This window comes from Callorhinchus milii, unplaced genomic scaffold (genome assembly GCF_018977255.1).
Source record: "Callorhinchus milii isolate IMCB2004 unplaced genomic scaffold, IMCB_Cmil_1.0 Scaffold3, whole genome shotgun sequence".
Lineage (NCBI taxonomy): Eukaryota > Metazoa > Chordata > Chondrichthyes > Chimaeriformes > Callorhinchidae > Callorhinchus > Callorhinchus milii.
Genome location: NW_024704744.1, coordinates 41775291 through 41847379, shown reverse-complemented (window position 1 = coordinate 41847379; position 72089 = coordinate 41775291). Strand labels below are relative to the sequence as shown.

Below are 72089 nucleotides of genomic sequence, written 5' to 3'. Positions count from 1 at the left end.
GCCATGCACATCCTCTCCTCAAATTCCAACTGTGTCAAAGGCAGCAGAGAGGTCGAGGAGGACAAGGAGGTAGAGGGAGCCCTGATCACAGATGTTCTTTTCCACCCCAAGCCTTCTCCTCCATTCACCTTCCTATGCCATACCCATCCTCTCCTCAAATGCTGGACCTCCTCGAATCTAAAATCAAGGGGATACGTTCAGCCACCTCAGCCCCATCTACAGGCACCCCCATATAACCTGTCTCTCATGACCCACCCCCCACCCATCCCCCCCATACTCCTTCGACCCTATCTCTCCCTTCTCCCTCACCACGATTGTCCGCAAACTCAAAGCCACCACCTGCTCCCTCGATCCCATCCCCACCTCTCTCCTCATCTCCCAACTCTACCTTCTGGCCCCTCTCCTATCCGACGTCATCAACCTCTCCTTGTCTACCAGTTCAGTTCCCACCCCCCCTAAAAACAGGCGTCATCAGACCCATCTTCAAAAAATCTTCCCTGGACCCATCCCACCTCTCCAGCTACCGCCCCATCTCTAACCTCCCATTCCTCTCCAAGGTCCTGGAATGAGTCGTTGCATCCCAGCTCCGCTCCTTTCTTTTTCGCCATTCCCTCTTTGAACCCTTGCAATCCGGCTTCTGTGCTGCCCACAGCATGGAAACAGCCCTGGTCAGTGTCACTAATGACATTCTGAATATTTGTGATCAGGGCTCCCTCTGCCTCTTTGTCTTCCTCGACCTTTCTGCTGCCTTCGACACTGTTGACCACTTCATCCTCATACACCGCCTCTCCACTTTATTCAATCTTCGCGGACCTGTCCTTGCCTGGTTCGATTCCTATCTCTCTCACCATCTCCACTTTGTTGCCTCTAACGGTTTCTCCTCCAGCCCCCGCACTGTCAGGTCTGGTGTCCCCGAGGGCTCTGTCCTTGGCCCTCTCCTCTTTAATATCTACATGCTCCCCCTTGGTGACATCATCCGCAGACATGGGGTGAACTTCCACATGTATGCGGATGGCACCCAACTCCATCTTTCTGCCTCCACCCTCAACTCCAGGACCACTGCTGTCCTGACAGACTGTCTGTCAGACATCAAATCCTGGATGAGGGCAAATTTCCTACAGTTGAATGTGAACAAGACTGAGGCCCTCCTGATTGGCTCGTGCCAGCGCCTCAGCACCTCAGACTCTGGCAGCATCACCTCCATAGTTGCACACTTCAATTCACCGCCAGTCAGGAACCTGAGTGTCTTGTTCGACCCTCAATTGTCTTTTCTTCCCCACATCCAAGCCATGACCCACTCTGCCTTCCCCCACCTCTGTAACATCTCCCGACTCCGCCACTACCTCACCCCTCAGGCCACTGAAACTCTTGTTCATGCCTTCATCACCTCCAGGCTCGACTATGCAAATACCCTGCTTGTCAGCCTTCCCAACTCCTCCCTCCACAGGCTGCAGATAATCCAGAACTCTGCAGCCCATGTCCTCTCCCACACCAAACTCTGTGACCTCATCTACCTCATTCGCGCCCAACTCCATTGGCTCCATATCCTTCAGAGGATCCAGTTCAAGATCCTGGTCCTCACCTACAAAGCCCTCCATGACCTCGCCCCTCCCTACCTCTGCGACCTCCTAACCTTCTACCTTCCTGCCTGCTCCCACCGCTCAGGGTCCTCCAGGCTGCTTCACATCCCCCAATCACTCCGCCTCGCCACTTCCTTAGCCTCCTTCAAGTCCCGCATCAAGACCCTCCTCTTCGACCATGCCATCAGCCACCCCCTTCCTCTCCCCTCCCTTCTCCCCCCCTGACCCCAGCTCGAGTCTGAAATGCTGTACACTGTCCAGCACCTTGGGGACATCCTCCCGACGTGAAAGGCTCGATACAAATGTAATCTTGTTGTTGTTGTTATATAGGCAGGCTCGCTACTTAAAAGATCATCACTAGTTAGACGTTAGTGTGCCAAACAAAGTGTGAGCTGTTAAAGCTCCACTTAAAATTTTAAGTTTGATTATGTCTGCATATAAAATGTCACAATAGGAGAGAAATATGATTGAGGATAGATGTATTGACTGTGTATTTATATGCAAGCACAGCAGCATTATAGCAGGCTCCCAGCTGAAACATATGATCTATTTTAGTTCTGCAAAAGCAATCTCATTGGAAAGCGATACTTTACTGGAACACAAGAATCAAGGAATGTGCAAGTCCGGAAAAGAGCATTGTGCTCCATCTGGCTATTCCTATCGTTTTTTTAAAAATCATACACTGCTCCATCTATCAAAACCTCAAATAATCTCTTCACCAAAGTATTATTGAATTCTCTCTTGATTTCCCTTACAATCTGCCTCCACCAACTCCCTTGACACTCCAATGCATATATTCACCATTATCTGTGGAAAGTAATTCAGTCTAAGCTATTTAATAATAATAATAATAATAATCCTTGCATTTGATATAGCGTCTTATCATGTCGATGAGACGCCTCAAAGCACTTCAAGAATATATTGTAAAGTGGATTGATTGTGCTTTTGTGCGAGAAAATGGCAGTGCATATGGTATCTCTACTCGGGAAAAAATGCCTTAGAAAGTAAAGTAGATCACTTCCAGGGAAATCCATGCATGTCACACTGAATCACAAGAACCCAGCTCCGAGACGATCTCAGGGCAGAGACAAGTCCTCACAAGTTGGTGTGATGTACTTTGGATACCGTGGAGAAGACACACTTTACATCTCAGGATCCATTGTTGTGCCAAGGCATAAATTGTGCTATTATTTTCCTGACAAATTTGCCCTATGTGAAATGTATTATTAGCATTTGGTGTTTTGAATCCTTTAGTTTCTTGAAAACTTTATAAGATCTCCTCTAAGCATTTGTGTCCCCGGAAAACCATTCCAACATACACTGCCTCCCTGTATCCCATGTATGCTGTATCTTGTGAAACAGCAGGATTTGTGGAGTCCCATCTCATAGTAGATGGCTCGCTCGCCTCGCAAGCGAGAGAACCCGGGTTTAATTCCCGGGCGGGGTGAAACCTTAGGCAAGTTTCCTTATTCCACACGCCTCTGTTTACTTAGCAGTAAATAGGAACCCGGTTATTAGTCAATTGGTGGATTGCTTTCAGGGGGTAATAATCCCTCCTCCCAAAAAATTGTCACTCAATCCATGACTGTTTGTGGGACACTGCTGTAAGTAAATAGATGTAAATAGATGCCACATTTTTCCCACAAAATATATAGTCAATCCACTTTACAATATATTCTGTGAAACGCTTTGATATGTCTCGAGGATGTGATAAAGCGCTATATCAAATTGAAGGATTATTATTATTGTTGTTATTATTATGTTATTAACAGCAGTGAAATGCTGTACTCTAAGGTCAGTGACAATGGGAGCCGTTTGGCCGAGACCAGCGAGAACAAACATAGCAGAGATCATAATTTATGAGCTGGCTTATACCCAATCATTGTGCCAAAGTTGGGGATGTGGGATGACTTCAAGCACCCTGGGACGCTACCTGGCTTGAAGGGCGCTATATAAATTCAGGATGTTGTTGTTGTTGATTTGCATCCCCAACTTTGGCACAATTATTGGGTATAAGGCAGATCACAAATTATGTCATTCCTATATCCCTGATCATTATTGCCCATATTTTTCTTTGGCATGATAATTCACATCTCGTGTTGCATTTCCCCCCCTTTTATTTGAGATTCAAATATATCCTATATTCTAAGCAAGATCTTCATTCTAAACCTCACATCTGTGTAGATATGTTAGCCTGAGCTCTGGCTGTTCCACACATTACACATGAACTCTCAGTGTGTGGGAGGATGACACAAATTATACTGAACTGTAATTGTTTGGTTCCAAAGCTCCGGAGAATGAATAAGATACAGAAATCAATACTGTCAGCTGGAGAGGAGTTTGGATGAATGTTTACTGAACTCTTCAACAACAACAACAAATCGCATTTATATAGCTCCTTTCATTTTGATTAAATTACTTTGTTGATTATGAATTTATTTAAGTTTACTCACTGAATCTCCAGTCCTTCAGTACCTGTTGGTAGTATTGAGGAGAGAGAGGTTCACATCCTGTCTGAATCATACCAATTTGTCCATTCAGTGGCTCCAAAAAATCTTTCCATAGTGACAGAAACTCTTTGTCCAAAGCTTCACTTTTTGGGTGCTGTAGCTTGACCGGATAATGAACTGTATTTTATTGCTGTGTCCTTTTAGTATCCAGCAGTTACAACATATGATCTGAATTGCAGCCAGTTAATTGAAATGCAGCATTTTTTTCTTTTACAGAATTCAGAAAAACAATGAATTTTGTCCCTTTTAAAAAGAGGAACCTCAATTTCAAAGAGTTTCTTGTCCAGTGGATGTAGTGATTATATTCTCGCCATGCTTGGTCTCGCACTCCATGCCTGTACAGGGGACAGACGTTAATCTATCTACGTGAAAGTACAATATAAATGCAAGTTGCTGTTGCTGGGGTTTTGAGATTTTACCTCAGACAGTTGCATTCATCATGTTATTCTGAGCTCCATAGGACTTTGAATTTATGATCTATATAGTTATAGAAAACAATTCCATTTGACAGGCTGGATCTTCAGTTTAGGCACTTTGGATTTTTATATGACAGAAACAAATGAATAAAACAGAAACCTAAAAAGAACATTTCTTCATTCACAGTATTTTCACAACAGATAAGTTGTAATCATGTGACCTCAGTTCAAACAGCACATTGTAAAGGGATGGATTTTGATTCTCCCAATACAGTCAATAAACTTTGGGAAGAACGGGGTGAAGTACAGTATGAAAGGAACTGCTCTTACCTGCAATTCAGCATTATATTAGCACTTAAAGATGAATCAAACAATATTGCTTCAGGTATGAACTTGGCAAGAATTCCTGGCAGCAACACTTAGAACATCAAAGGCAGAACTGACATGAGATAAGACTGACCCACATTGTGTTACAACATTGTTAAGACAGTTAAAAGAGAATAAGATCTGCAAATAGATTCCTGAACAAATTGAGCTTCTTCAGATGAGAAGTATAAGTGGGAAAAGCAAAGTGACAATAATAGCAAATACAATAAAAGCCATGAAGGTAAGTTAAATAAAGGACAGGAAACAAGAGATTGCAAATGACAGAGAACTTATAAGATCACAAGAGAGGTTCAGATGAAGAAGGCACATTAGTCCATTTGATCTGTTGAAAGAAATTCAGACAAAGGAGAAAACAAAGCAGGACAAGTGTGGAGATTAAATAGAGCTCAGGTCTAAAAGAAACCATATGAGCAATAATGAAGATATCAAGAGAATGGGCACTCTGAAATCATGAAAGCAATGATTCCAGCATTGCACAGACTATGACAATACATGTCAAAGGAACCTTGCCAAGAAATGTACACAAGAAAAATAACAAATAGCATAAATATGATACAGGTTTGGGGGGAACATTCCAAACTACTCAACAAGACAAAACAAAACCAGCTGAAGCAAATTGAATAATGTACAACTTCAAAAACAGCAAATGATCTGTGTTAAGATATTATTGAAAATGTCAATTAACTCAATTCTTTTGGCCTTTACCTCTAGTTTGCCTTAAATGATTTCTTGCTTTCATCAATGCTACACTTCAGCCTAGTGAATAGCATGATCAAACAGTACCAATGAGAAAGGTTACACTGAACATCCACCCATATTCAGGTTCACAAACAACTGAAACAGGTTGGTTTAACACACATTGTCAGAACCAAATGAGGCATGCCAGACGTATACCCACAGAATGAGCAATGACATTTTTACAATAGGCACTGAGTAAAGGCAAATAGCACAAGCAGGTACCAGCCCTAACAACAACAACTTGCACTTATATAGCGCCCTCCACGCAGGGTAGTGCCTCAGAATGCTTAACAGTGGCGGAGCCTGATTCCGAGCCGGGGGGGTTGGGAGGTGTCCTTAAGCACGGTCGAAAAGGAAGGTTTTCAGGCGGCACTTGAAAAAGGCAAGAGGGATTGAGGGAGAGTGTTCTGGAGTTTCGGGGCATAGTGTCTGAAAGCGTAACCTCCGATGGTGAAGCAGAGGGTGTGAGGGATGAGCAGGAGGCCGGTGCCAGTTCAGCGGAGGCTGAGGTGGTGGATTGGGGAGTGAGGAGTTCGGAGAGGTAGGGAGGTGCCAGAAAGTGAAGGGATTTGAACACGAGTGTGAGGATCTTGAAGTCAGTCTGTTCGGTGATGGGGAGCCAGTGGAGCCTGGCCAGAACTGGGGTACGGAGTTTGGTCCGGGTAAGTATGTAGGCGGCAGAGTTCTGAATGAGCTGGATCTTTTGAATAATGGAGCTAGGGAGACCATCAAGGAGTGGATAATCCAGGCGGGAGGTGACAAACGTACGCATGAGGGTTTTGGCTGCATTCGGGGCAAGGTATGGTCAGTGACAGGCAATGTGGTAGAGGAAGGTGGTCTTGGTGCAATGTAGGGGAGCCGTCTTGTTCACATTCAGCTGCAGGAAGTTTGCACTCATCCAGGCCTTGATGTCTGCCAGAAAAGCTGATAGAACATCGGCGGAACTGGATTCGGTGCTGGAGGAGGTAAAGTAGATTTGTGTGTCATCCGCATACATGTGGAAGTTTAACCCATGTCTGCAGATGACATCGCTAAGAGGGAGCATATAGATGAGGAACCCCAGAGTTGTCACTAAATTCCAACTGAACCTGCACAGCATAAGATCACTGGATTCTATAGAAAACATGCTGCACAGAGCATAGAACTACTAATCTTGTCAGCAATGAGGGAACACTCTACTTGAGCACACTATTACAATAACCCAGTGATACGAATAGGCATCAACTAAATCAGATCAATATTGATAAACAGGACACAAAAAGGTCCCAGCAACAATGCCACCAACAAGCCATGGAATGTTAAGTTTTGACACTAGTTTAGAGGAGCACAAAGGGGCTAAATCCATTAATATAATCCAAAAAATGTTATATGTAGATGATGGGGAACATTCGTGGTTTAAAGCAGAGCCCCCTGACATTATTCACAGTGGTGCAGGCAGAGATGTCAGCTCTGACTAGTCGTGTTGGACCCCCGGCTTGTGGATTGCGAGATTTGGCCATCAGTTGTCCCGCTCACTGCCAATAACACCATGAAGTGCATCTTGAGGAGTTACTGAGGACATTTTCATTCATTGGCAAGTGAGGAATAACACAACAAAAAAGACCCTTTGACTTTGACTGCTCCAAGTATTCCAACAGTTAACCCAACCTCCTGCAACATCATTTAATGACAACCATTTTGCTCTTTATCTGTCTCTGAGATTCTCAGCAGTGAACAATGTCACTACGGTTCACAAAATCACAAGGTTGGTCTTGATGAAGAAGGCCCTTCGGCCCATCCAATCTCATCCCTCCAGTTCACCAACTCTACCATCCTGTGCAGGATGGTGGGACATCTTCCAGAAAAAAAGAACGGTGATCAAATCGTAGGCTTCTATAACAAAAGTGCAAGTCACCACACATATCTGAATTATTTTAGATGTCAAACATCAGGCTTCTCCAACTCCACCTTTGAGGTTGGCATTGGGGGAGGGGAGCAAAATATTACTCCGGTCTTTCTGAAGAGCTAAATAATACAACTGTAAATTGCCACCAATGTTCAGTAAAAAGGGTACCACTGTTGACTATCAGCACAAAATATAAAAAATGTACCAAAGTACATAAAAATATAAAGCTTACGTGTTATAGTAATAACAATAATAATAATCCTTGCATTTGACATCTCAAAGCACGTTGCAGGATATGCTGTAAAGTGTACTGACTGTGTACTTTGTGGGCCAAAAGCGGCAGCCAGTTGCGCACAGATGTATCCCACAAACAGCCATGTAGTGAGCAACCAATTTTATTTAGGGGATTTAGCCAGGACACTTGGGAAAGAGAAAGAAACTCCCTTCTCTTTTTGAATAGCGCTGCAGGAAGTTGTTGGAAGATTTGTGTTAAGGAGATCCACATTCCTTTAGTAAACTATAACTATTGTAATTATTATGGGAATAGTAATTGGGAATACATCAATCCCTAGTGGCTGAGTTGCAGAACAGAGCTCCTAAACTGACCTGTTCACAAACTGAACAGCCTAGAAAGGGTAGTTTTCTGGCAACTGGCAGTGCAATGTTTATCAATTTTCCTTTACACTAATGGAATGTAGGGCGACATCCATGTTCCTTTATACTCTGTTATCAGTGAGTGACATCAAATATTTCCCTCACAAGCGCCTCAAACGTTTAAACTTTGAGCTGTTTCCGCAAAGCTCATCCCTCGTGTGTGATGGGTCTCACCTGAAGACACTGTTTTTTTCTTTTGGGATCAAGGGGTTAAAAAGCACCACACTTTCTGTAATATAAACCATATCGGTGATTCACTTTTTTAAAAAACCACAGGTGGCAATCAATTGCCTTGCATGTCACTTTAACGGTTCAAGCAGTACACAATCTATGCAAAATGATGCCATATTTCCTGTATACTTAACTGTTGGAAAGTATTACAAAGCCCAAGTACTCTCCACCATCTCAACTTCAAAACACACAACACACTGCACAGCTGTTTTCAATGTACAATGGAATTCTCAAGAGACATTGCAGTATATAGAATTATACATTTTGAGCTTTTTTATTCCATAATTATAAGTCCATGGGCTGATAGTTCTACTATATGATCTCGTTCCAACTTATTTCTCATTTATATATGTGAGCGGACTTTATTTAACTCCTTCATTTTTGACGCATTTTTAAAGTATATATATATTTATAGATCTATATTAAACTGGATTGAGCAGTTTGGGGTCAGTTCATCTCTAAGCCTGCAGGGAAACACAGGAAAAAGAATCTGCTCAACTAGGGCTTAACTGAAGTTTAAAACAGATTGACCCATTTGCTTTTGACTGATTTTTATTTTTAGTGCTGCTGTCTTTTGTACTTTCGACTGCACTGAAATTGCTCTCCAAGTAGGCACAATGGCATCAATTGTAATGAAGAAGAACTCAATCTGTTGAGTCATTAGAGCCCTAATGAAGCATATTAATGGAATACGTTGGCTCAGATGCATACAGGCACCCTGGTGCGTTCTGGCTTGAATCTGGTCCTGTAAAATGGCAACTTTATGTGCATACTCATCAGTGAGTGAACAGTCACAATTTTTTTGTTAATATATATATAAATCAGCACTAGCAATCCTCCTACGCTTCTATAAAGCATTAGCTTTAGTCACTTTGATTTCCTGAGTATCCAGTATCTTCTTACTGGGGGTCATACATTCTCCAGAGGGTCATTTAATCACAGCAAGCTGAATGTAATGCCTTTGATTGACCAGTGCTACAGCTACTCTGTTCTTGTAACTTCAATCTTGGCTTCAGTGATGCATGACTTAATGAGAAAGACGGAATAATTTCCCCTCTGCTTCCAGATGGACTCTGCCCACGATCATACATAAAAAGACAAAGAGTCTGCAGAGGTAGGACATGACATCAATGTCCTATAATTTGACTAAAAGCTATTGTTTTGTTTCTGAATATTGCACTTGAAACATAACTGAGCTCTCACTGTGGAAGTATTAGTCACAGGTTATACGGCTACACATATCTTATCAAGATCTGTTATATTATCCATTCTCTGCCAGACAATCCCTTACCATCAGGGTGACCACTCTGCCCTCAGCTTTCTTGTGGCTTGTTTAAATGGGTTCAGGATAGTAATGAGCACCTCCACCATGTCTTGTGTACGGGTCATGTTATCACCAATGTCATGTTTGATTGCTGCAGTGTGGAGGAGATTTACATTTGTATCCATTAGGCACTCAAGCAAAAAGTATTAAGCACCATCTCAAAACCACATCTAAGGTCTGAAACGCTTCACAATCTTAACCTTAACATTTGTCTTAAAATTGAAGCTTGGCTAAATGTTGACAAAAATATTACATTTAGTTTTAATAGAGGGTTGATTCAATTCCAATTTTCTATTGACCATCACGTCACCTTGGAACCAACTCAGCCCAAAGAGACCTTGCTTACCTTCATAATGGAAATAGTCACTAATTGGGCATTATACATTTCACAAGCACGGTTTGAGCTCTCACTTGGTGGACAGCAGATACCAATATCTTGATCCACTTGTTGAGAAGCACAACTCAGCACGAAATACATAAGAGCATTGCCACTAAACCTCCTGTAACTCAGACACACCTCCTTCCCATTTAAGGATCGTTCTACCAGTTGGAAATGAAGAGCTTCAGCAGCAGCTGCTTACCTCTCCGTTTTCCAATCAAGGTGGATTTCAAATGCTGGATACTTGAGATCACAAAGCCACCGGGTCAGTGAGGATTTGAGGTACTCAACTAATTCAGCAATGTAACCCAGCATCTTTTTTTTGCCTTGTTCTACTGTTTGGAATTGTTAAGCCACCAGTCAACTAATACCCTTAAGGCCCTTTTAATTTCTGATGAGACTAGTCCTGCCTTATCCATTGAGTAAAATAACTGTTGATATGTTAGAGTGAAATTGTGAAACCAGGAATTTCGTGAAATCCCTGAAATTTTTAATAAAATTGTGAAACCATGAAATCACTGAAATTAAGAAGTAGGGGTTTTGTGAAAAAGTGATCATTTCATTATATTGATAACCTTGCTTTGACACTTGTTAACATTGTGAAGCTGTTGTTACACAGTCTGTTTGTGGTGGACAACAACAACTTGCATTTATACAGTGGCCTCCCCACCGGGCGGCGTCCCAAAGCGCTTAACAATGATGGAACCCAATGCCGAGCCAAGGGGAAGGGTACGATTACCAAAGGCATGGTCAAAGAGGAAGGTCTTCAGGCGCAACCTGAATATGGTGAAAGAGGGAGCAAGGTGAATGGATTGAGCAATTCCATAGCTTCAGGGCATAGTGACTGAAGGCATGGCCGCCAATGGTGGAGCTGAGGATTCGAGGGACAAGAAGAAGGTCAGAGCCAGTAGAGTGGAGGCAGTGGGTAGCGTTGTGGAGAGACAGGAGGTTAGAGAGATAGGGGGGTGCCAAAGCATGGAGGGATTTAAACACAAGAGTGAGGATCTTGAAGTTGATCTGCTCTGTGACAGGGAACCAGTGAAGTTTGGCAAGGACTGGAGTAATTGGAGTGTGGAGTTTGGAGCCGGTGAGAATGGCGCAGTTTTGGATGAGTTGAATTTTGTGAATAGTGGAGGAGGGGAGACCAGCAAAGATAGTATTAGAGTAGTCCAGTTGAGAGGTTACAAAGGCATGGATAAGGGTTTCTGCAGCCTGTGGAGTGAGGTATTGTCAGAGACGGGCAATGTGGTGAAGGTGGAGGAAAGCGGTCCTGACCAGGTGCCAGATGTGATGGAGGAAGGATAATTGGGGATTGAACTTGTGCCTAAGTTGCGCACGGGTTCAGAGATATTTAAGGACTGATAGAATAGGTTGAGGAGGTCTGAACTGCCAGACAGAAGACGTCGGCGGGAGACAAAGAGTAAGGCTTCCATCTTGTTGACATTTATCTACAAGAAATTTGCCCTCATCCAGACCTTGATGTATGTCAGACAAGCTGGTGGTCACAGCTGGAGGAGGAGAAGTAGAGTTGAGTATCATCCACATACATGTGGAAGTTAACCCCATGCCTGCAGATGACATGACCAAGAGGAAGCATATAGATGAGGAAGAGAAGGGGGCAAGGATGGAGCCTTGGGGTACCCCATAAAAGGCTTTACAAAGTGTAACTGCGGTCAGAAGAAATGTCAGACTAACCATTGGTTCAAAGCAAAGCTAGAATGTAACCCCCGATGTCATGGAAGCCTCACTTGTGTTAACAAATGAACATTTGACTCATCAGTAGATGAAATGTCACATGAAGTTTATGGTGAATAAAATAATAATTTTTGTAATGTGTTATTTATTTGTTGATAATGCTAAGAAGTGTCAAGGCAAGATTATCAATATGCTGAAATGATCACAAAATCCCTCACTCCTAATTTCAGTGATTTCATGGTTTCACAATTTTACAGAAAATTTCTGGGATTTCACGAAATCCCTGGTTTCACAAATTTCCTGTAACCGATACACAAACACAGGTCTGACAAGTTGGTAGAAATGACAAAAACAAATAAGTAACATTTCAAATGAAGAAAATTCTCAGCTGCCAAGCCATAGAACCATAAAATAATGATAATCCTTACATTTGATATAGCGCTTTCACATCTTCTGGAAGTCTCAAAGTACTTCACAGAATATACTATAAAGTGAATTGATTGTATATTTGTGGGCAAAACACGGCAGCCAATTGCACACAGTAGTGTCCCACAAACAGCCGTGGATTGAAGTGACCAATTTTATTCTTGTTTATATTTCTTGAGGGATTATTATCAAGCATGTGGAGTAAGGAAACTTGCCTAACGTTTTGCCCTGCTGGGAATCAACCCAGGTCTCTCGCTTGCAAGGCAAGTGCTCTAACCACTGAGCTACAGGACTCCTAGAAATGTAAAGCACAGTAGAAGGCCATTTGGCTGGCTCTATGCTGGCCCTTTTAAAGAACAATCCTTCCAGTCCCATTTACCTGCCCTTTCCAATATCTTTGTAGTTTATTCTTTTGTAAAATTGTTCTCTCACGATTTCTAGCAAAACAAATAATAAATAGTTAGACTGGTAATTTCCCCACATTTCAGAATGTGGTGCCTTGTGCCCCATTATGAATACCATGTGCCTTTGATCGGAATTCTTGGTAGTGTTGCTTGGACCAGCTGGTGGCTGGGATGAACACACTTTGACAAGCTTCTCATCTCATATCAGGCCCAAGCACAGAGAAAAGTTGTCACAAAAATTTGAGAGTGTGTTTTCTTAAATAAACTGTCTGGAGAACTTAAATGACTTCATTAACAGTTGAGTGCCTTGATCAAACCAAGTTATTTTCTTATTCTTATTTTCTGGTAGCTGAGTTGTAATGTTATGAATTGTTCTATTCTCTTGAGTGCCCAGGTCTGCATTGTTATCTACAGATATAACCCTCCTGCCCCTTTCGCTGCATACCTAGCCCTCCCAACACACACACACACACTCACACACTTTCATCATAACGGATTTGTCAGCAGGTTCCCAGGATGCAAAAGTATTCTACTTTTTTCATTGTAACCATCACATCACATCACAATAGCCCCCCCGCTCCCCCATACATGAAGAGGCTCTTGATCTATACTTAACATTTCACCACTGGAATCAGCAACTCAACACTGGGAAAGGGATGAAGATATTTTGCCTACATTTCTTCCCACCAAACTCACGGGGGTATACCCCAACACCTTGTCAATTCCCCTTCCTGAATTCTTAATCTTGTCCGTACTAGTCTTCATCCAGAACTAATGAAGCAGTTATTAGGTACATCCTGACATTCCTGACTAACCCAAAAATCTCTGTCTCTGGTGCTGTTTGGTCATCATTTAAGTGTTTTCAAAATTTCTGTGAATTGTACTTCATTACCATATAATTCCATGGTCCTGTAAGTGTTTTGTTTGTAAATATGTTTCTTATTTTAGTATTGTAATAATTGTTTCTGAAAGCTGCTTTTACATTTATAAAGCGCCTTTTCACGTCGGGAGGACATTCCAAGGTGCTGGACAGTCAGGGATTTGGTCCCGAGCTGGCGTTTGGTATCAGTAGGGGTGGAGAGCTGGGAGGGTAGGGGGAGGAGAGTGTCCGAATGCGCGGTCGAAGAGGAGGGTCTTGATATCATAGAATCATAGAATTATACAGCAGAGGCAATTTGGCCCATTGTGTCTGTGCTGGCATTTAGAAAAGAGCTTTGAAGGAGGCAAGGGAAGAATCAAAGTGAAGGGATCGTGAGATGGAGTTCCAAAAGGTGGGGATGGGAGGCGGGATCAGGATGGGTGGAGGCTTGTGTGGAGAATAAACACTGGCACAGATCAGTTGGACTGAATGGCCTGTTTCACCGTCAACCTCTCCTTGTCTACTAGCGCCGTTCCCGCCCGCTTAAACATTACCCCCATCCTCAAAAAAAATTCCCGGATCCAACCCTGCTCTCCAATTACCACCCCATCTCCAATCTCCCTTTCTTTTGTTACTTCTCAGTTTTGCTCCTTCCTCTCTTGGCACTCCCTCTACTATTAACATCCATTCTGGGCGACCGCCCCACCTTTGGGGTGAAACCATATTGGTTAGGTCCAATACTGTTTGCAAAGCTTGAGTTTAGATGCATTTACAAAAAATCTGGAATACTGTTTACATTGTAACTGCATATGCGTGTGCATCTATCTGCGTGTATCTGTGTATGCGTCTATCTGTGTGTGAGTGTGGATATCTATGTGTGCATCTCTGTATGTACCTGTATGTACCTATGTGAGTATATGTGTGTGTACATACATGTATTTTGTGTGTGGACATCAGTGTGTGTTTGTTTGTGTGGATATTTCCCTATGTGCATGTAAATTGGGATGTCCTCCCAATGTGAAAGGCACTATACAAATGTAATTTTGTATTGTATTTTATAACTTTGTATGTGAGTAGTATATGTGCAAATGGCTATCTCTAAGTGCGTATCCATAATAATAATTGCATTTGATATGGCACCTTTCACATCAGGAGAATACCTTCATAGGATGATAGGATTTACTGTAAAATGTAGTGACTGTGTATGTTGCAGGGTATCTGTGTGTGGGCGTGTGTGTGAATAAGGGAATGCAAAGTAACCTTTGCACATTACCACTAGTAACAATTCTAAATCCTTTGATATTGAGTTTTAAATCAATGCCATGAGTTATTTGGCTATGTTGAAACTCTGAATGGCCCAATGAACTTGCACAGCTTTCTGTGGCTGTGGTCCAAAGTACACACTTTCACAAAGACAACGCATCAAACCATTTCATTAATAAAGTAGTAAAATAAAGCCACATAATGGGCACCCCTCGATGGTAAAGCAAATCTTTTCCTTTATCCACATGCTCATAAAAAGGAAATATAGCTAAAAACATATGTTTAACCATATGTGAGATGCCCTGTAAGTGTTCAAAGAATTAATTCGAATTAATGGGTTTGGATTAGGATATAAAAGAGTGTGAACTATTTCCTTTAAGATCAATTAGTCTGGCTCTATTTTTTGGTAATAGCAGGAGGTTACTGAAACAATCCATGTTCTGTTTAAAGTTTTTCCGACATTCAGCCCCTCCAATTGCTCAGTTGGTTAAGATACTGCACGGAGTGAAACTGGACCACACTAACTGGCAAGGTCCCCAGTTCAGTCGCTAGTCTATGCTGAGTAAGGTGATCATAATCAGGGTGTTCATTGGGGTGAAGAGATTTGCCTGGTACCGCAAGACCAGAAAGACTACAAAAGTCTTTGCGTGGGTGGGGGAGGGAAGGGAGTGACGTTTTTCACAATCAGTACATTGCTGACTTTGGCAGGTGTGTGCGTCTGATTGTCATCTGCTTAATATATTTACCAAAGAATCACCCACTTGATCACCCATGATCACTGACCTGTGCTGGAATGTTTACATCTGTAGACACAAAGATTGATATTATAGGATCTATTTCCAATGCAAGAATTATTTGTAGCTGTTGGCTGAGGACAAGATTGGGATTGTAGTTTGCTCACAATCAAATAAACTATCAATATTCACCATCACTGCTTGAGAAAGGACATTTTCTCATGTCCTGGAGGTACTAGAGTGGGACGAACAGCTGTTGAATGGAATGTTCAGAAGTCATTCAAAAGGGTAATATTGAACAGCTCTGAAAAGCTTTAATTCAACCTAATAATATAGTCACAGATCAGTTATTTTGCTGCTTTCGGATGATCCAATTTGGATAAACCTAATGCCTGTTTTGTGCAGGAAACCTGATAAATCATTTTAGACTGAGAACTCACCATAACTCAGTTACGGTATCATCGTCAATTCAGAGATGTGTGGAATGGGGAAAGAATCATTCAGACACCACACCTTCACTTTAGAAGGGTAAATATGATACCCAATGTTGTTTTCTGGTAGATGTCTCCCCATCCTGCACAACTGTAGTTTGTTCATGTCTGAAGAATCTTGAAGACAAAATAAGAAGCAAAATGGTTGTGATCAAACTATTTTGCACAAGGGGGTGATAACTGTAGAAGCATATGTTTGGCATTAAAATGTCAGACTCGTATTGGGAGTAAAGAGGGGAACATGACCAAAGACATAGTCAAAGTGGAAGGGCTTGAGACCGACATTGAATGAGGTGAGAAAGAGAACAAGTCAAATGGTTTTGGGGATGGAGTTCCAGAGAGTGAAAGAAAAAGAAAAAAATTACCATGATTTGAATATGCTACTTATCAATGAAGAAATGTCAAACCAAAGACGTGCAGCCAACAGTAAGCCTAGGAAGTCAGTTAGCAATTTTCTTTAACTTGATGTGTGAGAGAAGCAGACAAGCCATATTTTTCTAACTCTCTCAATCCCAAGAAAACAACACCAGAGAGCAAATTTAGGTTGTGAGAGGTAATATAGGACAGACACCAGTAAGCACTATATACCATTACATAAGGGGAATCAAAGCTGGAATGAGTTAGCATGAAGTGTGATTGAGGCCAGGACACAGGATTCATTTTAAATTCAGCCTGATGCTGCGGTGGAAAGACAGCGGGGTTAGTATTGTGGAAGGATGAGATCAAATGGGCTGAAGGGTGTTATTCATCTAGTTTCCTTATGATTTGAAAAGGCAATGTCTTGTGTAGAGATGCTACAGAGAAGGCAACCAGCGTTGCACACGACATTCTGTCAGATTTTGCCAACTTGCAATAGGGCCTTTATAGTAAGTGGGAACAGAACTGGTATTTCTTATTTGTTATTTTTAAGTTAGATTTCTTCTTGTTTGTTAGCTGTTACCTGGTAGTAAGATGTTATGTGTTGTACCCAGGTTCCATAGTTCTTTAACAAGGAGCTTTGCGTGTTAGTAAGCTCAGGCACTACTGTGCATGAAACAGAAATATTTATTTGGCATTCATTGGAAACTGAAGCTTACAGGACTAAAAATAATAATACTTACATTTGATATAGTGCTTTTCACAGCAGGAGGATGTCCCAAAGCGCTTCACAGTATATACGCCGAAGTATAGTGACTGTGTATTTGTAGTTGAACCAGCAGCCCATTTGCGCAGAACAATATCCCACAAACAGCCATAAAGTGAATGACCAATTTTATTTGGGAGATTGTTGGCCAGGACACCAGGAGAAACTCCCTTCTAATTTCAAGTAATGCCGCAGGATCATTAACAGCCACCCGAACATGCAGGTGAGACCTCTGTTTAACACCTCATCCAACGGACAGCCCCTCTGACAATACAACACACCCCAGGACTGTACTCAGGTGGGTTCAAAGTCCCAATGTGGGGCTTGAAGCCATAGCCTTCTGACTCAGAGGCGAGAGTACTACCAACTGAACCAGTCTGATACACTGAACCATTGCACTGTTGCGCATTGTTTCAACCCAGCATGGCATGTGGCCCAAGATATACTGACTGGTAACCTTCTCTCTTCCCTCTGTAAATTTTTCTTTATCCAACTGTGTCTAGCTCACCAATCAAATTTGGTAATGGAAATGGGACAGGGAAACTAATGCCTGTTCTGAGAGAGTTCAACTGCGAAGCCATGAACTCTCCATTCCTATTACAAACATTTCCATTTAATAAAAATGTAGTTACCATGATAATTCAACAGCAGAACTGTCAACAGCAGGAGAATCCTAGGAGTGACATTTAGGATGAGCAAGTTCAATACCTTCACTTTTGCTTAATTTGTCCAAATACATGTTAGTGTCTAAACCAAGTTGAATGACATTTGGCAGATCAAACATATGTTGATGCAATTTCGTAAACACACATAGCTTAGATGTGCCAGAAAAGTGAGATATTCACTAAACTCTTATTAATAAATATGCAGTTTCCCAGAAATATTTTTTCAACTTTCATACAGAGCAAAGGACAGGAATTCGAAGCAGTTTCTGTTCCTTTCTTATAGGTCTTGCAAGAAAAATAAACAGTGTTTGCATGAGACCCTAATTTAGGACAGCAGGAGTGGATAAAGCCTTTGTTCTGCTGGATTATGGCTGCACAAATAATGATCTAAACGTCTGGAAGATGAAACAAGAGGTAGCTTTCCTCACAGTCGTTCAGTAATGCTGGGGCTAGAACGGTTCGCACTCAAAATCCTTGGCGGATGGTTGGTAATTGAAAGCAGCCTAGCAAGGCTCAGGAAGCTGAGATGGAATAAAATGTTTGTTCCTTTGCCAGATGAACCCACCCCTCTCATCCTAATAAACCTTCCTAACTGCTCTTCACAGCATTGTTTGAATTATTTATGACGTATTGATACAGATGGCTTCTTGAATGCAAGACTCAGTGTCTTAGTACTCAAAAGTTTCAGATGCTACTCACACTGAATGTCAAGTTTGACTCAGAAGCACTCTGGTTTCTAGTTCAGTAAGTTGTGGGTTCAAGCCCCACATTAATACTTGAGTTGTTGGTTGCAGTGTATTGTTAAGGGAGGGCTGCATAGAAATGGTTATCATGTTGAAAGTGCTTCATAAGTAAATTAATTTGAAAATGCAATGAGATGAATAACCAAATGTAATCAGATTTTAGTGAATTAGGATGAAGAATATCGGCTATTATACCTGGAGCTTTTCTTACTATTCTTTGAAATAATGGAATATAATCAATCTAAACCACCAAAATAAGCAAACAGGTCTTTGGTTTAACGTTTCATTTAAATGAAACTTGCCTGCATAATGTGAGTTACAATATTTACAAGGACTTATCGAACACTGGAGTCCGATTGAAAAACCTTGAAACAAAGATATGACCCTAAACAAGAGCAAATGTAGCAACAATTCTATATTTCCAAAAGATTAGAGGAGAATTTTCTATTCCCATCAATTTATTAAATATACCTGAAGCAAGCCAGCTAACATTCTATGTTACTAAAAATATTATAGCCCTCCGCAAATTCTGGAGGAGTTAGGTAATTTCATGACAGCAGCAATCTCCTTCCAATTAAATGTTATCTGCAGCAAACATTTGTCAAACATACATTATTAGTCATTTTCTTTCAGCTGGAAGCCAAAAATGCATAATTACGCATTGGTTATTATAACTGCCTCTTCTCGGTTTACTTTACCAGCAAACAATTTTAGAACTATTTTGTAACATGACTACAATGGTTCCAAGTTTTCTTTGTCGATGAATATTTAAGCAGCGATGATCTTTAGCGCTAGTAACACCAACTATAAGGATCTGTCCACGAGAACTGTTTGGTGCAACATCAACAATTCAGACAAAGCCTTGGATCAAGAGAAAGATTTCCTGTAAAACTCTTCCATTTTACCAGCAGTCGAGGTGCTATGCATAAAGTGCCTACATTTTCTTCTTATCATCAGTCCTATTGCTGGCATACTAACTGTTGCAATGTGGTGCAAATACATTTGTGGCAAGTGGAGTTATATGGGTGAATGTGTGAGTTGTTGGCATGCTTTCAAGCCACTGTTCACGTTCTAGCACCACAGTGCAGTGTGGGATGGAGGAAACAGCCCCACAACCTGCTGAGAGTTAAACTGGACCATTTGCCCTCTTAATGAGCAGTAAAAAATCCCTGAAAAATGTCTTGCATTTTATTTTTAAACTTTGTCAGATGTTGTACAAAGGTCTACATAGTGGTTTATTTTACCTAGTTGTAAATGGAAATGGAATATTAGTTCCCTAGTTATGCCTCTTCCAAGGTGGTCTTCCATGCACCACTATGCTGATGACCGAGAATTATTTTGCAAGGCTGGCGATGTAGTTCTGTATTGATTGAAATGGTTTTATGGTCCACCTCTCTCCCTCGCAGTGAGATCAGCACCATTAAAATAACAGTGGTGGAGGCAGGAGATGCACCTAATTGTCAGACCACTGACTTTTCCTGGGTTCTGCTCCCTTTATTTCCATAGTGGCAATTGGGGAAGTGAAATTCTAAAGTATTTGCGCGACATACACAATGATTTGAAACATGTTTCCACCCATACAAGAGACAGCAAGTCCCCTCACTCCGGGGACTTCGGGACATAAAGGAAACTCGCTGCATTTGTTCTCTGTTGCCCAAAAGACAAGTCATGGTGGGGTGGATTGGAGCGAGATAATATGGTACTATGTGTACATTTGCAGAAATGTATAACAACTTTATAAGGGTGGAACAAAGACCTCAGAGACATGCACTCACAAAAACTTTAGAAGTTTATTTTTGCAATCGACTCCATGGGAATAACAGTAGCAGACGCTGAAGGATGTGCCTAAGCATTTTTGCTCCCTGTTCTTTTCCAGGTTCTACTAGCATTATTTTTGTACCAGCAAATGGGAATTCCTTTTTATTATCCTGACTTATTTCCCTTTTGAGGTTCCAGAGCAATGAAACTAAATTCCAATATTACTGTTGGAGGAGTGCTTTCTTTAATATGGAAATCCTCTAATAGCTGTGCTAGCCTTAACTAATACCTTTTCTGGTACTTGACAAAAAAACACTGAAAATCTTAAAATGTTGCAGACTTGAATATTATATTGATATTGGGGAACCAGTTCCTGTGGTGTTTCTCAAACACTGGCTGTCACTCAAGTTGTTTTTGAAATCACCACATTTCTATTTAAGCGCTCTGAGATGCTACCCTGCCTGAGGGTGCTACATAAATGCGAGTTGTTGTTGTACAGCAAAGCTGCTCTATTTTTTTTGATGGACGGGTGTCTGACACATGTGGAAACCCATTGCCATGCTTAAGAGTATCCATACCAAACTGAGAGTTTGATGCATACCACCTACACATGGAAATTTCTATGTCTGGAATGAACTGCACACTCTCCCCTCGGAGGGACTCACATTGCTTAATTCTGAAAAGTATTCAATGTAGGTTTGCAAAAGCCAAGGCTTGAGGATTGGGGACCCCAGAGTGTGTGTTGGGGTACTGTTGGAGTTTAACCAGCTAAAGCCTGCAAGCTTTCAGTTGCTTGTCCAGCTGGGACCACCCTACCTGTTAAGGCTTTGACTTACAAGGTTAACTAGAGATGAGTGGGAAGAATCCCTGCTCCGGCAACCCTTTAAGGCAACCCTTTAAGTTCTTCTGATGAGCCAGAGTGGCTGGTTTGTTATCAGCAGTGCCTTGTAATACTGCAGAATCACCTGACACAGGAACCAGACTACCAAGATTGCCACAAAGGGATGACTCGAGACTGCAATTTGAAGACATTTATGGCATGTGGTGTTCTTTAGGTGAATATGTGAGTGTTCAGCATGTTTTCAAGCTGCTGTTCACATTCTCACACCACAGGGCAGTGTAGGAGGTAAGAGAACAGCCCCACAACCTGCTGGTAGTTATTTGTCCCTCTTAATGAGCAGTTAAAATTCCCACAAAATGTCTTACAATTTGTTTTAAATTGTTGCCAGGTGTGGCATAAAGTTCTACACGTTGATGTTAAGGTGAAATAGAATCATAATAATCCTTGCATCCAATATACTCAATGTAATACACTTCATAATGTTGATTACTTCTGATCTTTGTTGTGGAAAAATTATTGTTACTTGACAGCTCACAACGATTGATATATTTGTTAATTGGTTGAAATTCAAGAAATAGTTTAACACAAATATACAGAGACTAAACTTTGATGGTGTGACAAGGGAGCTTGATAAGGGTAAGGCTGTGGATATTGTATATCTGGATTTCAGTAAGACCTTTGATACAGTTCCTCTTGAGAGACCGAAAGTAAATAAACCGGGAATCAGTGGAGGTATATTACAATGGATACGCAATTGGTTGACCGGAAGAACCCAGAGGGTGGTGGTACAGGGAATGTCATCAGACTGGGAAAATGTCATCAGTGGAGTTCCACAAGGGTCTGTTTTGGGACCTCTTTTGTTTAATATTTTTATAAATGTTCTGGAACTAGGAGTCACAAATGCAGTGGCTAGGTTTGCAGATGACACCAAGCCAATGAAGGTGGTAGATTTGAACATACTTAGGAACTGGGCAGATTGGTGGCAGATGAAATTTAATGTGGAGAAATGTAAAATACTTCACATGGAGACAAAAATTCCTGGAAGGGACTATTATTTGAATGGAAGGAAAATAATATGTATTGAAAAGGACCTGGGGGTCCTGATTGACAATAAGTTGAAGTTCTCCCAACAATGCTCTGTGGGAGTGAGTAAAGCAAATCAGATGTCGGGATGTATCAAAAGATCAATAGCAAGCCAAAATAGTGGGATAATCCTGGGGTAATCCAAAATAGTGGTGTAATAGTGGACTATATAAATCATTGGTGAGACTACACTTAGAGTGCTGTGTGCAGTTCTGGTCGCCGCAGTACAAAAAGGATTTTGGAGAAATCGAGAAGATACAGAAGAGGGCAACCAAAATTATTGAGGGACTGGAAGGACTGGCCTATGAGGAGCGACCAAGTAAATTGGGCATGTTCATGCTGGAAAAGAGAAGATTGAGAGGCAACATGATTGCTGTCTTTAAGATTCTAAAGGGGCAAGACAATATATGTCACGACAGGCTGTTTCAACTTGTCCAGTAAAACCAGAGGGCACAGCCTGTGATTGAAGGGGGGTAAAATCAGAACGAATCTACGCAAACACTATTTCAGTGAGTGAATAGTGAACCTGTGGAACAGGTTGAGGCAGGAATTGTTGATTCTTTCAAACACAGATTGTATAGTTTTCTTTTAGGAAATAACATTATGGGGTATAGTACATAGGTAGTTCGGGACATATGTGCAAGCGACCGCCAGGAAGGTGGAGGCGAACTAGATGGACCTTGGTCTTTTTTCATCTAGCATTTCTTACATTCTTATGTTTTTATGTAAACTAGGTATAATATTCCTCCTCTTACTCCTCTGTACTCCCCCGGGTCCTGAACAGTACTTTTGCAATTAACAAACAATTTTTGGCTTCTTTGTAATGTTAAAACAAAAACAGAAGTCGGTGGGTCAGGCAGCATCTATGGAGAAAGGAAAGTGAGTCAACATTTCGAAACATTGACTCACCCAAAACATGAACTGTAATGTGTTGAACTCTGAATGATCTCAACATTGACAAACAGAACAAAATGGCCTGTTAATTGACTTAAAGCAATGCTGATCTCATTGATTCATGACACAATTTATTGCTTGAACAATTGAAAATAGAATTTGTATTCTCACTATAAGCAGTAATTCCACTATGACTGTGATTTTAAAGAAAACACAGAATCTGATTCCTTTTGTAATAATTAAAATCAGATTCAAGTGTGATAACGCTGCAACATCCAAAGTAAGAGTCAAAAGGTACTTTTTGAGAAATTTCAATCCTCAGATCATCTTTGTGATAATGACAAGCTGAATTTGATATCTTAATCAAGAGTTCCAGTTTGGAATATCACAAACCATTTGATGATAGTTGAAAAATGCCATTTATAATTTCTGCCACGTTAATCTACAAAAACAGTCACTGTACTTCACAGTAAATCCTGCGAAGCACTTTGAGACTTGCTCCCAATCTGAAAGCCGCTATATCAAATGCAAGGATTATTATTGTTAATATTATTATGGTTTCCTTTAGAAGAAATAGAATGTTTACAGTTAAAGTCAATTCTGTTCATTTAATTCAATGTAAACTCCAGCAGCTCTTGCTAATGTGGTCCACAAAAAAAACTTTCTTCATGACTGTTGAAATACTTAAACCTGATTTTGTTCCTGTAGAAAATGAGGCAAAAAAAACTCCAAGCTGATAAAAACACAATTAGAATAGTATATTTACTTTTTTAAAAAATAAATCTATCCGTTTGTGTAATATCAGCAACAACAATAACAAAATTACATTTGTATAGCGCCTTTCATATTGGGAGGGTGTCCCAATATCAGATCAAAGTTAGAGTGTATTTTTTGTGTTCTGATTTTCTTGAATGCTGAAATCAATCCCTTACAGTTTGCAAGTTGCAGGTGGTCTTATTCTGCAGTACATCCAGCTCAATAGCTTGGTATCAAGTGTATCAGATCAGATTAGTAAAATTCAGGCTTTTCTTTCTTTTTTTCTTTCTTTTCCAGCTGATCCAAAACTTTGCATACTCACCCGTACTATAACTACGTATCCCCATCACACCAGTTCTAGCCAGGCTCCACTGGCTCCCTATCGCCAAATGGATCGATTTCAAGATTTCACTCGTTTTCCTATCCCTTCATGCCCTGGCACTCTGAACTGCTTATCCGCATCCCATTACCCGCTGCTCGACTGGCTTCAGGCTCCTGCATGGCCCTCGTGCCCTCCGTTCCACCATTGGGGGCCGCGCTTTCAGCCACTGCTCCCTGAAACTCTGCCACACTCTTGCTCTATCCCTTCACCTTGCCCCTTCCTTCCCCATTTTTAGATCACGCCTGAAGATCTTCCTCTTCGACCGTGGATACAGTCCTGTCCCCCCTCCCCCGCCTCAATGTCGTGCTCCGCCACTTTGAAGCACACTGGGACACTGCATGAGGGGTGCTAAATAAATGCAAGTTGTTGCTTTTCCTTTTTCTCTTCCTTTCTCTCTCTATCTTTCTCTTTCTTTCTCTCTTTTTCTCTTTCTCTCTTTCTTAAAAAGTTTTTAAGGGTCAGCGTTGAATAAAAGTACTCAAAAATCAAGATGTGGTATTTATGTGCAACATATGCTTGGAAAATAAACGGAACCAAGTCTTTGAACACAGCTGCATTGCAGCCCTTGCTGGGGCTGGCATTTAACATGTATTTTCAAAAAGAGCACGATCAGCATCCTTAATAGTATTACACACAAAATATTTGGTTAAATTGCACAGGCTTATTAGAACAGTGGAAAAGCAAGGGATTATCCACTTTGAGCAGAATATCCATGGACCATTTATCAAGAGGTGTGTCAATGTGTCTGCCTAAATGTTTTAATTTCACAGTTCCATTTTATATCTACAACTGCATCACAAAAAATACAGGACATTTACATTTTTGTCCTATTGCATAACCACTGTTATTTCACAAATGTGAGAAATCACTTTTAGTGCTTTGGGAGGCAAAGGTATTTTCCATAGACAGGATTTTTTTAATGTTAAATAAATCATTAGTTAACAATTTTCTTTGAGTCGTTGACAGTTTGCTGCAAAAAGTCACCTAAGAAAACATAGTTGGTGAAAATGGACCCGCTTTGGACCACTTTTACGTTTTGAGAGCCAGATCACAAGATACTCACCGTTTTCTGCCACTTGGTGTTGATGTCTGTATTAATGTGCGGCTCTCATGGTAAAACATAATTCTAAATAAAAGGGCGGAAAATGAGTTATGGACAAATGGGAAAAACAGAGGAAGAAAAGTCTGGAAGGGAATTTGTTTGGAATAGTTCTAAAATTACATGGCCTGTCAAGACTTTTCGTATCGACATTAAGCATAGGACACTAGCCATCAAACCTAGAGGCATTGTGGTTTCATGCGGGACAGCTCACATCAAGACTTGTGGTATTGTAGTCACACATAGGATGACTCAATTACATTTTAGTGTTATTGTAGTTATGAATACAACAAGATTATATCACATCTGCTAGTACTGTGGTTATGAAAAGGGAAACATCTATCAACTCTAGTGGTATTGTGGTTATGTATCAGACAGCTGTCACTATTATGGACATATAATCGGTAGCTAAACCAAATACATGCAAACAGAGTGACCTAACTACCTATAAGACAGATCATAACAAATGAGGTAGAGTGAAGAACCAGAGAGAATCAATTGTATAATGACAAAAAGGAGAGTAACACTAGCAAAAATGAAATGGTTTTCAGGAGATCCTGCCATGAGATTATTGAGTTCTCTGCCATCTGATACAAAGGTTAAAAGCAAAATCTTAGAGAATTTTTAAAAATGGGAAGGAAAAAGAATGTAAAATATACAGATTTACATTTCATAGAGCCTTTCACGTTGGGAGGATGTCACATAGTCCAAGAAAGTTGAGGGCTTGGATTTGGGAGAGGAGGGGCCCAAGAGGGTAAGAGGCTAGGGTTGGGAGGGGAAACATACTGAAGGCGCAGTAAATGAAAAATGTCCTGAGATGGATCTTGAAGGAGGCAAGGGAAGCGACGAGGTGAAGGAACTCCAGGATGGAATTCCAGAGAGTGGGGGCAGATCAGCTGAAAGCTGGGCCGTTGATGGTGAGGCTGGCAAGGGATATGAAGCAGGACAGTGCTGGAATGTAGGGTTTAAAAGATTGGGACAAGCAAAGTAAGCGTTCCAAAAAGAATAATCTGGGCAAAAAGAGAAATGAAATCAAAGCAGATTGCATTAGAGCAGACAAAGTATTTCAGAAAAGATGTGAGGTAAGTGAGATAATGGAGGGAGTTAAAAGTATAATTTTTCACAACATAATTCACTCTGGTGGTAATGCTGCAACAGATAAATAAATTGGGGTGAGATCCGTTCTTACCTCCGGGCAATAAACGAGTCGGAAATGCTGAGGCCATTACAAAATGAACGTTTGTAGGAGGCCAGGCAATGGAATATACATCTGAGTCACAAAATAAAGATGTCTAGAGTGCATTGGTGGAAACTCTGTGAAGCTCATTAGCCATGGATGGAAGATAACAAATGTAATTGCAGTCTTTAGGCATGGTCAGAAGCAATTATAGCCTGATATCAGCAAGATATCATCAGAATTACAAGGAAAGCAATTCAAGAGAATCTAATGAGACAATGGGAGGCAATAAATCCCAGGCGACACTGGTTTATGAAATGCAATAGCTGCCTAACTATTTATTAGAATTCTTTGAGGATGTAAGAGTAATTCTTTGAGGATGTAAGAGTTGATAAGTGAAGAAACAATGAGAGGCATTAAGTATCACGATTTCATGAAAGAATTCAGAACAGTGAAAACAAAAAATTTATGGTGCAGCAAATGCTCATAAAATCCAAGATCGTAATTCTCACTTAGAAATAAGAGAGTAATCAACAATGGCAGCAGTATAATTGTACAGCTGTGGCCCCTCCAATCACTAATAACTTTGATGAAGATGTTACAAGCAGAAGCATCTTCGTTAAAGTTGTTTATCCTTCATTTGGTCAACTCAGTGTCTAACACTCACTAGAAATCATGCTTAAGAATATCCGAACCAAAATACTGAGAGGTTTACGTATGCATGGCTTCTATGCTTGTCTGCTCTCTCCATGCTCACCTAATCTCAGAAAGTATTAGGTGCAGGTAGGCAAGAATCAAGACTTGGGAACCCGAGAGTAGGCAATGGGGTTCTGCTGGGTTTTTACTTTCCACTGGGATTGCTCTTATCTTTGGGTCGGAAGGTTTGGGGTTCAAGTTTAGTTATGGAGGCATTGAATGGGAGCAAAAAATCCAACAATGTGGAGGTGAGACAATTGAGAGGGGGCCTGATAGAACTGTTTTAGATTATGAAAGGATTCAATAAGATGGACGTTAATAGGTGGTTTACACGTTTGGTGATTCCAAAACAAAATGTAAGATAGACGGGATCTGATCTAAAAGGTAGTTCAGAAGGAGCTTGTTTACCCACGGGGTATTTAAGAGGAAACTTGAATTCATGAGGGAGAAGGAAATAGATGAGTATAGGTAGAGGCTTGTGTAATTCTATTAATTATCCCATTGAATTTTGCATTTTTCAACCATATTTGTGATACCTAATAAACTGTTGAACTACGTTGTTTTATGGTATAAGAGATTACTAAGGATGAGTCAAACAAGGTAAGGGTATAGAGGTATATCCATGGAGAACAATGTGTTTTTCTTATATTTCATATGATTATCTGTGATTCTGAATGCCATTCATCGTGTAAATCTGAGATGAGCTAGTGGAAATTGCATGGAGCCTCACCTGTAAGACAACCAGGAGGAGATGGTTTGAGAAGCAGTTCAATTTGCACTTGTTCACTATGAAAACATAGGTTATTAGATTAGGTTACTTCGCCCACAAAATATACATTCAAATTCACTTTATAGTATATCCTGTGAAGCACTTTGAGATGTTTCAACAACATGATTAAGGTGCTGTATCAAATGCAAAGATTATTATTATAGGTTCACATTATTACAGGCTCCACTTCCCCATGTTCTAATAAACGTTCTGTAGATTGGTTATTTAGGAACTTTTAAAGATGTGAGCCTGGCTCAGTTGGTAAGAATCATCTCTGAGTCAGAAGGTTGTGGTTATGCACAAGGTAGCCTTAAGAGCTGTCATAAGAATAATTCTACTACTACTGTGCCTGGTATGAAGTTTTCAATACATACCACTACATCACTAGACATGATATAAACTGACTTAAACGTGAGGATAATAAAATTAGACTTGACATGAACTTCTTTGCATAACCACAGTAGCACTGCTGGATTAATAGTGTATGAGCTGTACAATACCTAAACTCAATACAGTACCAGTAGACTTCAAATAAACTGCACTAATCATAACTGCAATAACACTGGACATGCTGTGACAGCTCAGATCAGGTCCAGTAATATTGTGGTTATGTCTGTGACACAGTAAGCGATAACATGGTGCAGGTCATATCAAGTCTAGTTTCATTGTGTTTATGGACTGGACAGTTCAATCAAATCTAATGGGTTTTGTGATTTTGTACAAAACATCTCCTATCAAAATTGCTTCCATTTTAATTGCGCAATAGGGAGCAATCAAATCTAGCAATACTGTAATCATATATAAGATAACTCATTTTAACTTCATATGTGGCTATGTAAGAAAACCTCATATGCTGTAAAAAATAATTGTGGCTGTGTTACGAATGGCTCATGTTAAGCAGCGATGGTTCTGTTACATGTAGCATACTATAAGCATACACTAATAATCTTTGCATTTGATATAGCGGCTTATTACATCATTGAGAAATCTCAAAGCGCTTCACAGAATATACTGTAAAGTGAATTGACTATATATTTTGTGGGCGAAATGTGGCAGCCAATTATTACCCCCAGAAAGCAATCCACCAATCGAATAACAGCCGGGTTCCTAGTTACTGCTAGGTAAGAGGCGTGTGGAGTAAGGAAACTTGCCTAAGGTTTGGAGCCCGGGTTCTCTCGCTTGCGAGACGAATGCTCTAACAAATATGCTGCAGCACTCCATTCGAATAAAAGAATACATATAGCGTCTTAACACGTTGTTGAGATGTCCCAAAGCATTCCACAGATATGCAGTAAAGTGGATTGACTGTATTTTGTGGGCAAAACGTGGCAGCAGTTGCGCACAGCAATGTCCCACAAACAGCCATGTGTGTGTGACCAGTTTTATTAGGGGTTTTTGTTTTCAAATAGTGCAATGGGATCTTAAAGTCCACCTAAACAGGTAAGCAGAAGCTCGGTTTAACCTTTCATCCGAACAATGGTCCAACAATGCAACACTGCATTGGAATGTCATCTTAGACTATGTTATTCCAAGTCCAGTTGTTGGGCTTGAACCCACAACCTTCTGACTCAGAAACGAGAGTGCTATCACTGAACCAGACTGACACACATGCAACAGATATAATATTATCTGTGGAATATCTGACAATACAGAATCTATTATTCAATTTAATATAATATATATTTATATAGTGCCTTTCATGTCAGAAGTATATCTTAAAGTCTTGTAGACTGTTGGCTGGGCACCTGAGTTGGGGAATGGGAGCTGACTCAGGTGGAGAGGGCACAAATGACCAAAAGCTTGGGCGAAGAGGTAAGTATTGAGGTGGGCTTTGAATGTCAAGAGGGAGGGGGCAAGTCGGATTTACTCCAGGATGGATAGTACAGCTACCGATTATGTAGCCCATATCAATCCTTGTGGTATTTGTGTTTTGTTTTACTTTGTCTCGGGCTGTGGGGGATGCTGGCATGGCCAGTGTGTATTGCCTATTCCTGATTACCCCAGGAAGGCACTGGTGGTGGGTTTGATCTTTAAACCACTGCAGTCTTTGCAGTAGTGGTATTCCCTCGATGGTGCGGGACAGCGAGTTCCAGGATTTTGACCCAGAGATGATGAAGGAAAAGTGATGTGTGTCCACATCAGGGTGGTGAGTGACTCAAAGCAGAACTTGAAGGTGTTCTGATGAATACCACCTCTTGTTCTTCAGGATGCTAGAGGTCCCAGGGCTGGGAAGTGCTTTGGAAGAATACTTGTATTCTGTGAGCATTGGCCGCCAAGTTATCACGAAGGTGAACTTACCACATATTACCTATCTGCATCCTGACAGTCCTAAGTACTCTGAGATGCTACTCCGCCATATAAATGCAAGTTGTTGTTGTCGATGTTATTTTGACTGTACTCACTGCACATCACACCTTTATCTGTAATGAAAACAGCAGTCACTGTGAACACTCAGCAGGTCAGGCAGCATCTATGGAGACAGGAAAGTGAGTTAACATTTCAGGTTGATGTCTTTCCATCGGAACTCTATCTATGTCCTGTTTGTCATGTGTTTGGGGCATCAGTGACTACAAACCACAAAATTAAGTGCGGCCAAGATAATGTAGTTTATGCGATTAGATGCAAAAAATGCCAGATCTTGTTTGGCGTGGCCTTTGAGCACTTTGAGACATGTTCACACTGTGATAAGATGCTATATCAAATGCAAAGATTATTGCTGTTGTAATGTTATGTTAGCCTACATTTNAAAAATCTGCCAATCGTTTATTGACCAGTTTTTGAAACCTGTTTATCTTTCTTACATTTGTCACTTGGTCATCTTGGTTCCATGTGTAAATGTTATAAGTGTTCTCCTCCTGGCTAGTTATGAACGCTGTGACCAGAACGGAACTTGGATCAAATCAATGTAGAATTATAATACACACACTAGGAACATAGGAACATAACATCAGGAGTTGTCCATTCAGCCCCTCAAGTCTTTTCCGCAATTCTATAAGATCATGGGTGATTTGTACATCAACTCCAATTACCCACCCTGCCCATATCCCTTCATAGCCTTGCCTAACAAATATCTATCCAACTCACTCTTGAAAATTGAATGGAATGTAGTATTTATTAACCTCTCAAAATCTTAACCAGAGGCCTACATTTTTATATATCTGCTCTCAATCCATAAGGAGCCCACTGTGAAAAAAACACATAGCAGCATCTGACAATAGCACAAAAGAACATCCATTGAGAGCCACTCACTGAAAGTGCTACTCACTCTGTTTTAAAATGTAATCTATTATGATTCTGAAAAGAAAACACAACTTCAGATTTTGAGACTTGTTTAATTTGTTGTGCTTTGTAAAAATTCAAGGATTATTCAGCAATTCTGATTTTTTCACGATTCCTACTAATTCTTTTTTCTCGGAAAATCTGCTAACTAAAAATTCTTATTGTCTTTCAGCTATCAAAGAATAAAATCAAAGACTGCTTATATGTGCTTTTAAATAATTTATGGCAATGGTATAGTGTTGATTAGATAGACTGCACATATCCAGTTAGAGAATTGATTTCTCCAGTGTTCCACTCCTCCAATGTCCAAACATGCAAGTAGATACTCAGGGTTAATAGGGATAAGCTATTTTCACTGGTAGGGGAAGCAGTGATTAGTGAAAGGAGAACTTTTTTTTCACATAGAGAGTTGTTTGGATGTGCAATGCCCTGCCACATAAGGTGGTAGGGGTACAGTCCTTTGTGGGTTTCAAGAGGGATGTAGACCAGTATATGAAAGTTAGAGGTTTTCAGGGATAAGGGGGTAGAGTAGGCAGTTGGATTGAAAAAACATCTTGCTCTGAGAGCCGGAGCAGAGTCAGTGGGCAAATGGCTTCCTCTGCTCTGTATATATTTCTGCAGTTCTACTTTTTACAATACTGGTGGAGAAATTCTTAAAAGACTTTACCGAAAAAACATTTTCAAAATTAAGGTTATATTTAAGAATCTGCTCAGCTCTGGATGTTCTGTAAATGCTACAAAGATAGAGTAATTCTAGACCCAGGTGGAATTATTCACCTATCATTCTATTACTACAACAACTCAATGAACAGTGAAAGGTTCATAATATTGCTGCAGCAACTGTCCACGATGTTTGGTTTAATTCCAGATGTGAGTGGATTAAAAGGGAATGCGGTTTATTTACCTTGAGAGTTTTGTGTGACTTTTAGTGCTTTTGAAGTGGGATATTAGTATGAAAACAAACAAGAGTACTTTTATTGGATGGTAGAATAGTATATCATCTTTTAAAATGTTGCTTTGGGGACGTGCTTTATAAAAACATGTTACAAAGAGGTGTATACTGCCAGGAATCAGCAGCACATTAATAATTGAAACTCTCTTTTGTCAATATCATGGCATTAAGAAAGTAATCCAAATAAGTTAGCAGATTTTATGTGGGAATAAGAGAACGAAAGGTAGTTCAAAAGCTAGCTAGTTAGACACCAAGTGAGATCCAAGGACTTTTATTGCATTGTGGTCTTCAGTTCTGGTGTTCTGACCATTTCTGTCAACCATTAATATCTGACTCACTATGAGCAATTTTTACCTGTACTTTAGGAAAGCATTTTACCTCTACTTCTTACTTTTGTGTTTGCGTTTTTTATTTGTACAGGAATTTTATCTGAATAGTGGGACCTAACTTCTAGCCAAAAAGGTAGACTTCTGGAATTTGTAACAGCTTGCAAACATTCTTTTTAGTAAGAAATGTGCTTCAGCTTCTTATGTGGGTAAAAATGCCGTCAGTGCAATATTGGCCAGTGTACTCTGTGAAGTGCTTTCAAATGTCTCAAAGACGTGATAAGACCCTATATCAAATGCAAGGATTATTATTATTATTAAGGGGATCTCCTGTTGCAGCTGAGCTTCTACGAAGGTGCTACAAGTACGGTGAAAAAAGTTTTTATAAAGCAGACCTTTCAATGTTTCAAAACTTCAATAATTATTATTTTCTGATTTAAACCAGGAATATCATCTGCAAAACCCCAATATTATTGGTTTTGCTATTTTATGTTGACTATTTCAAAAATGTCTTATCTCTTCTGCAAGGCAATTAGATAAGCCCATTGCTTTGACTGATGAGCACAGTGCACAATCATGCCGTTTGCCTACAAAATACATTCACTCCACTTTACAATATATCCTGTGAGGCGCTTGAGACGTCCGTCTGATGTGAAGGGCATTATATCAAATGCAAGCTTTTTTATATATATATATATGTGTATATTTGTACTTTTCAGAGTGAGAGATCTTCAGTGAGAGTTGGAGAATGGAACACATTTTTCACTTGTGTGTCAGCATCAAGTACTGTTCAGTTCAGGTGTAGCAAAGTCAGCTGCACAGCGGATATGCTTCACTTTCCCACCTCAGAGACGCATCCATTACTTTGTTTCTTCCACTTCCCAAAGCAACCATCAAAATGACCTTTCTGATGGAGAGTTTCAATATAGTGCCAATTTTTTGAACTCTTATCTACAAGAAACTGGGTTGAGGCTGTCCAAATTCATGACATGTACATCCGGCAGAAAAATGAGATTTTCACCCCACAGTCTGGCCTGAATTTGAACTCAGGTCCTAGGAGTGAAAGAACAGTTTAAAAATTGACTTGTGTCCCAGTTTCCCAAAATATTATTCAACAGAAATGACAGGTAGTTCAGAATGAGGTTTGATTTTTGTGCTTAAATGATTTCCGTAAACTCCTATAGTTTTACTCTTACCACTTAATGTACAGTCCACAAAATATACAATCAATTCACTTTACAGTAAGCACTTTGAGACGCCTCTAAGACATGATAAGGCGCTGTATCAAATGCAAGAATTATTATAATTACTTACAATGTTATATAAATCTGTTGATTATTCTGTAACCTCGTATCTCACCCCCAGCTGTCCATTCTTGTTGCCATTGTTGCCAATATCTCCACAGCAGTAAGTCTGTAAACTTGAAACACAAGGATTATTTTCTGACAGGTCTCAGTCTCTCAAGCTGACCACCCTCCCATGGTAGTAATAATTTACTCTGTTGTCATGGACCATGGCCCGTGCTCCCATAACTGTTGTAATTCCAAGGAATTCATCATGGTTTGAAAAGTACAGCCAGGAAAATAAAGGAGAACAGCAATCTATTGGGATATTACATGTTAGGGAGAAGGAGAGATTTGCATGTGGTCAGATAGCTTTTTAATACGTTCCATGTGTATTCTCATTAACACTGAGCAAGCCCTCTGCACCTCCTCACAGAACAAATGCTTCACTGAAGGAACAGGATTAACGACACCAACAGCCTCATCTGGTTGATTAATTTGCAGCATATTGTAAGGGGCTTGAATTTCAATATTTTTGCATCCCAGGTAAAAAGCAAGCATTTGAAATAATAGTCACAATCCCTGTTGGTATATGAGTGTATTTAGGAGCGGGTGGGGAGGTTTTGAAACTGCTACATTATAACCAGAGAATCTTAGAAGTTTGCAGCATAGAAGTTGGTTGTTCAACCCATCGTGCTCGCTCTCTGAATCTGTTTGTTCCCATTTTCCTGCCTTTTCCTCATTTCTTTTAAAATTCCTCCTTTTCAAATACAAAACTAATTCTCTCTTTAAAGTTAATATGGATTCTGTCTCAAACACTGTTCTAGTTATGGCATCCCACATCCTAACAATGTCCTCTATAAACCAAATTGCATCTAAGGTCTCCTTTTACTCTTTCCATAATCATTTTAAATGTATGCCATCCAGTTACTGACTCAATGACCAGGGAAATCATTTCTCCTTGAAACCCTTCAAGGTCAATAATCAAAACCCTTTGTAATTTTTAAACATTATAAGAAGAGTGAAACAGAAGAGGTTGTGAAAGTGCACCTCTCCTGGTGACCAAGTACAGAAACAAGTATAATAATCCTTGCATTTCGTATGGCATCAGAAGGACTTCTCAAAGCATTTCACTTGATTTACTATAAAGTGCATTGACTGCATATTTTGGACATGAACACAGCAGCCAATCTGCAAATAGCAATATTCCACAATCAGCCATGAAGTGAATAACTTTCAATCGGGGTCAACATTTTAAAAAGAAGGAAGCTTCTCTCCTCCAGTACCTTGGTTGACAATGTTCCAAATAAAATTGGTTATTTACTTCATGGCAGTTTGCGGGACATTGCTGTGTGCAAATTGGCTGCCACATTCACCTACAAAGTACAGACACTCCACTTTGCAATATATCCTGTGAAGCGCTTTGAGACGTCCTTCTGATGTGAAAGGAGTTGTATCAGATGTTATTATTATTATTAAAATTCAATTTTCATAACTAATTAAACAGCTTCACAAGTTTAGAATCTCAAAGGTAACAGAAGTGCCTCATGTTGACCTGAGAGAATTCTGCTTCAAGTTGTATTGGAGTGAGTGCCTGTACATTGGGGTAATGTACTTTTCATTATTGTTGCACTCTAATACTTCCGAATCCTGAACAACCAATTCCATTTTTTAATAGCATTATGTTTTTGACCCCATTATGTGAACTCCTCTAGGGCTTAATAGATTTATGAGACTTTTCAATAACAGCAATAACAACTTAATAATCCATGCATTTAATACAGCACCTTTCACACTGGAAGGATATCTCTGTAAAGTGTATGGATTGAGTTTTGTCAGCAAACACAGCAACCAATTTAGACATAGCAACATCACACAATCTTCCATGAAGTGAATTAAGTATCTGGGAGATTTCTGACCAGGACACCAAGAAGCTCCCTTCTGGTTTTGAATCTTTTCCATAGGAAAAATGTCTAGGAGCAAGTTCTGGAATATATAGGCTTAAACAGATAAAATACTATTGTTTTTACTGTTCAGTAGATACAGTAAGGATTCACTTCTTTCCCACTTCCAGACATCCTTTAAAAAAAAAGGAAAATAGACAGGGGAAACAAACCAAATTTACATGGAATATACATGGGAAAAAGTGTGATGTACAGGAAAACTTCAATCATAAACCTTGGTTGATATACAGGAAAGTTGCTATGGAAATGTAGGAAAATATTGGGAAATGCAAAAGTCCTGGAGAATTCTGAGCCTGAATTGGCAGTGAACCATGGAGCTAGTCTACGTTTCCGGCTCTGTCTCACTTCTCAAAATAATGTGACAACCATGAAAGTGCATGAGATGTCGATCTTTCCAGTAACACTTGGAACATCAGCTCTGACTTTGGCTGCACATAGAGTGCTCTGTGAAGCCGCTCTGCTTCTGATGAAAGGAGGCTCATCTAGACATTGTCTAATGAGCTGCGGACACTGAAAACTGGGATCATGCAGCTGAGTGGCATTCAATGCACATGAGACATCGACAATCTACTCTTTAACATTTGCCTGCATTTCAGAACATATTAAGGTAAATACTCACCAATCTAAAATTTAAACTTTTGCTTAATCCCGGTGACAAATAATAATAATAATAATCTTTGCATTTGATACAGCGCCTTATCACGTCTTCTAGAAGTCTCAAAGCGCTTCACAGAATATACTGTAAAGTGAATTGACTGTATATTTTGTTGGCAGAAACGCGACAGCCAATTGCACACAGCAGTACCCCACAAACAGTCGTAGATTGAGTGACCAAATTATTTATCGATTTATTTTTTTGAAGCCATTATTATTCCTGGTAAAGCGATCTGCCATCGACTAACAACCGGGAGTAAGGAAACTTACGAGTGTTCTAACCCCTAAACTACAGGACTCCACAATAAGTAAAATATAAAGTTTGGGGGATTTTACATGAGTCATAATATTTTGCTTAGTTCCACACAGCAGACATTTTCAACACGGTGACATAATCTTTAGAAAGTAGTCAAAGGATTATTTTTCTGGTTGGCCAGGTGTCTGACACATGCAGAAACCCATCAACCATGCTTAAGAGTATCCAAACAAAACTGAGAATTCTATGCACCCCGCCTACACATGGAAATTCCTGAGAAACATTGTTGAAATGGAATGAGCACTCTCTCCCTGGAGGGACGCATCCTGCTTACCTATTCCCGGAAAGTATTAGGCGCAGGTTGGCAAGAGCCAAGGCTTTGAGCCCCAGAGCATGCGTTGAGGTACTGTTGGAATCTAATCAACTAAAACTGCACAGCTTGCCATTGATATCACTGTCTGAAAAGCTTTCCCGCTGCTTGTCCAGCTAGGAACACCCTGCCCGTTAGGGCTTTGGTTTACAGGGTCAACAGGAACTGAGTGGGAGGATCCCTGTCCCCAGTGACTGGTTTACCCTTCCATGTCCTGCTGATGAGCCAGGCTAGAACTGCTGCCATCAGCATTGCCTTGCCCTAGAATACTGCGGACCCAACTGGCTCAGGAACCAGACTACTGAGACTGCCACAGAGGACTGGCTCAATACTGACATTCCGTTGCCAGGCATGTCACCTTGGAGCCAATTCAGCTCCAAGGAGACTTGGTTTACCTCCCCTGAAGGAGGATAGTGACTAGTTGGCCGTTCGACATTCGACAAGTGCAGGTTTGATCCTCACTAGGTGGATGGTAAGTATCAGGAACTCCCTGCAAGCTTCCAAGTGGCAACACAGCTCAGTATGAAATGAATGAGAGCATTGCCACCATCTTCCTTCCCATTAAATGATGGTTCCACCAGTTGGAGATGCAGAGTTTAAGCACCATCTGCAGGCCAATCAAGGTGGATTCCAGGCGCTGGCTTCACAAACTCAGACTCCAGGTAACGCCTTCCTGCAGCTGTCGCTCCAAGCCTCAGTTTTTCCCCATCAGCTATCTGACTGACATTTGCCTCCAGTGTGGTGCGAGGACCTTTACAGAACAGTTTGTGACATGCCAGCCCACCTTGATGTTCTCAAGATCCAAGTCCAATGCCACATACCAGATTTACTCAGCACCAGCTGCTTAATTCAAAGGTTCATGAACCACTGGGACATATAAAAGCACCTCCCATCTGTATTCAGCAGCGGGAAAGCTTGCCAGACAGCAATATCAATGACAAGCTATGCGGTTTTAGTTGACTAGACTCCAGCAGTACCCTAACGCATGCTCTGGGACCCCAAAGCCTTGGCTCTTGCCAATCCCGCATTGTAATAAGGTGGTAGGTGCTTTCATAGGTCCCAGCGGTTCATATGACATATCATAATTGTCAATAGAAAGAAGTAGTTCAGTTAAAATCTAATTAAACTGTTTGATATAAGTACCATGTTTCATCTCTCCTCAGTGTACAATTTATCTTACTTGAGGAAGAACAATTTACTTTACAACAGCAGCCACAGCAATCTCCAGTATTATATTGCTATAGTGATGCTGAGGGTTTCATTCAAGACATAGATAAAAGAGGATCCAAGCGTACACTTGAGGGGTTGATAAACTGAATCATTTTATTGTACAAACTTTTATTGTAGGTGTCAGCCTAATTAGTTAGCAGCATTCTCGCCTCTTGAGTTACAAGGTTGTGGGTTCAAGTCCTATGTCAGGACTTTGAGCTCGTAGCTCAGTGCATTGTGAGCATTTGACACTGGTCAGTAACTTCATAACTATTTGGAGAACATTGTTACGTGTAAATTGGTTGTGGTATTTGCCTACAATTACACAATCACTACACTTTACAGTAAAATTCTGGAAAGCACTTTGAGACATTTTGACAATGGCATAAGGTGCTATATAAGGTGCAAAGATTATTCTTATTCTATAATTAAACTACAGCGATTTCAGTTTCCAGACTTCCAGCTATTCGCTGTTATTGCTCTTTCCCAGGACAACTACACTGGGCTTCATATGGTCAGCAGTGGGCTTCCTCTTGTCCGTAGTCACCTGTGTAAAGATAATCAATTACATCCAAGAAACTCAATTGTTTACGTAGATTCTCAGATGAATGCCCAAGAAATGATCTTTGGGCTGTATTAAATAAATGTGCTCTCATTATTTGATTGGAACAGGTTTCCTATTTAATTTCCTGCAGTCAGCTAAGTCTCTGGATCTTTGGCATTTTTCCAGTAACACCTTAGGCCTCAATACTGTCAAAGCAAATAACATTTTAAGTGAAATTGTGGAAATTGATATCTTTTTAGAGGGCAGTTTTGTTCGTTTTCATTCTTTTCCAAAAATGCTGAGGAACTCGACCTTACCCTGATATTTTGGAAGGAACTTATTTAGATAAAGCCCCCTCGGATCTCCAATTTCGAATACTGTGAACGCCATTCTTTGTGGAGCTTCCACTTACAATAAAACAATACGAACAAATGGAGACTTATCCACATAACCATCCTTAGGGAACTTTTCAGTTCATATGGAATCTGACCAGGTGGAAACAGCCCAGTTAAAAACTCTGTAGCCTCCTACAAACCACAACTGAGGTAATGAGGCTCTGTCAGACCTTTAGCTCCAGGATCAAGGAATGATGGCAGTGTTCCTGTGGAATAGACTAGGCAGTAGCTCTGACAAATAGTTAAATGATCCCTTCAGTAACAGCTACTGATAAATGCAGAGAACAGAAGCCTTGGGCACAGTGTTTCAGCTGATAATCCATGAATTTCCCGCTCATATTCTGCTTCCAGGCTGCAGACATAAACTATAAAGCATTTCAATGTATTCACCCTCTGGATCATATGAAATCTGGCAGCGCAATATAATGTTGTTGAAATCTCTCAAAGCACTTTGCAGGATCTGCTGTAAAGTGTAGTGACTGTGTATTTTGCAGGTGCACGCAGCAGAACTACACTGGAGTGTCAGCCGAGATAATGGAAGCAAAATGATCAGCTTTTCAATGTATTTATTAAAGCTAGCAAAATATGTCCTGCTCTGTAATGTATGTTGCGACCAATATATTGAACACACAATGAATAGCAATCTGAGATTATGGATATGTTGCTAATGCTTGTCTATTTGTGGTCGCCAACAAAAGAGTAATTTGGAATGATCCTCTCACACTATCCTAATAAAAGCAGGATTGCTTTATTTGTTCAAATGGTTATTTAGCATCATGTTGGAAATTTAGAAAGGAACACATGTGGGAGCATACAATAAAAGTAAGAATTAATAGTTGTGGTGGTTTTATTAGGCACCACATCCTGTTTCAGGCTTTGATGCTTCACTTTCACTGTTTGGATTCGCAGCATTTGTAACTCACTTTAGTAGCAACAGATGGTCAGTAAGTGCCTTAAGTATCCACACTTGGCTATTCACAAATTGGGATCAGTTCAGGCTATTTTTTGCATGTTCCAAATTTTTGGGCTGAGCAATTCAGCAGCTGACCTAGAACTAAAACCAATATCGGGGGTCAACAAAGGCGGTGGGTGGCTAGGGCTAGAGAAGCGGTGCCCCCCAAATCTATCTACCAGCTCAACAAGTTTCGGGCAATGGGATGTTGCAGCCGGAGAGAGACGTGAAGTAAAGTGAGTGTAGCAGGCAATGAGTTGAGTGAAGGGAGTTGGATGGAGTGCGAACACACACACACAAACAGACAGAAACACCCATGCACTCTACAGTCTTCAACGAAGCACAGTCAGAATGTATGAGGAGAAAGCAGCTCACATCAGCACTCCCCCACATCACCCCAAAGAATATTTGTACACACCACCTATTGTGGTCAATATAAAATGGTGCCAGGTAAAGACTCCCATCATAGGAACCGACACTGACGTTAGAAAGAGTAATAAAAAATAGGTCATATCGCAGTGCTAGGATTCGACGTCTTACACATACAATAAATATCTCAATAAATATGCAGATGGCCTTCAACCCTTTAAGGCTTAGTTTTGTTTTCCTGCTCCACTGTTTCTGTTTCCTTTCTGCACCTTGCTCTCAGTTCAGTTTTGTTTCTGGTTTGAGTTTCAGTTTCTGTATACTTTAAATCTGCTTTATCTTTAGCTCACGTCAGGCTGGTTTCAACCTAAACCATAAAATCGGCCTGTTATTTACCAACATTTTAATTGATGCAGTTTTGTTTTCTTCCTCCTTATGATTCTATGCCCAGAGTCACATAGCAGTTTATAACACACAGAAAGGCTTCGCTGATCTATGAACCAACACCACACAAATTCAACAATATTGGGTTTACTACTTGCGGTGTGATTTTTATTTAAATGAGCAAGAAACTTCATTACACGTGAAATTTTAAAAAGTGGCAATGAGGAGCTCTCCACAAAGTCTTCCATTCACAAGCTCCTCAAATAAAAGCAGAAAGTCTGGCAATTCTCAGCAGGTCCCACAGCAAATAAGGGAGAATGGGCAATATTTTGTCATATCTGAAGAATGCATGGTTATTGTTCCTATTATATCAATAATATATTAACTCGCATTTACATAGCGCCCTTCGCATAGGATAAGATCTCGGAGTGCAATAATGTTATTGTTGTGCACGGAATTCTGTGATTTCCTAAAAGAAAACTTAGGACTAAAACCTTTTTTAAAAATAATGAATTGGTATTGATTTTGAGGGACTTATTTACCTTAGGAATGAAAGGAACTACAAAGTACACAGTCATTACCCTTCCCAGGGAATCCTGTAAAACATTTCACTATGGCCTCCTGATGTAAAAGGTGCTATATCAAAAGCAAGGATTATTTTAACTACAGTATTTACTCTGGAAGATGCAGTAATACCCAAGGACATACGTGGGACATTTGCCCAAAATTAAGTTGTCTCATCTTATTCTGCATGAGCTGTCTATAGCTGTTGAATATAAGAGGCCTGGGAGGCAGACTTGGGGCAAAAATTAGGCTATTTCATACATTACGATACAGTTTACATTTACATAGCACCGTTTGCATGGGGAAGATGTCTCAACAACCCTCTCATAGCTGGCTGATAAAATAGATTTGAAGATGATCAGGTAGTCGCAATGTCAGTGAACCTTTTTTTTAAATAAAAGTTGACCATTTTTGTTTCCCGCTGTTGATTTATCTTTATTTAACCAAGGCTATATGGTCATCAGATTTGAAGAGGAAAGTAACTAAGGGAACAACGTGCAGGATCAGAATTAGCATTCAACAGATCCAAGCCGGGATAACTCAAACTCCTGGCCAGATCTGTCTGCTGTAATAGTACCTCCATTGCACACTACGGTTATTTTTATTATGTAACATAATCTAGGATACTGCTTTGCACACTCTGGTATAGGCTAATTGTGTGTGCTATAAACAACACTTGGGCTAGGATTTAATCATTTTACACTATTAGATTAATGACACATCCTCCTTTAAGCAGCCACATAGCAGCTGTGAGGCTCTGGTGTGTTGAGGAGGGCTGTAACGAGGAGGCTGTAATCTGACTTTTATGGCTGACGTGTTTCTTTTGCCAACTCAGAGCCTAACACATGTTAGATGTCTCCAGGCAGGCCCCAGTGGGGATTAAGTGACAAGTTTTGGGTCCCTTGTTGCTCAGAAACAAACCATGAGTTGAGCGGCAAAAAACTCCTCCCTGACATGAACATCTTGCTCCCCTCCCCACCATGCCTCCTCACCATCCCATTCAATGGTCACTGGTCATCAAGCTACGACTTCATTATCAATCTAGCCCATATTCTTCTGAGAGTGCCACCAACTGAGACAAGCTGTAACCTTGCAACAACAACAACTTACATTTATATAGTGCCCTCCTCACAGAATAGCATCTCAGAGGCTGACATCCTTTAGTGCTATCAGCATCAAAGTTCAAGGGTTTATTTCTCCAGCCTTTTCAGATCACTGAATCTTTTTCAACAATTGGAATTCAGTTTGAAATCTTACTTCACTTCCTAAACTCCCATGTGGTCCATGCCTACAGCCCTTCTTCAAGCTATTGTTAAAAGATGCGCATGTTTCAAGTTCAGCATGTTGATATTCATTGGCAGTTTGATGAGAATAAATTATTCGGTCTGGGAGAAGTATGGCCGCACTTTATTCTGCATTGCAATTTATTGAGTTACTGACATCAGTGTGCAATGCCACATCCACTCACAATGTTAACTTATATTAGCGTATGTAGAGGAAATTGAATAGTGAAAGGCCAGAGTGCTGTCTAAAGGGCTTTAATACTGCCATGATTCATTGTTATCCTACCTTGGGGTGAAAATTGTAACTTGTGATTTGTTAATTACTTAGTTGCAGCTCCCTGGTTCAGTGGACGTTAAAGATTCCTGTCACTACTCAAAAAAATGGAGTTTCTCCTGATGCCCTAGCCAACAATTCCTCAGATATAATTAGTCATTCATGGCTGTTTGTGGGATATTGCTGAATACAAATTGGCTGCTGCATTGGCCAACGGAATACACAGTCACTGCACATTTTAGTGAATCCTGTCAAGCGCTTTGAGACATCCTCCCAACATGAAAGATATATCAAATGTAAGGATTATTATTGTAATTATATCACTGAAAAATACAGTCAATGTCTTAATTATTGCCTGGTCTGCGAGTGTGACTTACCCCGTACCACTCTGTCAAATTAGTCGTGCTTGAAGCCTGTGCATTGCCCATTGGACGGCCAACCTGCAGATCATGCCATTGGAATGTTGGCTGGGGATAACTCAGCAGAAACAAATCAAAGTAAAGGCAGTACGTCTCCACGCCAATGTGATCCACAGGCCAACAGTCTAATGGGCAGTTTGGGGTCCAACCATTGTGATGGAATTAGGGGGGAGTGGGTGATTGTTACATGCATGGACCAACCAATAAATCAAGACTTTGCCTGTCTCAATTTTACAACAATCTGTTTTTAAACCCGATCTCGGATTTAACTTTTCCACTGTTACTTTGAAGAACAACTGGAACTGTCAGGGAAGCTATTATGCAAGTGTTTTGAATGAAATCTGATAGGCGTTGAACAGAATCTGAATGTGAAATGTTAACTGTGAGGCAACAGTTCAGTGAGGTAGACAAGAAGATATTCTGCTGAAAGTGACTTGACCAATTACATTCATTGGACTCATTGCATCGCTTCCAGTTCTAATGACTTTAACATGTTCCTGCCAGTGGCGTGGTTTATTGGAGGAATGAGAGAGGCCCCGGGCTACTTTTACTGCAGTAATTGTTCAGTAAGAGATCTGCTTTTCAAGTAAAAACCTAGGTGAAAGACTAAGAAAGGCCTGTAATTCAGTATACCACCAGGTTGGAAGAGAATAGCAAAAAGAAGAATTGATGCTAAACTTGGGTTTTAACAGTGAAAAAGAGAAGACTGAGGGAGGCAAGGGGTTTCACAATCTAGGGACCCCGAGAAAGAAGGGGATAAAGGAGGAGAGAATTTAGTATGACGTGTGTCTAAAAGTCTCTCTCCTGCCATAACCACTGAGCAGCCTCCAGAAAAAGCAACCACCCGCAATGTTGACCTTGTTGTCACCAGGCAATCACCTGTACAACACATAGAAGGTTGAGGCTTCTGGTCCAAAAGTGCAGGGTCTTGCCTGCATGTCACACAAGAGACTGACTACCTGACTATATTGTGTGTGCCTTTGCCAGCAGCCACATGATGGTAGCACTGCAAGAGCACTCTTTACACATCACAGTGAGCATTCAGGGGAGAGAATGAAGAATGACCTGTGTGGCTCTTGAGTCCAGGCTGTGGCACACCATATATTGAAGAGCTGAGGCACTGGCATTGGAAGATCTCCCAATAGTTTCCTGGATTATTTTGTTTTAGAAAGCTTGTCTTCCTGCAGCCATCTGTCAGTTCCAGGAATCCCAGGCTAATGCCTTCTAACAGGTGCGGTGGTTTTATATTCCTGTGAAATAATTCAGGGCTGGTTAGTAATAAGTGCCATCTGCTTTATAGTTAGATATTCAACCCCATCCTTTGTAATGAACAGAGATAGAGAGGTAGGCAAGAGAGATAAGCAGTGAGGTAGCTAGTTCACAAGATCACAAGATCTGTATTTTTGTTCATGTTAGAAACAACTTTATTCATGACTATGTGAGTGAGACTACAAATAATTCTGTCTGTTCTAAATACAAATACAAATGTTGCAGGTGATACTGATTTCACACAGATTTTCCCAGAGAGCGTCTCATCCAAGAGAAATAGTCATGAATTAGCTGGTGCAGATGCTGTTTAAATCCTATATTTTTATCTCCTTCTTGAAAAGATTCTAATCTTCTCAAAAATATTTGCCTCTTTTGAAATTATTATTTCCTCCTCAAAATGCATTGTTTCCAACAGTTGCTGAAAATTTCCCAACAACATTTCCAGACAGATTTATTTGTGTTATTCAGGCAATAAAATAATGTGAAGGAGTTTTCTCCAGAGTTGAGTTCTATTCGAGTGTTACCCTATAATCTGAAACTGTCTCATTCAGATGCTGATTGACCCTCTATGCAATTCCAACTTTATTTCAAATTTTTGGGGTTTATTTTCTTTTCATTCTCTTTATTATTTCTCCAGGTCTGATTTTATTCCCACATTCTGAACCTACTTTAACCATTAATCTGCCCCTTTTATACTTACTTCCATTTTAATTTATCACCAAAAAGCTGCTGGCAAGCTTGCTCTCATTGATTACAAAGGCAAGGATTATTACAGTTTTATTAAATGCGCATTGTGAAGATGCAAATTCCATTAAGAATGATTCATTGTGTCACTTGCAAGTCTCTTCTCAGTATTGGGAACGTCAAATAAATGGAAATGTTTCTCTGAGCAATCCTGATGACAAAGGTCCTTTCGATCCATTTTTTGTTTTCAATAAGGGAGTGAAAATATTTAGGCTTTTTGTGTTTTAATCACAAGTTGCTTTTCCCCTCCTGTAATACATTGTTTAATCTCACTGGTCTTTCATGTTTCTTTCATTTTTATCTGTATTGCTCCTAGTGTCTCTTTAAATTTATCTCCATCTCCCTTTTACTTCTCTTCTGGCTATTCTCAATATTGAGTACTTAATCAGAGTATTCAGGGTTCTGCTGGTTTTCCATATCCACAGGAACATTGGAATGTGTAGGACTGGAAAAGAGCATTGGATACAAAGTAAAAAGAATCAAACTCCTCAATTACAATTTTACAATAACAATTTACACTTACGAGGCAGCTTTCACGTCAGGAGGACATCTCAAAATGCTTCACAGTATTGGTTGGGCACACGAACTGGGGGTAAATCCAAAAGAGATGGGCAGGGAGGAGAAAGATATTTCTTGAAAGGCAAGGAGTCGGAGAGATTCCGCGATGTAGTCCATCATTATGTCATACTCAATCAGATAACTAAATGACTAGGTGACTCTTTCTTGAACTAGTTGTCAGAATGTCTCTGCCAACTCCCTGACTAGTTATTCCACACATTCACAACTCTGTAACATATTTTTATGTTAGCTGTCTGTTCACCTCTCTGAAGTAAGCACTTCACAGAATATATTGTAAAGTGAATTAGCGAGGCGAAACACTGCAGCCAATTGCACACTGCAGTGTCCCAAAAACAGCCATGGATTGAGTGACCAAATTATGACTTTTATTTAATTATTTTTTGGAAGGGATTATTATCCCCAGAAAAGCAATCCACCAAACAACTAACAACTGCGTTCCTACTTACTGCTAGGTAAACAGAGACATGTGGAGCAAGGAAACTTGCCCAGCATTTTACCCTGCCCTGGAATCAAACCCGGGTCCTCTCGCTTGCGAGGTGAGTGTTCTAACCAATAAGCTACAGGACTCTACATACACTACAGGACTCCACATACACTACAAGACCTTATTGTTGTAGAATCTGTGGCTATTTTAAACTTGTTGAGGTTAAAAATGGGGCATGTGATGTGATAATTATCTCTTAGTGATAATCATCACCGATACTTATTATCACATTGCTGAAAATTCGGGTCAAACCATTCAATTACTGACAATCTCACTGGACAGTGAGCCTAGAGTGTGAGCTCAATGTCGCAATGTGGATCTTGAACCCACAACCTTCTGACCCAGAGGTGAGAGTGCTACCAAGCGAGCCAAGTTTAAATGTGGAGTAGAATCAGAAAGTAACCACCATTTTTTCTCTTTTGTTACGATGATCACCAACAACATGGACTTTTACATTCATTCTCGGGCACCCTTTGAAGCTTTTTGAAGCTATATGAAGGCTTGGTGAGAATGTTTCTTCTTCATAATATTCAACGAGCCCATGCTGAATGGAATTCACTTTGATGTCCTGCCTGACTACGAATAGAAATGAGAATTTCTTGTTGTTTCAGCTTTTTAATGCTCACAAAGCTTCCGATTCTGCAAAGTTAAGCTCTCAACCCAATTACACTGCAAAGCACATCAGCCGTGGTAGCTTTGCAGGTAACACAGAAGTGGAGTGGAGTCATGTAGCGTATTGGTGAGAGCACTCACCCCTCAAGCGAGAAAACCTGGGTTTGATTCACAGGCAGGGGGAAAAGTTAGGCAAGTTTCCTACTAACATCTCTCTGCCTCTGCTCTGATCGCCTCATCATCCTGGGCAACTTCAACCTGCACTTCAACCCTCCTGCTCCATCTCCTCGGACTTCTCTTCCCTGCTCTCCTCGCTCAACCTCTCCCTCCACATCAACTCCACCACTCACAGTCACGGCCACCCACTCGATTTGGTGATCACCCGGGGCCTCAGTGTCTCGGATGTCACCATTACCGACAAGGCCGTCTCCGATCACCACTTTATCTCCTTCACCACCTCCACCCCCCTCCCCACCTCCACCAGACCCACCACCATCTTCTACTGCCCCTGGAAGAAGTTACCCCCACAATCCCTAACCGCTGCCTTGGAGTCCTCTGAACTCCTCTCCCTCTGTCCTTCAACCCTCACTGACCCCTCTTCTGCTCTCACCCTCCTCCCCAACACCCTCTCCTCCACACTCAACACTCTTGCCGCCATCACCTCCCGTACTGTCTCCTACTCTCGCTCCTCCCCTTGGTTCACCACCCACCTCCACTCACTGAAGAGCCAGGTGCGGGCCGCTAAACGCACCTGCCTCAAATCTGGTCTAACGGTCCACAGACAAATCTGGCTGGACCTCCTCAAAATCTACTGCTCCACTCTAGCCTGGGCCAAGTCATCCTTCTACTCCAGGATAATCCTGGAGGCGAAGAACAATCCCAGGCTTCTGTTTTCTACCACATCCCGACTCCTCCCTCCACCCCGCCACCCCGCGCAGGTCATCTCCTCCAACCTTCACTGCGAGGAGATGCTGGATTTCCTTGAATCCAAAATCAAGGGAATCCGCTCCGCGGTCACTCCCCCTCCAACTTCCACCCACCCCCCACCCCTTCCCTCCCACACTCCGACACCTACCCATCCTCCCCTACACACCTTTGAACCCATTTCCCCACCCTCTGTCACCAAACTCATCCTGTCCCTGAACCCCACGACCTGCTCCCTTGACCCCATCCCCACTCCACTCCTTATCTCTCAGCTCCACCTCCTCACCCCACTTATCACAGACTTCATCAACCTATCCCTCTCCTCTGGCTCTGTTCCCATTCCCCTAAAAACTGCCACCATCACTCCCACTTTGAAAAAACCCTCCCTTGATGCGTCGCAGCTATCAAGCTACCGGCCCATCTCCAACCTCCCCTTCCTGTCCAAGGTCCTTGAAAGAGTTGTCACCTCCCAGCTGCGCACTTTCCTCTCCACCCATGCATTATTTGAAACCCTTCAGTTGGGTTTCCGTGCTGCCCATAGCGGATATGAGGAAGAAAGGACAACTTGACCATCTGCGACCAGGGCTCCCTCTGCCTCCTCGTCCTCCTCGACCTATCAGCAGCATTCGATACAGTCGACCACGCTATCCTCCTCCACCGCTTGTGCTCCCACCTCAACCTTCAAGGCCCTGCCCTTGAGTGGTTTAGGTCGTACCTCTCCCACCGTCTTCATTTTGTTTCCACAAACAGCTTTTCCTCCAGCCCCCGCACTGTCTCGTGTGGTGTCCCTCAGGGCTCTGTCCTCGGTCCCCTCCTCTTCACCCTCTATATGCTCCCCCTTGGTGACATCATCTGCAGACATGGGGTTAACTTCCACATGTATGCGGATGACACCCAACTCTACCTTTCCTCCTCTACCCTCAACTCCACGATCACCGATGTCCTGACAGCCTGCATGTCCGACATCGAGTCCTGGACGAGAGACAACTTTCGTCAGCTCAACGTGCGCAAAACTGAGGCCCACCTGATTGGCTCACGTCAGCGTCTCCGCACCTCAGGCCCTGACAGCATCAGCATCCAAGGCTGCACTCTCCACCTATCAAAGCCAGTCAGGAACCTCGGCGTTTTGTTCGACCCTGAGCTGTCCTTTCTTCCTCATATACGCGCCACAACTGGCACAGCCTTCCATCACCTCCGGAATATCGCCAGACTACAGCACTACCTCACCCCTCACGCTGCTGAAACTCTGGTCCACGCCTTTGTCACCTCAAGGCTGGACTATGGGAACTCTCTCCTCGCCGGCCTTCCCGGCACCTCCCTCCACAAGCTGCAGGTCATTCAGAACTCTGCAGCTCGTGTACTGCCCCGCACCAGGCTTCGGGACCACATCACTCCCACCCTCGCTCGCCTCCACTGGCTCCCCATCCCCCAGAGGATCGATTTCAAGATCCTCATCCTCACCTACAAGGCCATTCACGGCCTTGCTCCCTCCTACCTCTCCGACCTACTATCCCCCTACTTACCTGCCCGTACCCTCCGTTCCTCTGGCTCCGGTCTGCTCCACATCCCCCGCCCCAACCGCCCTACCATCGGTGGCCGGGCCTTCAGCCTCTCAGCCCCGAGGCTCTGGAACTCCATCCTCCAGTGCCTTCGCCGCCTCCTCCCTTTCCTCCTTCAAGGCCGGTCTCAAGACCTTTCTCTTTGACCGTGCCTTCAGCTCCCCTCTCGACTCTCTACCCCCTCCTCGCTCCCTCCCTTCCCTTCCCTCACCCTGACCATTTCCCCCCTGCTTGGGTCCTGACCCAACTGTCCAGTGCCTTGGGATGTCCTCCCAACGTGAAAGGCACTCTGTAAATGAAATCTTGTTGTTCTTGTTATTATATTTCACATGCCTCTGTTTACCTAGCAGTAATTAGGATCCCAATTGTTATTCAATTGGTAGATCAGTTTTCCGGGTAATAATCTCTTTAAAAAAATTGGATCACTCAATCCATGACTGTTTGTGGGATACTGCTGTGCATAATTGGCTTCTTTGTTTCGCCCACAAAATATACAGCCAATTCACTTTATAATATATTCTGTGAAGAGCTATGAAACGTCTCGAACACATGATAAGGCACTATATCGAATGCAAGGATTATTAATAAGTGTCTCTGCACCCCTCAGCCTTCCCCATTACACGGTCTCTAAGAAACATAATGAAACCTACTGCATCAACATCTAGGAAATCAAATGCAGACCCACCTTCTATATTTTAAAGGAATCCTGTGGTGAAAATATTCCATGGAATAGGTTATGCAACACAAAAAGGAGATTTTGGTCGGAAACAATCTCTTATTGAGAAATAATTTAAAATATATATAACACAGTGAACTGATGCATATGTTAGATAAGCCTTTCAAATGCTTCACTTTAGTTTTGCTGTTTGTATCCGAATAAGACTGGAATCAGTATGTATGTTATACTGAACAGTAATCTGTTAGCACTTCTTTTCACATCTTAGACTTTCAAAACCGAAATAGCAGTGATGTTGATCGATGTTCAGTGAAATGAGAGAGTGATATATACTGTACGGAGTGACATTCAAATTATTTTAGAAGACAATACCTCCCTGTGTTTGAGTTACTCAAAGTATCGGAATCACTGCCACCCATTCTGGAAATGAGTACAGCTCACTTATTCCTTCTGGATCTACTCATATGGCTCAACCACTGCCCATTAATCTGTGTCAGAATGGTTCAGTGATAGCACTCTCACCTCTGGGTCATTGGCACTTGAACTCATTGTCTAAGATAACATTCCAGTGCAGTGCTGGGAGGGTGTTGCATTGTTTGAGTTGGCGTCCTTTGGATGGCATATTAAACTGAGGTCCCATCTGCCTGTTCAGTGAGATATTGGTTCTTTAGGATGTCCTCCAGACATGAAAGGCGCTATACGAAATACAAGGATTATTATTATTATTAGAGGTTAATGTATCACTGACTTATTCAGCAAATGCACTCATGTCCCAATGAGCAAGTAAATAATATAATTGTGTGTTCAATAGTTTATATGTTAGTGATCTGAATGTGTAAGTTTCTTATTTAGCTCATTATAATATTATCATATTATTACAAGATGGAAGAAAATGTTGCTATGAAAAGTAGCATTCCAAGCGAGCCACTAATATATTAGTTTATTTTTCTTTTGTATAAAAATTCACTCCATTTTACTATTTTTTTGCACCAACACAAAACCTACTTATTATTCAACAACAACCTGCATTTATATAGCCCCCTTCAAATGGGGTGGCAACACAGAGCTTTTATTGTTATTCTCCAACAGTATCTATTATCAATGAAGTAATAATAATCCTTACATTTGATATAGCTCTTTATCATGTTGTTGAGATGTCTGAAAGCATGTCACAGAATATTAGTTAGTGGCTGTGGGTTTGTGAGCACGGCAGCAAATTTCGCCCACAAATGTACAGTCAATTCACTTTACAGCATATTCTGTGAAGCACTTTGAGACGTCGAGAAGACGTGAAAAGCGCTATATCAAATGCAAAGATTATTATTATTATTATTATAAATTTGTGCACAGCAATGTCCCAAAAACAAAAATAAGTTACATTTATATGACACCCTACATGCATGGTAGCTTCTCGGAGCACTTAAAACAGGCCTGAAAAGAGCAACCAATTTTTATTTAGGGGATCGTTGACCAGGCTACCAGAAAAACTCCTTCTAAAGCCTACAAATTCTAACACAAATAGTGTATTTTTGCTTCAGTTAGACTCAGTGCTAATAAAATCTTTGTAGTAATCATAATAATAATAATAATCCTTTGCATTTGATATAGCACCTTATCATGTTTCAAAGAGCTTCACAGAATATACTGTAAAGTGAATTGGCTGTATACTTTGTGAGTGAAAAGCTGCAGTCAATTACACACAGAGGGTGTCCCACAAACAGTCATGGATTGAATGACCAAATTATTATTATTATTATTATTTTTAATGGATTATTATCCCCAGAAAAGCAATCCGCCAATCGACTAACAATCGGGTTCCTACTTACTGTTAGGTAAACAGAGGCACATGGAGTAAGGAAACGTGCCTAACATTTTGCTCTACCCGGGAATCAAATCCAGGTCCTCTCGCTTGTGAGGCGAGTGCTCCAACCAATATTCTACAGGACTCCTTATAATTACAATTTATAGGAAACAATGTTCACTTGGGATTGCAACTACAGCAATAACAGTGCTGGACATTGGATCTCAGTATGTGTAAGGTACTAAAGCTGAAGTCTCCACACAGCAATAAATAGCTTGGCCACATGCTGTAGATTGGCTCACCACGTGGAAGTTGTTTATTGATGCACACGTTCAGGGATTTCAAAGTTCATTTGCGAAATGACCTTCAACACATTTTAAGTGCCAGAGCAGCATTTCAGCACCAAACCAAAATGTGGAACAAAATCACATCAAATTGCGCTGACTCCAAAAAGAAAGGTGATGCATTATCCCCACAAGTAAACATTTCCCCAATTTATGCTTTGAGAAGGTTCAACATTTAAAATGCCACAAAAACTAATTTCTCCAGATGTAGCATAAAGGAACAAATATTTCTAAAGCTAAAAATATCTTATAGTACTGCACAAAATTCATTCGTCACATCTGTGACTCAGACCATCACATCCTTGGCTCTCACTGGAAGGTACCTTAAATTGAGATGCATTCCCTTTGTTCTGCTTTGCCCTTTGCTCTTTATTGCTTACTTGGCCACAGATAATAGTAAGGTAATTTATTACATTTAGAATCAGACAGTCAGAGATGGCCTGGGAGCAATAGTAGTGGAACGCAGCCTCGACTTACAGCTGAACTCTGTTACCTCTCAGCAGGGAACATCTTTCCTGGCTCTGAATGAGTGATTGAGTAAATTATTTCATCAGCTCTTCAATCTGTTTGACCATTTTAAAAGCCTAATGTGAACACAAATCAGCAAAGTAAGCTGCCTGCATCATTCAAAGGGAGCATTAATGAACTGTAAGAAGCCTTCCTCACACCGATATAAAACCCAAGGGGTGGTGTTGAGCGGAGGGGTAAATGAGAGATGGAAATTCCTCTTACGCTATGTGTTGTGACATTGTGTGCATTCACAATGGAAAAGTGCACATTAACAAAGTTGCTACACTTACCTAATGGTAAGAGGAATTTTGTAATTCTGTTAAGTTCCCTCATTTATATTCTCTGTGTTTGCTTTTGGGTGGTCATCACTGTAGAACCAAAGATAGACAGATCGTCCATTGAGAGAAGACAGTGTTCAAAATGCATGTACATCTGTAAAACAAATCAACTATTGAAACAACCACAAGTAAGAGTGCAACAAAATTGTGTCCAAAAAAAATTGCACACTTGATCGTTTCCTCAGCTTTGTAGTCTGTAGTGAGGTGTCAGTCTGGCTTAATTAGTAGCAGTCTCCCTTCTGAGAAGGCAATGGGTCCAAGCCCTATGTCGGGACTTTAACTCAGAGTCTAGGCTAACACTCCAATAAAGTGCTGTTTTTGTTTAGAAATGCTATCTTTCAGATGAGAGGTTAAAAAACAAGATTCCATTTGCCCAGTCAGGTGGACAGTAAAGATCCCATGCCATTATTTGGAAAGAAAAGTGTCATGACCAACAATCGCCCAGATAAAGTTGGTATGCCTGTTTGCAGAACATTCCTGTGTTGACTCTTTAAAACAATAATCCATTCAGGTCTATTTACCTGACCTTTCCTCAAATGGATGGTAATATCCCAAATCAAGTCCACTGGAATCCAGGCCAGCAATATCAACTAATGCTTTTATTTGTCCTACCTGTTGGAGTCCTGTAGCTCAGTGGTTAGAGCACTCGCCTTGCAAGCGAGAGACCTGGGTTCGATTCCCGGCAGGGCGAAACCATGGGCAAGTTTCCTTACTTCACACGCCTGATAATAATCCCTCAAGAAAAAAAATTGGTCACTGCAATCCACGACTGTTTGTGGGACGTTGCTGTGTGCAATTGCCTGCCGAGTTTTGCCCACAAATATACAGTTAATTCACTTTGCAGTATATTCTGTGAAGTTGTGAAAAGTGCTACATCAAATCCAAGGATAATTATTATAATTATTATACTTACCCTGGGCGGATTATGAATTGGGGATCGCAACTTGATAAAGGCACTTTCTATTTCAAGTTGGGAACATTAATCAAGTAACATGATTAGAAATAAAACCCATTCCATTATATTGTAAAGGGAGAAAAAAGGTTGACAGGTAAGTACTGTGGATATTGATTGCAGCCTGAGGCATATTTATTTTTACATGGTCCCTGATTAGTGTAATGGGTTAAAACATATTAGTTCTTTAATATATAAATTTTGAATTCAACTCAGACTCATAAAATGCTATGTGTAAGTTTCCTATCTGAAATGAATTTGGATGGTCACAATTTTAGTGGACAAACTGGCCCAAAGCACAGTGTCAGCCTGGCTCAGTTTGTGGCACACCCACCTCTGAGTCACAAGATTAGGGGGCCACAATGATGCAATAGACAACAACAACAACAACTTGCATTTATATAGCGCCCTTAATGCAGGGTAGCCTCCTGGAGTGATTGACAGTGGCGGAGTCTGATCCCAAGCCAGGGGGAGAGGGAGTGGGGAGGTGACTGTAAGCACAATCAAAAAGGAAGGTCTTCAGGCGGGAATTGAAAGTGAGAAGGAAGGGGGCAAAGCGAAAAGATTGAGGGAGAGAGCTCCAGAGCTTTGGGGCATAGTGGCTGAAAGCATGGCTGCCGATGGTGGAGTGCACAAGGGATGAATAGGCGGCTAGAGCCGGCCGAGCGGAGGCAGCGGGTGGTGGAGTGTGGGTTAAGCAAATCGGATAGGTAGGGAGCTGCGAGGCAATGAAGGGATTCGAAACGAGTGAGAGGATCTTGAAGTCGATCCGTTTGGTAATTGGGAGCCAGTGCAGGCTGGTAATGACTGGTGTGATGGAGGTCTGGAGTTTTGTGCGGGTCGGTATCCGAGTGGTGGAGTTCTGAATTAATTTAATTTTGTGCATGGTGAAACTGGGGAGACCAGTGAGGAGAGCTTTGAAAAAGTCCAGCCGGGAAGTGACAAAGGTGTGGACGAGGGTTTCGTCTGCTGTGAAGTGAGGTACAGACGGAGATGGGCAATGTGGCAGAGTGTGTGATAGGGAGTCAGTGTAGAATGCCCATCTGAATTTGGGGTTAAAATTCTTGCCTTTGATATAGCAACTTAAACATCATGAAGACATCTCAAAATGCTCATTCATGACCACAAAAGCAAATGAACCCTTTGTATACAGCAGTATATATATCCTGTATCCAAATTTTTTCCTTACAGCCTTCAATCCTGCTGTGAAATTAGTTCTTTGTGAAGGTGTTGATGGGCAGAGCATAGTGATGGAGAAATGCTGAAAATGTATTCAAGTACAGCATTCCCTAGCATAAGCACTGAGCCAAGCACTGAGTGACAACATTTTTACGTCATTGGTATGCTTCCCTCCCACAGGGCAATAATTTTACACTTTCTATGAAATGAAAAGTATAAAAATGCTGCCCAATGGGAGGGCAGTACACTGCTGTTATTACATTCTATTGAAACTCTGGACTTGGCTCAGTGCTTAAGATTGGAGTAGGCAGAGGGTGTTAGGACTCCTGATGTAGTAGACTATAGCAATTCACAGTTATGAACACTACAGTGCTCGGGTAATGTTTGAGTTTGACCAGATACATCAGGACAGATGTTGGATTGATGAATGAAATAACTTAGCAAAAATAATCTTATACGGGTATTTCGTTTCCTGGTATCAGAATCTGTTCAATGCCAAGTAATAATAATAATCCTTGCATTTGATATAGCGCTTTTCACGTCTTCTTGACGTCTCAAAGCACTTCACAGAATATACTGTAAAGTGATTGACTGTATATTTGTGGGCGAAACGTGGCAGCCAATTGCGCACAGCAAGTGTCCCACAAAAATGACCAATTTATTATTGTTTTTGTTTTGGAGCGATTGGAGTAAGCTGGTTCATCAGGTTCAAGACTTTCCTGAGAGCATTGCACAGAGATGGCTTCAATAGCCACCACAGTCGAAGCTCACTGACCGATTGCTTCTGCCTTCCACCAACCGTTGGTTCTTCTTCCAAGGGTGGAGGACTTCTGTGAGGTCTGTCCGAGGGAAGGCCTGTGACAGCCGAGCTTTCATCAGCTCCCTTTCCAACATGGCAGTCCTGAAGGGTTCTATGTTGAGCTCCTTGCGGAGCTGTGCTGCTGATTTTCCCGTGGTTCTGCGAAGTGTGGGGTGTTTGGTCAGGGCAGCTGCTGAAGACCTTTCAGTTGAATTTGGATGAACCATCAACTTCAGTAGACCGCAAAATTCATGTGACATTAGTAGTAATAGTCCACAGAATCCACAAGCTTTCCCAGAAGTGTTTGTTTAAAGGGAGGGGAAGCTGCTCAGAGAGAAATCATTGAAGAGAAACCGTTTTACAGAATGTGTACACTTCGTTTAAATATTCAAAGGTTGGGAGGGAGCAGCATTTTCACAATATGTTCTATTAGTTCAAAATCTTCATCCTGGCTTTCAAGGCCCTCCACAGCCTTGCTCCTTCCTACCTCTGTGACCTGCTAACCCCATATCAACCTGTCTGCTCCCTCCCTTCAGCATGGTCCGGCCTGCTCCACATCCCACGCCCAGCCCATCCCACCATTGGTAATCCTCCCTTCAGCTTCTTTGCCCCCATCCTTTGGAACTCCATCCCACAGTCCTTTTGCCTTGCTCCCTCCCTTGCCTCCTTCAAAATATGTCTCAAAATCCTCCTCTTCGACCAGGCATTCAGCCACCCTCCAAGCCCTACCTTCCCTGTCCTCCACACCCCACCCTGTTCCCAACCCCTTGCTCGGGTCCAAATTCCTGACTGTCCAGCACCTTGGGCAGTCCTGATGTGGAAATCGCTATACAAATGTACCCAAGAATGTATTGCGTAATGCTATAACCCTAGATAGCAGAGGAATCCAGTGGTGGAGCAAAGGAATCCTGATGAAGGTCAAAGTTACAATTTTGAAAACAACACAAATGTGTGGGAACAAGCATTTTTCACATTGATGTTGGGCCCAGGTTTACAGTGCAAGTTGCATTAGCATGAAAGTCTTTCAACCGGTAAAGCTGTGAGTTTGGAAGCTTCTATGTAGCAAAATCTATAACCTCCATAAAGAACTACAATTAACGCTGCAAATCGAAATACTGTACTGAAAAGAATCACCGCTTTCAAACAACCATTAAAAAGGAAATAAACCCTTCCCCCATCCTTTGTCAAAGCATTACTTTAAAATCGTACACTTTTTAATGTTAAGTGTAATGTGTCATGAATCTAGCCACCTTTTCGGGAAGGAGGGAAAGGGAGGAAAGGGAGAGAGATCATTCACCAGAACCAGATAGGCAGAATTTCCAACATTGTGATAATATAACTGGTGAGAATCAGAAATGGAATCTAAGAACTGTTGTTGTTGTAGTAATGGAGTATCGCATGCTTCACTCTCTTGTTCTTTGGGTTTAGTTGTTTGAACTAAAAATGGGAAGTAATTTTCTGCAAGAAAATATCCCTTAGACCGCTCCCAAAATCGTTGGCTCCATTAATGGCAATAACTTGGAATGAGACTTGCTTTGTATTACAGTACGTTCTACCATTAAAAAGAGCTAATTTGTGTAGAAGGTAGTGTCCCTATGAATAGATACTCTTTTGTACTTCTTTGCCACACTTTGGAAGCGCATAACTGGTGTCTCTTATTTTTGATTGACAAGGACATAGAAGTTCTTAGCGTGTGAGACGTTAATTGTTTCCATCTGCATGAATGGAATATCTACACATTCTATAAATGGTTAAGTTTCTCGCCAGATACGTGAGACTCAGAAATGTTGATATCTGTGGAGAACCTTTGTCTAGGTTTTAATGTGAGTGTCCTCCAGTGAACATCCCAGACATTCCCAACTTTCCAAATTCCATGAAATTTTGCCAAACAAATTTAAAATAGTTGCCAATAATAACTTCTGTACTTTTATACATATGAAATTATATTTAAGCTGTGCAATTTTGAGCAGTTTGGTTTATGGCAGTTCTTAAGACAGCTCTCTTCCTAGAAGCTAAAACAACTCCCTCAGCTCTGAGGTCCCAGCTGAGGGCCCAATGTCCTTTTCACCTTTGCACCCCAGCAAAACCTGTGCAAGCCTGCTGATGTCCTGAGACACAACAGTAGCTTGGATCCCTTTGGAATTGCATTTGAAGGTAAGGATCCGGTGGTTGGTGAAAACCCAGAAAAATGGAAAGTACCCAACAAAAAGTGGGTTGCTCTAGGATTCAGGACCATAGAGCTAACACCCGCACTACTCCCTGCATTTTTTACTCCAACAACAACTTGCATTTGATGTAGCGCCTTATCATATCTTTGAGACGTTTCAAAGCACTTCACAGAATATACTGTAAAGTGAATTGACTGTATATTTTGTGGGCGAAACGCAGCAGCTATTTGTGTTAGGAGTGTCCCACAAACAGTCATACGTTGAGTGACCAGTTTTTTTTTAAACAGAAGAGTGCTTAACAGTGGCAGATCTTGACGCTGAGCTGGTGAAGAGGGGAGTGACTATAAGGTCTTCAAGTGTGATCTGAAGATGGACAAGAAGGGAGCAGGCAGAGGACAGAAAGCTGCAGAGTTTTGGGGCAAGTGGCTGAAAACACAGCTGCAATGATGGAGCAGAGGGATAAGAGGATGTGCAGAAGGCCAGAGCCATCTGAACAAAAGGTGTGGGTAGTGGAATGGGGTGTAAGAATACCTTTCCAAGTCCCATAAGTAGTGCAATCCCATGTAGAAAAGAGCAATGGGTAGTTCTCCCTTGGTCTGGATTTACACTATTAATAATAATAATCCTTGCATTTGATGTAGCGCCTTATCATATCTTTGAGACGTTTCAAAGCACTTCACAGAATATACTGTAAAGTGAATTGACTGTATATTTTGTGGGCGAAACACAGCAGCTATTTGAGCATAGGATGACCAGTTTTTTTTTAAGGAATTATTGTCCCCAGAAAAACGATCTGCCAATCAACTAACAACTGGGTTCCTACTTACTGCTAGGTAAACAGGCGTATGGAGTAAGGAAACTTACCCAACATTTTGCACTGCCAGGAATCAAACCCAAATCTCTCGCTTGTGAGGTGAGTGCTCTAATCACTGAGACACAATGTAGCAATTTGTCAAATTCTTTAATACAGTTTTTAATGTTGAAGCCGTTTTTCTGGAAATACTTTTAAGAACCACAAAAAATGGGCTTCAAAATTAAAACTGAATTCAACAATTTGCCAAAATCTGCATACTCTGAAATTTGTAACGTAATTAGTAATTAATAAAGTAAATTGAGACCTGGGTAGAAATTCTCCCCATTCTCCACAGTTCCAGTCAATACCACCCGAATTAGTACAACCTTTTGGACTTGTCCAGTTTTCACGACATAATATTGATCATCAAACAACCTTTCTGCGTCAAACGTATTTCAATAACAAGGTATGAGGTAATCCCAAAATATTTTTTTCCAAAAAAGAAGCTTAACAAATAAAATATTAATCCTCCAAATAAATTTATGACCTCTAGGATAATGTTTACAGTAACCAGGTGGATGGTTGCTGGAATTCAGTTATGACTTAGTCATTCGTGAGTTAATAGATCATCCTGATAGTGTAATTAAATTATATCATGCAGTCCCCCTGGACAAATAAACTACTTTTATTACATTTGTTTTTTGGCTGCTTCAAGGTATCAATGGCAAAAATTCAAAAGTCTGGTGGTATAAAGCGGTTAAATAAAATAATACAGTATTTGGAAAAGAAAATGTGTGCAGCTGGGTATAAATCATATTTGATAATACTCATGTTAAAATGTGAGGAATCCTGATTCTGTGCTGCAAAATAGGTTTGCCAAATTTCACCCTTTACTCTAATGTAGAATCATGTTTTAGACTTGGATATTAGAGAATACTAAGAAAGCTGTGCACACTGCATTTAGTCCTCTCTAGTCCTCCCATGAAAGATGCTATATCAAAATATATTTTTCTCGCTACTTGTCCAGCTCAGACCCACTCTACTACCCATTAGGAAGTATCACATGAAAGACTCCTTCACAAAATTAGGTCACTGAGTATCTAGGGCAAGACTCGGAAATCGATTCAAAATTGACTGAAGAGAAGGGTGGTTGTTATGGGAGCTAGATTAAAATTGGGGGAGGTATTAAGTGGGATGCTTAGGGATCTTTACGGTGACCCCTCTTGTTCCCTGTAAAATGTATGAATGGCCTAGATTTGTGAGGTAGAACAACAACAACTTGCATTTGTATTGCGCTCTTCATGCAGGGTAGATTCTCGGACCATTTAACAGTGGTAGAACTTGATGCCAAGCCAGGGAGAGAGGCATGGTTGAAGAGGAAGCTCTTCACGTGTGATCAGAAAATGGGTAAGTAGGGGCAAGGTGGAGGGACTGAGGCAGAGAGTTCCAGAGTTTGAAGTTTTCTAAAGCTTAAGCAAAGACCTACGTATCCTTATTCAGCAAGTGCTGGTTAACTTGGGTTTGAACATCTACATACAAGGATTCAAGGTCCAGAGCTCTACATGCAGACATTGTCTGGAAGAGTTTCAATCTAATGAAGAAATTAAACCAAAGAAGGAAGCAAGGTTATTTGGGTTTCATCTCCACCACTGAAGCTTGGTTACTCTAATCCCTATTATTGGCCTTGCCTTTTGCACCCCCTAAATTCCAAGCCAGTGAACTGGAGATGATGGTGCTGTTACAAGAGAAATGTTAATGATGGAAATAGCCTTGCAGAGAAAATTGCATTTTGAAAACAAAGTTCCAAAGGGGAAAACTATGATGGAAACAATCATTTCACAATGCCTGTGGTATGTATTTAATGACAATATTGTGTATGTGGCAAATCACTACATGTCATTACAATTGTGCAAGAGTGAAATTAAAGAATATATGCGTTTGGCTCTAACTTCACAAGACCCGAGGTCTTTCCATGGTGATGTAAAATTTGCAAAATAACTCATGCAAATTAAACTTAAGGCACATTATTACCATTGAGAGCTTGAAAGTTTCATTGGTGTTTTGCTCAAAAACATGTCTCAGGCACACAGGGAATGCCCTAATGGCAACTGTCTGCCACATTTCAGAGATGCAATCAGCTCGGTGCCAAAACAAGTCTGTTGTATCAAGTGGTCAACATTCAAAAGATTTTGCTTAAAAAGGAATTGTGCCATTTAAGTTTATAGGACCATTGAGGAGAATAAACTTGGAAAGGAACTGAGGATAACCTTGTAGTTCTGTTGAAGTGTCCAAGGTTCTTGCTATGCTGCTTTATTCCATTGTTTTATTTGGAATTAATAGCATGTGGCTCAAAGACAAAATAAGGTCAGACATACATCCATAAATATGAGTTTTAACCCAATGTTATGTATTTAAGTGTCAGTTACTTCGCTGGTATTACCTTAATTGACAGAGTCTGAGTATTCATAATAATTTTTGTTTCCTATTGCTTGCTCCTATTGATGTGCGTGAGTATTTTGTGGGTCAGGGGAGATTATTAATATGTTAGCAAGTGTACCAATAATCTTGTGTTGAGTCACAAAGGATCAGGTTTAACACATGACAAACAGAAAGCTGTTAATACACAGTGTACACTGAGGCTAAGTTAAGTTCATGCATGCCTATTATTTTACTATTAATGTAGTGTTGATCTATGCTGAATGTATAATGTACTATTTGACATTTTCCCCTTTTCTTCCTCTTGAGCTGAAAGTAATGAGCACCATTCCTCAGCTGTTGGGACGTCCTCCCTACGTGAAAAGTGCTATATAAATGCAATGTATTGTTATTGTTGTTAGCCATTCAGTGTATCACAGCCAAACCCAATTATAGTCTCACTCGATATCCAAACACACATATCAGGAGCAAGAAACCCTGGCTGAATTCCTTTCCCCTCCCAAGTCTAGTGTGCAATGGCAAAAACCCACCTGCTGAACCACCTGAGAACAGTTGAACAAACACAGTGTATGTCAGCTCTGGCTGCAGCAGCAGGAGACCTAGGATCTCAGTCAAAAGGATTTGTTGGTGAATCTGTATTTTATATCTTATATCTCAAATATGCACGGGTTCCCCTCTACAAATTCCATGCATCTCCCTCCTACTAATAGAGTAAAACTCTATGATGGGAATGGAACTTCTGAATAATTGCTGGAATCAGAAATATGTCACATCAACTAGCACTCAACCACCTGCATTTCTTCACACGGAGTGATGTGAGAATCAGGGACATGTTTCCTTGGAAGACTGCAGAAGATAGAATTAATTGGAATGATTAAAAGGGAGATATATAGTTACTTGGGAAGTGTAAGATTAACTAGTATGAGGAAAAGGCAGAGCCTGAAAGATCTGCCATAATCAATCATACAGTCACTACACTTCACAGTATATCCTGTGAAGCACTTAAATCGACCTCCTGACTTGAACAGCAGAACCAAATGTAAGGATTATTACTATTTTTAATAAATGAACTTGATGGGCTGAATGCCCTCTCCTGTTTGTGTTTCAGCAGAAGTTCAGCAAGATTTAATATTTACAAATCATTCTGAAACCTATTTGCAAATAATGTTACATGCGATTGGCAAAGGAACATAGAAGCAGGACTGCCTCCACTGTCTTCATTGCTGTACTTTGATTTATTCCCTGCCCCGGTCTTCCATTATTTTTAAATTTCAAAGAAGCAGAGTGCATGAATAATTTTGAACATAAAATGTAATTTATGATAGTGTGAATATTGCTTAATATTTGAGAGAAACAGTGATATGCATCGCATGCACATAGCTCTGTGCCAAAGGCTTTGCTCTTTTATTCTGCCAATGTTGCAACCAAGACCAAAACTGGATCTAATGAAATCTCCCAGATCATATCCAGAGGAGAGTCTGTTAACCTCAGAGTTCTACCTGATGACCTCTGCTGACGTTTCCTCCCTTATCTCCTCCCTCAATCTCTCCCTCCACATCCACTCCACCACCCATGTCCGCGGTCACCGCCTCGACCTGGTTATCACTCAGGGCCTCACCATCTCAGACCTCACCATCATCGACAAAGCGATCTCGGATCATCACTTCATCTCCCTTAACTCCTCATTCCCTTTCCCCACCGCCACCCAACCCACCTTAATCTCATACCGCCCCTGGAAAAAAATCTCCCCCCACTCCCTCTCGGCTGCCTTGGAGTCATCTGAACTCCTTTCCCTCTGGGCGTCCTCCCGCAATGACTTATCCTCTTCAGTCACCCTTCTCCACAACCCCCTCTCCTCCACTCTTGATTCCCTCGCTCCCCTCTCTTCCAGAACCATCTCCTACTCACACAAATCACCTTGGTACACCAGCCACTTACGCTCCCTTAAAGCCCAGGTGCATTCCACTGAGCGCACCTGGCTTAAATCAAACCTAACTGTCCACCGGCAGATTTGGCTGGACCAAGTCAAATCCTACTTCTCTGCCCCCCCCACCTCTGCTAAATCGTCGCTACTCCAAGACAATCTTGGAGGCTAAGGATAACCCCAGGCTCCTCTTCTCCATCACGAACCGATTCCTTCGCTCACACTTTCATGCCTCGCCCATCCTCACCTCAAATGCTAACTGCGAGGTGATGTTGGACTTCCTCAAATCCAAAATCAGGGAATTTGCTCAGCTGCTTCTACTACTGTAACTGCTACCCCCTCCCCATCTAATCGGGCTTCCGTGCCACCCGCAGCACAGAAACAGCCCTGGTCAAAGTGACAAATGACATTCTGTCCATCTGCGACCAGGGCTCCCTCTGCCTCCTCGTCCTCCTTGACCTATCAGCTGCTTTTGACACCGTCGACCACTCTATCCTCATCCACTGTCTCTCCTCTCACCTCAAACTCCATGGCACTGTCCTTGAATGGTTCAGATATTACCTCTCAAACTGCCTGCACTTCATCTCCTCCATTGGCTTCTCCTGCAGCTCCCGGACTGTCTTGTGCAGGGTTCCTCAGACCTCTGTCCTTGGTCCCTTCTACTTCAATAGCTATATGCTCCCACTTGGTGACATCACCAGCAGAAGTGGGGTCAACTTCCACATGTATACAAATGACACCCAAATCTACCTCTCTGCCTCCACTCTTGACTCCAGGACCACTGCTGTGTGGACAGAATGTCTGTCAGACATCAAGTCCTGGATAAGAGCTAACTTTCTTCAGTTGAACTTCAACAAGACAGAGGCTCTCCTGATTGGCCCCATCAGTACCTCCTCACCTCAGGCGCTGACAGTAGCACCATCCATGGTTGCACACTCCACCTTGCTAAGCCAGTCCGGAGTTTGCAGGGAGTTTTCAATGAACAAGTTGAGGGAAGATAGGGAGCCTGGCAGTGGAGTCCAAGTGGAGTGGGACTTCTGGAGACAGGAGAAGGGGTCCGATGTAAGGGGGGAAGCATCCTGGCCAAGAAGTGAGCACGGAGGCAGAGGCAGTGGAAGAAGAGCTCAGCGTCATGACGGGATCAAAATTCATTGAGATGGGGGCGTAAGGGGATCTTCTGATCTTCCAGTCTCCCTGATCTTCCGGTCTCCTGTCATTTCAACTCACACTCCCATTCACAGTCTGACCTCTCCATCCATGATCTCCTACACTGTTCCAATGATCCACAGCGAAAGCTTGAGGAACAACATCTTATCTATCTGTTAGGGACCATACAGCCCTCTGGCCTCAATATCAATTTTAGCTACTTCAGACCGTATCAGCTCACCTTCCCCCCCTCCCCCCCTTTCTGTTACCAGAAGAGTTATCTTCTGTTATCATTACAATCATTACCCCAGACACTCTGCCTCTCTCTGGTGTGTTGCCTGTTCTACACCATTAACACCTATTTTCCCCAGTTTTGTTTCAACCCACCCCCCTTTTGTTGTACAAAACCCCCCCTTTTGTTTTATGCTACTATCACCTCTTTAACCCATCAACTAACACATTCTCTCCTTTGTCTTCTTTTTTGCCTTCTTTGTCAAAAATAATGATCCCTCCAAAAACAAAACAATAATAAATTGGCCATTTTCAATCTACGACTGTTTGTGGGACACCGCTGTGCGCAATTGGCTGCCGCGTTTTGCCCACAAATATACGGTCAATTCACTTTACAGTCTATTCTGTGAAGCGCTATATCAAATGCAAGGATTATTATTATTATTATTATCCTTGTCCTGCCTCCCCCCTCAACTTGTCCTTAAAAACCTCTCCCTCCCAACATCCTCCAGTTCTGACAAAGGGTCATGGACCCGAAACGTTGACTCACTTTCCTTTCTCTACAGATGCTGCCTGACCTGCTGAGTTTTCCCAGCTCTCTCTGTTTTTGATACAATTGTACAGCAGCTTCCTCTGAGAAGAAAGCACGCACTGCCATTCACTTCCCCATTGTGCTGGTCCCCAATTTTGATGACAGAACAAAGATGTGGATGTGTTTGAACCTGATGCCTTTAACATCATCCTCTTCTGTTCATTGTACCATCGCACTCACTTTCAGCTCATTAAACACCATCCCAATCTGCAGACAGTGAATCTTGGAGGACCAGCAAATTTGACCTGACACATTATCTACAACCAATCATTGCTCTTTTGTCAGCACCAAGTAGTGTTACCAGTCACCCCAAAGAGACTCTGTTTAAATCTCAGCACAGATGCTGCCAAAGCCATTTATTGTTATAAAATAATAATAATTTGGCCACTCAATCCACGACTGTTTGTGGGACACTGCTGTGAGCAATTGGCTATCACATTTCGCCCACAAAATATACAGTCAACTCACTTTACAGTATATTCTGTGAAGAGCTTTGAGACACCTCGAAGACGTGATAAGGCGCTATATCAAATGCAAGGATTATTATGATTATTAGCTGAACATCTCATCAGCCTCCTCCTCCTCCTGCCTCTGCCCATCCTGAAACTATAATTTACTATTGAAAGCAGCATTTATAAACAGCCGTTAAGTAGAGCAGACAATTGTTACCTCTCTGTGGTTGTTGAACTGGGGTCACAGTCTCATTCTGAAAATAATGAGTAAAATGTACTTGCTGTCAGATTTTGATGCTGCCACAGAATAACACTGAAAAAACTGCCAAATTCTTAGTTTAACATCTCATCCAGGACAGAACCTCTAACAATGCAGTTCACCCCAGCTCTGCATAGCCCAGACTATATGAGTTCAAAGTCCCAAGATGGAGCTTGAACCCACAACCTCTGACTCAGAGGCAAGAATACTACCAACTGAGCCAGACTGACACACAATTTCTTGAATCGTGCCTAACAGTAAAATGCTTGAAGGCTTGACATAAGCAGAGGAATGCACTTTTATATGTTAAGCGTTGCGCCAGTTTTGTAAAATGTGCAAGGTACGAAGGCCAAGAAAACTGTCTTATATCATTAATTTAGTTACAAATGTTTCATCTTAAATTTTCCATACAGCTTAGGTAAGTAGAAGTGAAGTCTAAAAAATTATTTCACATGGTCTGCTTTTCATTGGGAATGTGGAAATTATCCAATATCAGCTCAGGCTTCCAACCCAGCTGTACTCTAGAGTATTCACACTGCATCTATTTTCCTGGGCTGACATTGAACTCTGCAAAGGATATATGAGATATTGTTATTGAGGGTGCATGTGGACAAGAGTGTCTTTGGAAGATTTTATCAGTCAGTGGAAATCCTGATATATATCCTAGCGATGTCTGTATTGTTATCTCACTCTGCTTGTGTTAAAAAAAAATCCCAGCCGTTGGGAAACAAGAATGAATGTCAATAGTGCAGAGAAGACAGCTGTATTATGAATTGTATGCTCTTTCCCTATAGATGAAGGAAAGCACTCAAGAGTCTTGAGTTGCTGGGCAGGCAACAGAGACTGGTGCTGAGAACCACACAGAGAGTGGGTTCGATACACAACGTGAGTCAAAGAGAATAGTTTTGTCTCACAAGGAAAATATATCTGCCAAAACACTGAATCCACAGGGGGTAAAATGTTCCAAAGAATGTTTTATTACTACTTAAACATTGATGAGTTTTCTTGCAGAGCAACAACAACAAAAACAACAAATTACATTTGTATAGCACCTTTCACGTCAGGAGGACGTCCCAAAGCGCTGGACAATCAGGGATCCAAACCTGAGCTGGTGGTTGGGATCAGGAAAGGTGGAGGGCAGGGAGGGTAGGGGTAGGAGGGTGACCGAAGGCACGGTCGAAGAAGAGGGTCTTGAGATGGTTCTCGAAGGAGGCAAGGGAGAGGGCGAAGCGGATGGACAATGGGTTGGAGTTCCAGAGGGTGGGGACATAGTGGCTGAAGGCCCATCCACCAATGATGGGATGGACAAGGTAGGGGATGTGAAGTAAGCCGGAGCCCGCTGAGCGGACAGGTCACAGAGGTAAATCAAGAAGGAGATCATTGGTTACCAAATAAAATCCAGTGCTAGAGTTTGTTCAACTACTGATTGTTCTGTTTCTTAAGGTATCTTAATCATTTGCTATTGTTTCACATATATACAGTCTTTATTTACTCTGACGTGAAATCAATGCAGGGTATTGTTAAAAAAAATCTTGAAGATCCAGAAAATATACTGTTTCTTGTGTTAATTGGCAGAACCATTTCAAATTTGCAATGTAATGTGGTAGGGTGAAATTTGTGAGCTGTAATCTGGGATTAACACATTGTTGAAAAATCTAAGTCTTCAAATCCAACTGTTGTGACAACGTCACTGGGGGAGTCATTCAATGATTTCAGTTGACAAACTGACCACGTTGGTCATCTTTTTCACTAACATTTGAAGACCAGTAAGTAAAATTCCACCTGGCCCTATTAACATAACTTTTCAGATTGTCAAATATTTGGCAAATTGTTAAAATAATTCTTAGTTTTGAAGTCGTTTTTCAGTAATTCTTAGAGTTCTTAGAAGAATTTATAGATTCTTATATGCATTATTTATCGATTTCTGCAGACTCTGAAATGCTACATTATTAAAGTAAATTTAGTTCTTGGTGGAATTTCTACACCTAGTTTGCAACTTTTCCCTCATTCAATTCTTCTGGACGAGCTTTCATGGATAACATTTAACTAAAGCTAAAGAAATCATAATCCTGAGGATATTTATAATTCAAATTTGTTACATCTAATCGGATAGATATGTTTGACTGATTTTCAGTAAAGGAATATTAAATTTGAATATTTACTTTAATTTGTTTCAATATGTAACAGTATTGATTTAGACAGTGACTAAAAATGGTGCCATTTAACTCTTAACTGGGTTTTAATAATGCAGGAAGGAACAGTGAATGCTCATACACAAGCTGCGGAAAAGCAGCAGCAGCAGGAAAAGAGCTATTACTCACTGATTTTTTTCAATGGAGAATCAATGCTTTGAAGCAACCACCTAACGTGAAAGGTGCTATAAAAATTAATATTGTTGTTGGTGTTGTCCCACCACTCTATACTTCACCGTAATGCATGTCTTCTCGCCATTGTCTAACAGATTTGATTGGGACTACAGCGCTTGACATGAAATAGTGCTGTATCATTGGCCTATGATATAAACAGCTGATCTTATAATTCCACACAACTTTCAGAAAGCCATCCTCATTCAAAATGTTAACTACAGTATCTAGAAAACACCTGCTCAATTTCCTTACAGCACAATACAGCTTGTGGTGAACTAATGTGATTTTGTGCAATACCTGTTGAAAATTGCAGATCAGCAAGCTCCATAGCAGTTTAGGTAAGGATTGTGAGACTACCTCGAGGAAGAACGAGCTGGGGATCCGGATTGGGTGGGGTGGAGGCAGGAGGGAAAGCAGGGTGATCAAAAGCACGGTCGAAGAGGAGGGTCTTGAAATTGGTCTTGAAGGAGGCAAGGGAGGGGGCAAGGCCTGCGGGATGGAGTTTTAGAGAGTGGAGACAGAGTGACAGAAGGCCCGCCCGCCAACAGGGGACGTGAAGCAGGCCGGAGTACCCTGAGTGGTGGGAGCAGGCAGGATGGTAAGGGGTTAGGAAGTCCCAGAGGTAGGGGTGAGCAAGGACATGGAGGACGTTGAAGGTGAGGACCAGGATCTTGAACTGTATCCTCTGTGTGATGGGAAGCCAGTGGAGTCGGGCGAGGATGGGGGTAATAGGATCACGGAGCCTGGTGCGGCTAAGGACACAGGCTGCAGAGTTCTGGATGATCTGCAGCCTATGGAAGGAGGAGTTGGGGAGGCCGACAAGCAGGGAGTTTGCACAGTCAAGCCTCGATGTTATGAATGCGTGTATGAGGGTTAAGGTGGCCTGCGGTGTGAGACAGTGGCGGAGCCATGTGATGTTGCGGAGATGGGCGAAGGCAGAGCGGGTCATGGCACAGATGTGGGGTAGAAAGGATAGTTGAGGGTCAAACAAGACACCGAGGTTCTGGATTGATTTAATAAGATGAAGTGTGCAACCATGGATGGTGATTTGCCTGAGGTGTGGAGGCGCTGACTGGAGCCAATCAGGAAAGCCTCGGTCTTGTTGACGTTCAATTGAAGAAAGTTAGCTCTCATCCAGGACTTGATGGCCGACAGACATTCAGTCAGGACAGCAATGGTCCTGGAGTCAGGGGTGGAGACAGAGAGGTAAAGTTGTGTGTCATCTGCATATATGCGGACGTTGATCCCATGTCTGCGGATGCTGTCACCGAAAGGGAGCATATAGATGTTGAAGAGGAGAGGAGCAAGGACAGAGCCCTGAGGAATGCTGCACGAGATGGTGCGGGGGCTAGGGGAGAAACTGTTTGCGGAGAGTTGAGTTCAGAAGGACCAAACAGTATTTCTCTGCTGGCAGCCAAATTGGTTTGAAATACTCAGTAGCACATGGTAACAAGTTTTGAATCATAGCAATTTACAGCACATTGAGTCTACACCATCTCTCATAGCAAACTGACAGGTTGCAGAATGATGAGATTGTAGAGAATAGGGTCATCAACAAAGAGATCAAATGATAAGCGTTGGGTAATTGATGCAAATGAGAAACCACATTGGATCTTCTCCAGGGCCTCTTCCCTTAAGACCTGTGTGTAATGAGTGCTGCTTTTATTATATTTCTATTACTGCAACCATGGTGATGGAATTCTTGACAAGATCAATATCACTGGGAGGTGTGAAGTGTCCACACATCGCACTGAGCAGAAAGACTGAACTGAGCATTTTTTTAGAATATGGAAGAATCAACTCCCAATGTGTTCTTTGGAGGGCAAAGATAACTTTAAGGTTTATTTTAATGTTGATATTTGCGTGGTCCTGCAACTGTGGACATAAACATCATAGGCTCAAAATTTCACTTTGTGGTAGCCTTAAAGATAATCTTGTCTTAAATGTGACACCATGCAAATTTTGGGTAAATTAATAACATTTAGTCGGAATTTGGAAGCAAGNTTTTTTTTAAGAAGTGTGGAAAACAATCAGTTCTAAACTGAGATTAAATTTGAATACTTTTTACACTTTTGCACGGTCCTCAATTTTAAGGCAAAATAGTGTTACAGATTAAAACTAGGTAGAATTTCAAGCCTTGTATTTCCATTATCATCATATACTGGTCCCAATCTGCACATCCGAGTCCTGAAGATACATGCTATACTCTATTGCTGGATGAATTAAAATTTTCAAGACTGAGGTTGACAGATTTTTGTTCGGTAAGGGTATCAAGGGATATGGAGTAAAGGTGGGTAAATGCAGTTGAGGTACAAATCAGCCACGATCTAATAGAATGGTGGTACAGGCTCAAGGGGCTGAATGGCCTATATTTATCTTTCAGCAGCAGGACTGCCCTTAACTCAACTAATCAAATCTCTTCTTAATACAGCAGCCAACAACACATTTGTTGAAGCCTTTCTCTGAGTCGCTGCGTGCTGGAGAATAATAATATAATAATAATAATAATCCTTGCATTTGATATAGCGCTTTTCACGTCGGGAGGACGTCCCAAAGCGCTTCACAGAACACACTGTAAAGTGAATTGACTGTATATTTGTGGGCGAACGAGGCAGCCAATTGCGCACAGCAATGTCCCACAAACAGTCGTAGATTGAAAATGACCAATTTATTGTTGGTTTTGGTTTTGGAGGGATTATTAGAAGCAAGTTAGTTACACAAAATGTATATCCATTTACTGTCTTTCACAAAAAAAGAAACAGCACAACATTCTATACAGAATGCGATTGATTAGAAATGAAATGAATATCATGATGCTGGCAAATGCTCTAGCTAATAGGCACAAAGCAAAGTATGGCAATAATGTGATGAATAGACAATTAATTTGGAATTTGGATGAGGACTAGAAAGCAGGATAACCAGAAGAAATATCCCACAATTATAAGATAGTGACCATCGCATTTGATATAGCACCTTGCACATCGGAAGGATGTCTCAGAGAGCTTTCACATGATTCACTGTAAAGCATAGTGACTTTATATTTTTGGGGGCAAATGCAGCAGTCAATTTCCATATGGCAATGTCCCAGAAACAGCCAAGAAGCGAACAAGCAATTTTATCTGGTGGATTATTGCCCAGGACATTGGAAGAAACTCATTTCTCTTTTCGAATCGTGCTATTGGATCTTTACCTCTGACTTCAAAGTCTGTTGGATGGTTTGACCTCACAACCTTCTAACTCGGAGGCGATAGTGATACTCCCTGAGACAAGATGACACCTGTCCCAGGAAATCAATCAAAACAATAATAGTTTGCGACCAAAATAGATTCAATAAAGTAACATTTCATCCCTTCTCAGTGGATTTTCAGGATAGGAACAGTAATTTCTGGACTGGTTAGCCAGCTCATATGACAATAGCCCTCTGTGTTTGTAACAGTTACTGCTAAAGTAAAGTAAATAACTTGATGAGAGCAATGAAATATGATTTTAATTTCTGTTTCTACAACCGACCATCAT

The 72089-nt window shown here is 41.3% G+C and overlaps 1 non-coding gene across 1 annotated transcript; it reads left to right on the top strand.

The window, feature by feature from the left end:
- Positions 1-53895: 53895 nt before the first annotated feature.
- trnaa-ugc lies at positions 53896-53967 on the top strand. The gene has a single exon. It is a non-coding gene; the product is annotated as a tRNA-Ala (tRNA).
- The last annotated feature ends 18122 nt before the right edge of the window (positions 53968-72089 follow it).